Source organism: Chelon labrosus (assembly GCF_963514085.1).
Source record: "Chelon labrosus genome assembly, chromosome: 12".
In the NCBI taxonomy this organism is placed as follows: Eukaryota; Metazoa; Chordata; class Actinopteri; order Mugiliformes; family Mugilidae; genus Chelon; species Chelon labrosus.
In genome coordinates, this window is record NC_140345.1 from 3,061,895 (window position 1) to 3,121,875 (window position 59,981).

General features: G+C 40.4%; 3 protein-coding genes across 3 annotated transcripts; 1 reads left to right on the forward strand and 2 right to left on the reverse strand.

Annotated features, from left to right (window-relative positions):
• Positions 1-12,170: 12,170 nt before the first annotated feature.
• rhbg (Rh family B glycoprotein) lies at positions 12,171-23,127 on the reverse strand. The gene is made up of 10 exons (XM_084557451.1): positions 22,696-23,127; positions 18,646-18,832; positions 18,182-18,332; positions 17,797-17,944; positions 17,333-17,499; positions 15,135-15,272; positions 14,712-14,845; positions 14,501-14,622; positions 13,797-13,870; positions 12,171-12,845 (listed from the first exon to the last, which is right to left on the reverse strand). The coding sequence occupies exons 1-10, from the start codon at positions 22,883-22,885 to the stop codon at positions 12,747-12,749; spliced, it is 1,410 nt and encodes a 469-aa protein (XP_084413577.1). The 5' UTR covers positions 22,886-23,127; the 3' UTR covers positions 12,171-12,746.
• A 10,863-nt stretch (positions 23,128-33,990) lies between these two features.
• hapln2 (hyaluronan and proteoglycan link protein 2) lies at positions 33,991-37,888 on the forward strand (the record flags this gene model as incomplete). The annotated part of the gene is made up of 6 exons (XM_084558021.1): positions 33,991-34,024; positions 34,245-34,349; positions 34,942-35,298; positions 35,513-35,629; positions 35,719-35,901; positions 37,498-37,888. 6 exons carry the CDS (start codon positions 33,991-33,993, stop codon positions 37,773-37,775), a joined length of 1,074 nt encoding a protein of 357 aa, XP_084414147.1. The 3' UTR covers positions 37,776-37,888.
• Positions 37,889-43,224: 5,336 nt separating this feature from the next.
• Positions 43,225-56,352, reverse strand: bcan (brevican). The gene is made up of 13 exons (XM_084557806.1): positions 55,824-56,352; positions 54,655-55,047; positions 54,194-54,368; positions 53,706-53,833; positions 52,668-52,961; positions 51,551-52,456; positions 49,320-50,105; positions 48,913-49,146; positions 47,783-47,887; positions 47,504-47,662; positions 43,946-44,028; positions 43,698-43,842; positions 43,225-43,600 (listed from the first exon to the last, which is right to left on the reverse strand). Exons 1-13 carry the CDS (start codon positions 55,981-55,983, stop codon positions 43,401-43,403), a joined length of 3,768 nt encoding a protein of 1,255 aa, XP_084413932.1. The 5' UTR covers positions 55,984-56,352; the 3' UTR covers positions 43,225-43,400.
• Positions 56,353-59,981: the final 3,629 nt, after the last annotated feature.

Here is a 59,981-nt window from a genome sequence, read left to right on the forward strand (position 1 = left end):
GTGAGCTCATGTGGCTCTTACAGCGTTCTGTAAGGCCGGACAAACAGGAACGCGAATGTGATATATTATTGGTATTTACAGAGCAAATCAATGCAGGAGGGAACTATTAAAAGAATTTTCAGATAGCTGCTAATTAGCCGACAGTAAATGAGCTCATAAAGTAGGATGCTGCAGTTCAAAAATCATCATGCTAATGACAAATAACTCTTCTTAATTTCTGCTCCAAATCTGTCTTAGAGTCCTGCATCCCATCATGTCATGAAATCTTTCTCAACAGATGTCTGGTTTCTGTTTTTATGAGGACTTAAACTGATTCTTTCATTTCATTTAAGGCTTTATGAATCCTTCACATAATGAAATGTGGAGCTCACAGTGTGCGATTGCTCGGCTTAAAAACCCCAGACTGCAATGCTTTACTAGATATATAAATTGCCATCATGTCACGCTGCACCTGCATGTGACAATGATTCATTACAATCTGAAATCTCAGTTTACAGCATGAAGTATTGATGGTGTGGTGAATAAGTGAACGAGAGAGAGATTTAGATATTGCCTGGATATTTGGGGGGAAATGCCATTCTGTGTGTTTAGTAGCTGACCATCTCTGAAGAAGCTTATTGGTGGGCATGAGAAATGTTTTTGAAATGGAACCCAATCAACGAGCAAACCCCTGCTGCTTGAAGACAATGATAGGTGGGATGAACAGGGAGGGGCGGTAAGCCCAGCCCTTCTCAGCTGGAAGGATTTAACGGGTTTGAGGTACCTTTGATATGTTTCTTTGAATGAAGGAGTGTATTTTCCTTTTTTTTTTTTCCCCCTGAGTGGTGTAATTGAGTATGGCAGCAGAGAGGCAACACCTCTGCAGAGCCACAAATGACATCATTTGCAGAGAGGTGCTGTATTTTCAGCTCGTAAGAAGACGTGGCGGCGCTGGGGGTGAAACGGGAGAAGAAAAGCAACACGGCCACAATTGGGCCAATGAAGCATATCACGCGCATTCAGTTTGCATTTGCCATTTCCTTCAAGACTTTTCTTTCTTTGATTTCTTTGAGGCACTGCGGCACTCCTCACATGCTAATAATAGACTTGTCCATCAACTGTCCCCACCCTTGGAGTTAATTGGCGCTGTGCAAAGGGAGCCAGCGCTGCTCTGAAGTCGGGCCGTCATTAGATCAGTGGATGCTGACCATCCCCAGCTCGCATACATCCCTCTGATCTGCACACACTCCCCATCTTTTTTTCAACAACCCACCTGCTCTCCCAGCACACCCACCCCCCTGCAGAGCTGACCCTCCTTTTTTGCCATCCCGTGGCGTCTTCTGAGAAGGCCTTGAGAAGGCCGACCTGCCCCTTTTCACATCCTCGCCTTAGATACTGCTGTGATCTTACTCTAGACTAGATAGCTCTCTTACCCACCCATAACAAGGTTCTGGGAGAGAGTCGTCATTCTGCAGCAGGGCCTTACTTTTACCCCCACACTAGCATGACGTCTCTGCTTATATATTATCCCATATCTTACAAGCGTGCGTTATAGTTCATTCACTGGAAATGTGGTATAAAATCATTTTGAGACTAAGTGGTCTCAAAGCTAAAAGGCTCAGAAGAAAAACACACTTGATAACATGGAGATTTATTTGCGCTTGTGATTCTCTTATATGTATATATCTATCTTTTATCTAACAGCTCTGAAACGAGCCCAACTTACGAGGAAACTCCTTCAAAAACCTAAGAAAATCTTTTAAATCTTTTAAAAAAAAAGGTGTGTGCTTGCTCTCTTCTCTCAACAGGAGACAGAATATGTTGACTGCCAAAAAGCATGTAGCTGGTGTGTGTGTGCATGTGAACATGTGAGCGTGTGGTGCCATGTTGCCAGCAAGTGTTTTTTTTTTTGTTCTTTTGTTCTTTTTTGGGGCTTCACATTTCTGTTTATTTCACAGTTAAGCGTGCAGCCTCACAAAACAAAGGATTGTGACCGATTTATCAATTCTATATTAACCTTTCAGTGTGATTATGAATGAGTGGTGCTCTTCACGGGAGGGAAACAACTGACTGACTGAATGTTTGCACGGTGGAGAATTTTGACACCCCGTAATTACTTTCATATTCTTTCACTCAGTATTGTCATTGCAATGGTCTCCAAATGTCGTGAAAAAAACATTTCAATGGATGTACCTTCATTACCATGAACACACACATACATTATTTTGACTTCCTAGTGCACTGTTACAAATACACCACTGGAAATAAATGTTCTTTATTCTGTCTGGGAACCGTAAACAGGTATTTAAAAATCAGTAGTAATATATTTGTTGTATTTTTTGGCAACAAAAAGAGACATAAAAGTATATTTAGTGTGGAGCTATGATGTTAGATATAGATAGATATAGATTGCCTTAGAGAGAAAGCCACTTGATGCTCTTGGCAGTGATGAGGTGATGACGAGTAATTTTCCATGGCAGATTAAAAACATTTATTCCCGAAGAAGGACTTTCCAAAATGTCAAAACATTTATCTCACATGCAGAATCTAAAAAACAGAACCAAACGAGTATTAAAAGTGATTTTTATCAGCACAAAAACTCATTGTTCGCTGCTAAAATATTGGTATCAGCCTGCCGGCGGCAGCTGAAACTTGGCATGCACACGCATGCATGCATCAAGTTGTGCGTGAGAGAATAAATGTGTCCTTTTGGGAGTTTGTGTCTGTATATGCACAGCACTGAGTTTAGAACACAAAACGCCGCCTCATGCCCTCTTTGTTCCCTCCTCCTCTGCCCTGGCAACTCTCCCAAGATGCCCCTGCCCCCGGCTTCCTGCCTCTAATGGCCGTCTCTGTGTGCCATCTCGGGAAGCTTGACATCCCCTCCAGAGGCAGAGGGCCCGGCGTTAATGGCAGCCATTGATGGGCAAAGAAAGCCTCCTTTGTGGCGCCGGGGGCAGGCGTGGGCACCCGTTTGCTCAAACACAGCTTCCCCTCCGCACACACTGGGCCCGCCGCTCAGAACTGAGTGCCAACAGCGGAGATCGAAAGACAGGAGCAGCAAAGTGCCCCCTTACCGGGGAAATGGCAGAGAGAGATGGGCAAAGCCGAGGGAGGGAGGAGGACGGCTGGTGAGAATGAAAAAGGGAGGGTGAGAACGACAGAGGGGTGAGTTGGCAAAGAAGGAGAAAGCAAAGAGGAAGGGATAGGTGGGGATAGGCCCCAGCGAAAAGAAAGGCCGAGAAAGAGCATTAGAGATTAACCCAATAAGACAAATTCAATTGGCGCATAGGAGGAACGAATAAAAAAAAAAGGACGTGAAGGAAATGGGTTACAAACTTTGCAACCAAACACAGAGCGCCAGAGAAAGGAAACCTGGAGAAAAGGGTAATTGAGCAGCAAAAACAAAGAAACGGAGGTTGGGATCGCCCACGTCAATGAAGCTGGGTGGCCCTGAAGGATAAAAAAAAAAGTGGCAGGGTGCTGGAGGTCTCCCTCTGCCACTGTACAGCCTGTCAGCCTCTCACTGGCTCGCTCTCCTTTTGGTGATTTATAACACCTGAATTGTTCTCCTTTAACAGAGTTGTGAATGGGAGAAAAAGAGGCAAGCTGCCAGCATGCCAAACAGTCCCTTCGTTATTGATAACCAAACAGATGTGTCCAGTTTGGAATTAACATCTGACGCTAAATCTGGGCTAACGGTTTTTGTTGTCAGGGAAATACTGTGCGCTGGCAGCCGGACGCTCAATAGAGACGTGGGGTTATTGTGTGCAATATTGCTTTCTTTCAGCTCAAATAAAAAGTCTCCAGGCTGGCACCATGCTTACCAGGTGAGATCTCTTCTTCTCTTCATTGTTGGCTCTGAAAAGTCTTCGGCACGAAACCAAAACATACCTTTCTGACTACATTCGTGTAATTACACCGCAGGTTTGAATGCACATTTTGTGGATTATAGGAAAAAACAAAACAAAAGAGCTGTTGTGCAGGTCTGAGCATGCTCGACTCAAGATCGCCACCTACTGGTTTGACATTCATGCCTTCTTGTGTCCCTGCTGCGCAGCACATATCCTCCTGTATTGTTCAGACTGCTAATTCATCCCAACAGCCCCTGCTGCTAATTTCCAACCACTGGCAGCATGCCATTGCCGGAAGTGGCAGCGTGCATCGCCTGTATTCATGCGCCACCGTGGGAGAGCAGCAAGAAAGTAGTGCCATATTTGTCCCAGTATGTCATCTGTTTAACATGCCTGATTGGCTTTCACACCATAGCCTCCTAATTAATATGCAGCGGCCCCTCGCCCCGCCTCTCCTCGCCGTGCCCTAAGACAAAAGCGCATTGTGTGAGCACCTCCTGCTTTAATTACGCTCAAAAGGGAGCCGTGTGAGGGTTTTCTGAGTGTGCGTGTGTGTATGTGTGTGCATTTGTGTTGTATTTATGAATGCATTAGCAACGATTGTGCGCATGCATGTATATGGCATGTGTGCAAGCATGTGTGCAAGCACTGTACATGAACGTACAGTATGTGCATCAAGGGAATCATAAAACAAGCACATTCATTGTCATGTCATCCTGCACGTATGCTCTTGTGTGTGTGTGTGTGTGTGTGTGTGTGTGTGTGTGTGTGTGTGTGTGTGTGTGTCCTAAAACAAGAAGAATTGCCATTGCTAGGGGAGGAGCCGCTGCTGTCCTATCCCACAGGAGAGAAAAAAGTGTTGTTGCGTGTTGCCTTTATGCAAATTGGCATCCGATAAAGGTTTTTTGGGAGAGTCACAAAGAGGGTTTGTGATCGGAGCGCTGAGTAGAATGGGAGAGGTTAGGAGGGGTTATGGGGAAAAGACAGGGACAAAATTCCCATCGGCGTATCCAGACCCATCATGTTACATCTTTTCTCTGTTTTTTCTTTTTCCTCTCTCGTCTTTTCATCCCTCTCTTCCTCACATCCATGACCCGGTTATTAATTTGGTTGAGATTAGTCGCTGGTTAATTAACACATGCCCCCCATCTTTTCCTCTTGCCATCTCTTTCTCTTTTGATTGTATCGAATTCTGTTTATTTTTTCCAGGTCTTTTATCAGTAGCCTTACTTTCAGTCCGTTTTCGCCGATGAGAATGAGGTAATGTGCAGTGAGAGGGGGGGAAAGAAGAAGATTCAGTGGGTCCTCAGTTCCTTCAGGGACTTAGAGAAGGCTTAACTATTGAACAGTAGGGTCTGAACATAATTACCATATATGCAGTCAAAATCTGGTTTCAGCCCTTGTCCTATTTAGATCTCCTCCAAATGACTTAAGCCTCATTTTTTGCAATTCTCATCGTTTCAAATATTCAGAAAGATTTTGCACAGAACTACTTTTAATTACCACCTTTAAATAACTCTGATTTGGCTTTGTTCTGCCACATCTTTATGGTCTAGTGAAATGGAGTCAAGGGAGGACTCATCTAAATATGAAGATATATGATACAGCGAGGTTGAATAACTGCACAGTCTGCAGAGTGAATTCAAATGATCAAATGATGAGGAGGGTGATCTGCTGGAAGATGCAACGTGGGAAGTTTGACATTAAAACAAGCGTCTGACTGGGAGTTTGGTCTCTTCTCTGCGTGCGGTGCTGTTATCTTCATTGATGTAATGTATGTCTTATTAATTTGTCATGAATTAAGCATTAGGTCTGATGTGATGTGCAGATCATTTCTAAGTAATTGGAAGTATTTCTGCAGTGTTTGTGTCACTGTTCATTGTTTGAAACAAGATGTTGTGTACATTTTACCTTTTATATGGATTGCATAAAAACACGTGTCATACTTAACATGGCAACAGACAACTCCTCAACTTTCATAAGAGCATAGCAGCTGTCAACAACACAGGACATAGAACAGCTTTGAGACAAGAAGCACTGAAAAGGTAAAGTGAACCTGTCATGAGAAAATGTGTGACCGCATTCTTTCATTGTCTATTCTTTCAGTGAGTCTAGAAAGCACGTAGAAATTCTTTCTTTAAGTGATGAGCAAAGCAAAGTGGGCTGGTATCATGTTATTATTTGCGTTTTTCAAAGTGAAACAGGCAGAACAATAACGATGTCAATGACAGATCAATCAGTGAACAGACAATACGTCATGGCGTGACTGGCCTGCTCTAGTTATTTCGCAGTCAGACATTAGTTTCTTTGGTTCCAGAGATCAACATCTGTGTTCCTTGTTTGTTCAAGGTTCATGGCTTGTTTTTCTGTCATTGTTTAAAGCAAGAAACAACCCTAAGAATCCCAATCTGATCTAGGACTCCAGGTCTAAATGTTGGAATGAAATGTCTGTTGTAATAGAAACAGCCACTTACAAATTACTTACTGTTGTAGCAGGGATACGGTCAAACATGAATTTCAGACAATGTGTGGATCATATCCTCTGCATCCGCCAGATCACAAGTAGTGGATGACATGGGACTGTCTTTGATATAAACTCTAGATAGTTTGCAAAAGAAAGAGGACTCCACCATAATATTCTTGCGTTGACATTAATACTACATGTATTTGGACATAGCAATATCAGTGAGGGAGTGAGACGCGATATACAGGCAAACAACAAAGGAACAGTATGAAGCAGTTACACTTGTGCAACACCATCAGCATCAACATGCTTTCTGCCAGTTCTCTGGAATATTTACCTGTTAAACTTACAAAGAAGCTCAATCAGATCGTACGCAGACTTTCTCCGTACCAGGCAGGATAAAATTAGAGAGGCCAGGGTCGTCAGTTCTTGTGTGAAAGGCTTGAATGTGTCTTCTGAACCTTCTGGTTGGAGTCTCTGGTCTCACTCCATCAAGTGAATTCCTGTCTGATGTTCACGCGTGTTTTTTTTTTCACCTAGCATAACAAAATATATACAACTGAAAGAGTTGAACTAAACCGACTAAAGAGTTTACTGTACATTGTTTCTAGCTCTTAATCGTCAATGGTTTCTTAAAATGGTGTTTATGTGGCATTAAAATCCTAATATTAAGCATCATGGGTTACTGTTGAAACATATTTTTTTTCTTTGATCTGATAATAAATTAAACATGAAATATTGTTTTTTAACATTTTCTTTATGACATTTGAAGCCGTACTCATCAGCAGTCATGTGTGCTTTGGGAACGTTTATACCGTCACCACTCTCTCTCTCTCCCCGTGCTCTCCCCGTGTTTTCCCAGCTAGCCTAGCGTGACTTTGTGGCTGCTCCCCTTCGTTCACAGCACTGACTTGGCCCCCGGTGAGGGCCTGCTGAGCCACATGCTCCCTCAATGGGCTCACTCAATTAACAAGCCAGGAAGCCCCCGGCCTCTTCCGACCTCTTCCGACCCCCTCAAGTCAGACACCTCCACAATGCTTGCCGCTCGGAGTATTATTGGGAGTGTTGGAAGTAGCTGATTTGGAGGAGCAGGCAGACGGGTGGGTTGGTGGGGCCAGTCGGGGTGGAGGTGAGGGGACGGGTGGTGGTGGGGTCGGTCAGTGCTCTTTTGTTCCAGCGGTGTCCAGCTTGCCCCCCTTCACCCCTGGTGTCTTTCTTAAGGAGTGTGTAATAACTGCCTTTGTTGGTTTTTCCTCTTGTAATGGGTCCAGTGGGAGGCCTTGTTAGTGCGCGGGGTGCTAAGCCAGGGGACCTCGCAGGAACTGTGGGATTAGAGGCTGCCCCATTCTGCCCTGAATGTGATCCTTCCTTGTCACAATGGACATTCAGCCCGTGGATGAATATGATTCTTTAGATCTTCTTAATTGCAAAAACTTTTTTGTTCTATTTAAGGGTCTTTTTTGTTCTATTTAAGGTTTGCTTAGTCATGTGGGTCACAATTAAAGACCCAGGATTGCAGTTTGAGCAAGTATAAATGTAAGTGTGAGTTGTAGAGTGGCACATTATCAATATAATGACCTAATAGAGACCTTTAGAATGAGATTGGTGGAAAGCCTCTTAATAATGTAGAAATAAAAACTGTGAACTAATGATGAGACTTATTTTATCTTAAATGTTTAAGGTAAGGTAATTTTGGCACGACACATGTCTTATTTCTTGGCACAAACTATGTTCCATCTGATTTGGTTAACAAATGATTTCTTTTTATACTTTTCTTAAGGTCTTCGTTAAAAAAATAAAGTATATTTGAGTGAAGACGGTGGCTGCAGCCGTGTGTTTTGGAAAAGCAAAGCCCTAATACGTCCAAATAATATACCAGTGTGGAATTGGTGCAGTTTAATATGTGAATATAACAATAATTTTAACCATATCTAGCACATTTCAAGATTAAAATTATAGCAAATGTAGAACAGTGCATCCCAAACACTGCTCTCTATTGTTCAAATGTTAGCTACAAATCAAAGAGTTAATACCTCTGTATTCAGTCTACTACAGGTACCCCTCTCCCTGCCTGTGTAACGCCACCAAGAAAACTAAAACCAGCCTTAAAGAGCAAACTTAACCCTGAGCACAAGAAATTGAATCCACTAAAATGATAATTTGAGCTCATGCTTGTATTCAGTTGTAAATTAACATCGTGCATTCAACAAATTATGTTCCGGAGAAAAATCGTCATCGTCAATATTTGGTCGCACTGGACTTGAGGGGAGGCGCGGGTGCGACAGGTTGCACTCTGCCTCCACACGCAGGTTTTGGTCGACTTTAGGCGAGCCGTGAAAGAGGCGGACATTCGAGGGCCCCGAAATGAACACTGCCACTACTTTTGTTGATTCGGCATTCACACGGCTGGCCATTTTTCAGGGAGGAAATTCAAGAGAAGCACTCCCACGTACTTGTGGAGCACTGAAGGCAATTTCCCCTCAGTCAAGTGGCTGAAACCCTCTCCAGCTGAACAACTTCCTGCATTTAGTCAGCAACCCCCATAGACACCCCTGCTCCATCATCACTGTGCTTAGTTGGCATCAGTCTCCACCTCTCAGCAGGTCTCTGCTCCTTACAGAATGGTGACAAGGGGGCTACGACAACAGCTTTATTTTGGGGTATAATCTGGAACTAAACTAAAAAAAAAACACAGCTGAAACCCCAAAATATGACTTTCTTATGGTGTATTTCCCCGTGTATGGCTGATACCTGTGGTGCTGCAACAAGATTTCCAGACTGCAATAGGGAATCAGACAAGTCTTCAGAGATGTGCACTATGTAAATAAGTCAACTCACCCAAAAGTATATTAATTATTATACTTACGTATTTTTTTCTTTTGCCCTTTTTAAATTTTTGTTAAATTTCTTTTAACTACATTTCAATTAATTTTTACAGCTTTCAAAACACATGATATATCTTATAAAGACATGTAACCAATAACTTTCAGTGTATATATAATATTCGGTCAAATTTAAGACTTTCTTAAATGTTGAAAGTGAACAACCTGGAGTCCACAAGGATCACAAATATGCATATAGTGAATCTTATCAGAGTCCGATGTCCTGTCAGCGTGTCAGATTCACATAGTGGTTATAGTCTCGGCCCATTATGGCCTCCACGGGGCTGTGAGCAGTCTGAGGGCTCCCACGGGGGACCAGGAGATCCTGAGGGAGCCTATTAATCCATTATGTTCACCTCCAGAGCTGTGTTAAGGATAACAATCACATAAGAGCTGGAGGCTCAGCCCCAGGAGGCTACAGCTGCTCAGGACGACCCTGTGTAGCCTGAGGTGCTGATCATTACCACGGCGTGCCTTGCTCAATGGCCACATGTAGTGAAGTACAGTGATAAGGTCAAGAGTAGAATATAGTCTCTTGAATTAGCATGATTCATTAAATTAAGGTAACACTATCACATATTATTACAGGATTATTACAGAAAGAGTGCTGCCAGAATTACAACAAATACATGGGTCAGATTTAGCTGTCTTTAAAGGTTTGCATAAAACTTGGTTGTTTCATGAATTAAATTGATCACATGGCATGACACACTGGAGTTAAAGCCTAAATTACACAATAAATGTGGAACAATGAATATGCTAAATCACTTCCACACCTGACATCCATGAATCTTGAGGATAATACATGATGACAAGCTGCTTAAACTTCAAAAATCCCCCCAAAATAAAAAAGATACATTCTCTGTGAGCTCAAATGGTGCATTTTCCAACACAATTTGTTTCTTTAAGAACACAACGAGGAGTTTGCACTCCATTATGTAAGGTAAATATTAAAGCACTGTGTAAAACCATATTTAAAGACAATGTCTTATGCAGCTCTTCAAGGGATGTAGTTCAAGCAATAGATATAATTAAAATAATTAAAACCATCTACATGATTTTTTTTGGAAATATTGATAGCTTTGATACATAATAACTTAATAACAAGAAGTTTTTGTTTGTTTGCTTGTGTTTTCATTGTCTTCAACATATTGCAGGTACGATCTCAAACAAGCACATCTCCAGAAGATGTAGTAGACAATAGAGTAATTACCATAATCATGATTATTTTTCTTTGCATTTTAATTAGCCTTATGAAGCTCAGCTAAGCTCTTCAGTAAGAGAGCCTATTCAGTAAACAGCTGTCCACCTGTCTTCTGATTCATGGGAAAAGACTGCGGAGCCTGTTCACGCAGAGGTACCATCGCCAAATCAGGGTGGGGGGGTCAGACAAGGCCCCTGCAGCCTGCAAGGGGCCCTCTGTATGAAGGGCGATTAGTGCCACATAGCAGCAGGCAAACAAGAAGGACATCAAGGTATGCAAATAGGTTGCTTATCTAATGATGAAGAAATGAATTTAAAACAGACAGTTTGGAATCAGATAAAAAATGTAGGCTTTGTAGACAAAACTTGTTTGTATGTTTGAACAAACAAGCACACACATAGATCTTAAGAAAATATATTTTTTTAACATACAGACTGTATATATATATATATATATATTCTATATATATACATACTATATATATATATAGTCTATATATACATACTGTATATATACTGTATACATATTTTTTAGTACACTGCATAATATCTTAGCAGCGTATTACATCCCACAGCAGTTGTTCCATCAAAATCCCCAAAGTGATGTGTACAACATTACCCTCTAGTGGTCGTAGTAATAATGACAGGTGCAAAGGAGAAAGTCAAGTGATACTGTTATGATGCCAGGGTGGAGGAACGGGTGGACAAAGCACTTCCCTTTACATTTGAGGCTGCTGTTCTTTATGCCACACAGTCAGTATTGTTTCTTTTAACCAGGAATCTTCCATAACCTTAACTACAATGCTAATAATTTCTAACCTTTTTTAACACCAACAACAACATTTCCCTAAACCTGATAAGTTGCTTTCTGAGCTTACTCTTGGAGTTTTGAAATATTTAAATCAACTAATAAATTAGCTTAATGTGAAATAATCTCACATAGACATGTAGAAATATAACATTCATGAGTATTGTTGTCAGCTGCCAGGTGATAATTGCTTTGAATTTGCTCTTATAGCCTTGGTGGTCATGTAAATGATAAATTGTTTTTACATAGCGCGGGTTCGGTGTCTTGCTCAAGGATACTTAAGCATGTGGCTTGTTCTGGGCACTCACTAACCCTCTGGTTTGTAGACAACATGCTCTACCTAATGATCCATAGCCACCGTCATGAGACTGGATATTACACACACTGCGTACTGCACTGGTATAGCAAGTAGTGCAACTACACACTCACTGCACACTATGCTCAGAATGAATTCCATCAAGTCATAATATTGGCCACCACCAAAAAGAGCACACATTGCTTGTTTTTGACAACGCCTCTTCCCCTTATCCCTCAGTTGTATTAATCACCTCTTGTATACAGACCTTGAAAACATAACATATTTTAGGGCACCACCTTCCTTCAGCTGTTTCACTCTCAAAAGTGAAACACTGTAAATTACACAGAGATAGAGAACCCCCATCTGGATTAAAGGCATTAACCCCTTCTGCAATGATTGCTACACAGTCATTAAGCCTTCAAAACAAAGAAAAATGAATACTAATGATGACTGGCCTTCATCATAACAAGCAGATACTTGATTGCACAGTCTCTATTCTTTATCTGATAAAATGACCAGATTATATAATGGCCTAAGTATTATTCTTCAGACTTGATGTCATTAATATGTTTACCACGTTTGATTCATCCCTGATTAAAATACAATAAACACACTTAATATGGATATTAAATGAGACACTACTACGTAAGGTACTTTTTCAGCAATTTATTTTGTCACAAAAAGTCCCATAATACGTATGAAAAGAATTCTGTTTCGTTACATATATGCTGAATACAGCTATCATTTATTATTATGAAGTCTGTTCAGGGCCAATCTAAACATTCTTCAAGTTTTACTTAAAGTTTCAACATACAAATAATGTAAAGATACTAAAACAAACTAATCATACACAGTTTTCTTTAAAAAAAAAAAAAAAAATGGTTTACCTTAAAATGTAACCTATCCTTTAATTCTCTGTTTCTGGCTTTGCAGGTTTGTCTTTGGTTTGAACTGGCTATTAAATTTAAATTCTGTAACCATGTCTTGGCCTGGTTTAGGGGACAATTAGAAAGCATCTTTCAACAAACAGATCTATCATTTCCCAAAGAATAATGTAACTCTAGATCAAGCTCTAGTGGTTGAAGGTGTACATGACCTATAAAGGGAATTTTTAAGAGTAAATGTTTGAGTTTTGTTTGGATAAAATACACACAATTTCGCAGTTGGCATGAAAAAAAATATGGGTACATTTTATTTTTGAAAAATCTACAGGGTCTCAGGCTCTGGGATATTAAATCTCAGAGTGTGTGTGCGTGAGTCAGTCTTCCCTTGGGTGCGTAGAAGAGCTGAGCTTCTCCGACTCCTCTGTCCTCACAACAGTCAGCTGGTTGTCATGGCTTGGCTCCTCGCCAGGCACCTGAGACAGAAAATAGATGAATGAGATGGTTTTACGATAGCATTTGATCTCAAACATCATTCCATTTTCCAGAATAAATACAGTCTAATTGTCATCTTTCAAGGTGCACATCGGTAGATGCTTTTTTTTTGGCATTTATTTTCATTCTAAATGTCAATGTTCTTGCTTTTCTGAAGTGCTGCAGGTACTGTCTTTGGTTCGCCATTATAATATTTAATAAAAAGATGAAATGATTATAGATGGAATTGGAGTTAAGGTTCACTAAAAGCTGTACTGAATTATTTGATGTCATTTATGCATCAGGGAACTAAGAATAAATTAAATATAGATTACAAATAGAACAATGTGAAATAAGGCTTATGCAAATATTTGTAAGGTACGTAGACATTAACCTGTTAACTGAAGATCATACTCGATGCCATTCCTTCAATTCCTTCAACAATCATGCACTTTCTTTGTACACAATATATTACAAAACAATAGGCACAAATCTGCATGTAGCTCTCGAGAATTTAAATGCTGTGTGTAGTAGCAGACAGGTCGCCGAATCCACTGGTGGGAAAGCTAAAAGACGTCAGTGAAAACTGAAAAGGTCAGGCATCATCCAGGAGGGATCCAGGAGGGACCCTGCTCCTGTAATCCACCTGCTTGATCACTCTGTGTGGAGGGGAATTTGCGCCACCTGGTGTTCAGACAGCAGCACTGTCTCAACTGACGGAAGCCAGCAACGTCACGCTCAGTGACATCTCAGAGCTGGTGCAACATCGCCATCTGGCTGTAAGGTTAAATACTGCACCGTGATTTGTGCTCTTTACTTGAGTTTGAAATGTATTGGGTAATTGATCATAGATTTATCATTGGTAACTTTAACCTCCACATATAGTATTTTTTTACTATATGTTTAGTCCATAGACGAATAAAAAGTCAACAGCCCCCTTTCATCAAACTCACCTCCCAGTAGATGCTGTCCTCAAAGCATTCAGTGTCACGAGGAGCACCGAAGACGGGCAGTTTCAAGATGAAACCTGAAAACAAGACAAGCGATTATTTAAACACAGTGTATTCTGTGACTGTGAACAGAGAAATTGAATTTTGACTGATGCATTAGTTGTCTTAGTAAACTTAAATTATCAGCCACGACATGACATCGTTGGTGGATAGGTGTTTGATTTAATGTAATGTAAAATGCATTAAGTTTTCTTGTTTATATACACATAACCACACTGATACCATAAGTTGGTTGTTATAGTGATGTGTTAAATCAGAGTGATGAGTTAGCTAACGAGAAAATCTTATCCACAGTTAAGAGAGTCTTGGAAAACAGAAAGAAAGTGAAGCTGAGCTGGTCAGTGGTGTTCAGATGCTGTCCAAGCAGCATCTGCATTGTCATTTCTTAAGTAAAGGTTATACATTTTTGCCTTATATTTTTTTTTCTGCCAGTCACAAGCCTCTAAACAGCTGCAGGGTCAGCTGAACAGTAAAAGTTTAAGTTGTTTCAGTATTTTACTGTGTTGACATGCCTCACTTTAAAATTCATTACATGGCGTTACATAAATGTTTCATTTTACAAGGACCATGTTTCACTTTAACTTTTTAGGACATTTTTGTCTTCACTTTGTGTTTTCATGATGGACTGAGCAAGAGGTGACACTTACCAACAATGAGCCCTCCCAGCAAAGCGATGCCCAGGGTGATAGCAAGGGAAGCTGCCTGAATACCAGCTTGGTAAGACAAATCTCTGTCTTCATTATACACTTCAGGGTACACGTGGATCAAACTGAAATACACACAGTTAAAACATGGAGTTAATTCCCATTTAACGCAGCCCTATTCTTTATAACTTATTGGTTTGGTGAGATTGTTTACCCTTCTCCATAAACGTTCCGAGATACCGCAGCAGTAGTGACCACTCCTACAATAGCCCCCAGGATACCAGGCATGCCGTGCAGATTGTGAACCCCGCAGGTGTCCTGGATCTTCAGTTTTTCCTCCAGGATGGGCTGGTGTGGGAAGAGAAGAGGAGGGACAGTGGTCTCTCTTCAGTGATAATTACAGTGATGACTGCATCTGTATCCCAAATAATTTAACATACCTAAGCTTTCCAAGTGCACTGAAGTCATTTTAAGTCTCAACAGGTGGGGTTGTTACAGTTTAGCAAAACTCTAAAATACGTTTTAAAGGTTAGCTGAAAGTGTAAGGGTCCCAGTTTTGTCCTTCGCCTGTCTCTTATGTGCACACTACCCTCAATGACTGAACTATTATTAATAATAATAATAAAAAAAAGCTTACTGAGAGGTACTTGAATCCCAAAACAGAGATGATGCCAGCCAGGAAACCGACAATCATGGAGCCGTAAGGTGTCAGCATCATTTCACCAGCTGTTCCCGCTGCGACGCCACCGGCCAGAGCAGCATTCTGAATGTGAACCTAAAAAGGAGACATTTTGTATAACCATAGATGCTTTAATATTATGTTAATAGTTTTCTAATGCAGCTTCTAAAATTGACCTCTTGTGAAATAACCACAATGTCATTCTTGACTGGGCAAAGTATGGTTTATGGTACTTCATGTCATTAAGTTTGGGAACTTATAAAGGTGTGTCCTAACCCTCTTTCTCTCTCTGTTTGTGTCTCCGTTTGTCTCAGTTCTCAGTTCCCCTACCCACTCCATTCCTCCTTTCTTTTCTTCCTCTTCCACCTTTCATTACAGAAACCAGGGGACAAAGATTCAAATCTTCCTGAGATGTGCCCTACTGTCATCCATCCACACATTCCTCCCCGCCCTGATGTCTTCCCTTTGACCCTTTTCATCCCATCCCCCTTGATATGAGAGTTTCCAATTCTTATGTAACATATATCAGCTATATCTTGTATTTGTATCAAGATTAGATTCTACATGTACACTTTAGTCAGATCTGTCTATGTATGTTTGTTCCTCCTGCTACTCTCTTCTCTCTCTTTTTCTCCCTCTACCCGGCTGGCCTTAAGCAGATGGGTCCCTCCATGTGAGCTGGGTTGTGTTCAAGGATTCTTCCAGTTAAAAGGGAGTTTTTCCTTGCCACCATCACCTTAGTGCTTGCTCCGGGAGTTTCAGACCGGGTTTTGTAAAGCGTCTTGAGACAATTTGCGATGTTATTGACGCTGTATAAATAAAACTGAATTGACCCTTTTCATCCCATCCCCTTCCAACCTCCTCATCTCTCCATCCATTTCCCTCAGTCCTGTCTACCAATAAACTTCTTTGCATCAATTAACGCTTGGTCTTTGTTTGTAAAACCTTTGTATTGAGAAATAACATGAACAGATAGTGAAAGAGGGTGGAGACTTGTTTTGGGTTTCTGGGCGGTGTCCATCGTGCAATATTTCTAAAACTTTTTCAGTAGCTAACTCAGCTAGCTGATTTAAAATAAACCACTTAACAGTACACCAAGAAATGAAGTAAATGTGTGATTCTGGTGGTTGAAAGAATATTGTAAATGAACACATCAGTACCCATGTAGCAGAGACATTTTTCGTGCAATACAAATAGACTTTTCAAACCAAACACGTGTACAGTGTTGGTGGTTAGCACTGATGCCTCACAGCAAGAAGGTTCTGGGTTCTAATCCATGTGCCGACTGGGCCTTTCTGTGTGGAGTTTGCATGTTCTCCCTGTGTCTGGGTGGGTTTACTCTGGCTTCCTCCCACTGTCCAAAGACATGCTCATTAGGTTCATTGGTGATTCTTAATTGGCCGTAGGTGTGCATGTGAGTGTGAATGGTTGTCTGTCTCTCTGTGTTAGCCCTGTGATAGACTGGAGACCTGTCCAGGGTGTACCCCGCCTCTCACCCAATGACAGCTGGGACAGGCTCCAGAGAACAAGCGGTTACAGAAAATGAACGAATGAATGAGGGATTTCGGGAAACAAAACTTAACACTGTGCTCAAAAGGGACATTTTTGGTTCATATTATTTTCTCTACTGATGTTGATATTTTTTGGAAACATTTTATTTGCATTTATTAATTTGTGTTATAAAAATGCTGTATCTACACAATTGTTTGCAAATGTGTACAGATGATCAGATGGGACTCTCTGATTTGTGCAGCAGGAACTTCAGAACAATGAGTCTGTGTAACACGCTGCTTTCACACCACGTGACCAGTGGAATGCACTCAAGGCAAACCGATTCCCTCAGGTGATTAGCTTGTCTTTATTATCAACATGCCATCTCCACTCATTTTGACAAGTTGCTGTGCTGACTTCCCTCTAAGGTTTGATTATTATCAGTGCGAGAATGTTCCTTGATATCATGTACTGTTGATAGATGATCTTGACAGACAGCCATGTGACCAAATTGTTTGGAGGGGCGAGGTGATAAATTCATCAGCTTTTATCTCTGGAGTAACTTTGTCATGTGTTTTAAACTCTGATAAGCTGAGAGCCACCCTGTTGACAAGAATCTAAACGTTACAAAATCTTTTCTGGATATTTTACCCATGAGTCCTCACCATGTCCAGCTTGCCATCATGAGCTGTGAGTGCAGACACGGCGTAAGTTGACACAGTGCAGGCTGCTAGGGAGTAGTAGGTGTTCAGGGCTGTGCGGTGCTGGGCGTCACCATGTTCTGTGATGGCAGAGTTGAAGCTGGGCCAGAACATCCACAAGTAGATGGTACCTATATGGAGCAATAGCAAAAACAAAATGTACCGATCCTCACTATTGAGTTAAATTGAATACTGCAAGCTATAGCCCCAATGTTTCAGATAAATGCTCATGTCAACCATGCAGTTACCAACCAGTGTTTTTAAAGTGGGGTTTTAAAGCAGGAAGGAAATAATAGGATGAAAGAAGACACACTTTAACACTGTAGCGACTGAATATGTATAGTTACTCTTTCAGGTGAGAAAACTGATGCTATAACAATACAAACTTTTTATTTCCCAAAGAAAAGTCCAGCTTTGTAGATGCTTACCGATCATAGCAAATAGGTCCGAATGATAGACTGAGCTGTTCTTGTGCTTGCTCTTGTTCAGGTTGGGCCGGTACAAGATTCGGGTCACCATCAGGCCAAAGTAGGCTCCAAATGTGTGGATGGTCATGGAGCCCCCAGCATCCCTTGTCTGAAGCAAAAAGTACAAAACATGGATGAAGATACCGAGTGCAGGAGTAGAGTTGATGAATATAGGAAGGATGCAGGTAAAAACCAGTCGGTACATTAAGTGTTTTAGGGCAAAAGTGGATTCTTTATGAGTCAGTGTGATACCGTTTTATGGAGAATTTCTCCGTACACTTATATAGTATAAAAAAGTTTCTTTAGATTTGTATGTGTTTATGTGTCTATTTGTATGGTGACTCACCCCCAGGAAGCCCACTAGGATATGTTCATTGACAGCAAACAAAGTGACTTCAAATAGTGCCATGACGAGAAGCTGGATGGGGCTAGTTTTACCCAAAACAGCTCCAAATGAGATCAGCACGGAGCCGGTACAGAAATCAGCATTGATCATACTGGAAAAGAAGAAAAAGAAGAACGTATGTTAATGCAGAGCATGGACAACGTGGACAACTTTTAGCATCTTCATTGTCTTCGCCCTTTGTATGTCTATAATATATGGCACACTGAGCTACTGTGACAAAAAAGTCAAAAGTAAGGATAATGAGAGATTTCTTCATGCATTAGTGTCTTTGTGGGTTTTCCAATGTGCACCAGGAATTGTACACGCCTGCTTAGAAGTGTAAGTGACTAACAAACAAAAGTAGTTTACATATGTTGCATATTCAGTCTGCTGTGTGCATTCATATGTGCATGTTTATCACATACCTCAAAACTCCAACTTCAACCTTCCCGTGATGTAAACCGTGCAAGAAACCCTGCATAAGTGTCGCCCACTGCAATGCGAAGGCCGCGATCAGGAAGTTGAACCCCACACTGCTGAAGCCATAGCGCTGCAGGAAGGTCATGAGGAAGCCAAAACCGATAAAGATCATCACATGCACATCCTGGAAACCTGTGATAATGAAAAAAGCACAAGGTAAAATTAAGTAGTGTCAGAAGGTGGGTACTCAGTGTTAGTAGACATTAACAAGTTTCTTTGCAGATGACACCAAACTCTGACTCAACCGATGTTGCTAATAATGCCCTCTTTAGTGCCTTGTAAACTAGTCTGCATGTATGTTTCCCAAAATTGGCTTTTTTATTGTGAGATATCCAGTATCCTCAGAATTGTAAAGCAAAGACCAAAGATTTTTTTGTCATGTTATTTAACAATAACAGTGAATTACTAAAACTGTAAAGTTTATTTATTGTCTGCTGCTTATCCTCTAGGAGAGTTGCTGAGGGGCTGGAGCGACACTCCACTACACTATACTCCACTAAGTTGTTAAGTTGTTGCCAGTTATTTTTGCTAATCAATATATCAGTTAGCTGGCTGAATTTATTTAATTTATTATATTATTACAATTATAGGTGGACTTTGTAATGCAAATGTAATGTGAAACTAAAGCAGTCAGCAGTTCAGAGAAGATGCCAATTAGATCAGCCTCCAATATTCTTCTCACCAGTTTCTATCAACAAACGAGTTCAATCACTGCCAACAACTGTGTCACTTGAGGGCTTTGTCCTTGAAAACAGTCTTTCTTTTTGAATGAGCACTTACATAAGTGTTCATTAACGGGGACATCAGGTTCAGTTGTGACTCAGCCTGTGTGATACTGCGGCTGTTCTGAGGAGGTCTTCCATATGCATATTCACACTTGTTAACTGTAGCTTCAATGCCATATGTTCAAAATATGGCTGGTCTACTGTGTTCTAGTTTTATGTTATATTACAAAAGAAGCATTTTGGATTCCATACTTTCTCAACTTACACTCTTGTAATTTTTGAGCCCTGCTTTCTAATCATCTTTTTTATCGTCATTTGTCCCAATCTGCCAAACACAATATTGCCCTTGGCTGCTGTTTCCATGGTGACTGTCAACTGGCACAGCCACGCAGAGGTGTTGCCAGCGTCCCTGTTGGCATTTTGGCCTAGATACACGCAATTCCCGGTGGCACAGGAGGGGACCATACAATCAAAGAAAGAACAGGCTCTGTTGGGCAGAATCCGAGTTTTAATGTTAGCAGATTTCTGCTGCACATGAAGAATTACTCATTTATTTATGGTGTCAGGAACTTTGACCGCCTTTAAAACTACCATATTGCCCTATTGTCACATTATTAAAATTTTATATTTGTGCTGTGTGGAATGTTTATTACTATGATCAGATGGTAAGTGTTTCACAACTACGAGCACTGACAGAAAAGAAAAGTTTTTCTGCTGCAGGCATTGGGATCATACTTGTGACCTCTCAGACACACACAGCCTCTTTCATCACTTGACTCCTTTGTTCACCTTCAGGCAATATATTGCACAAGACGGAACCTTGAGAGACATATTTTCAGTAGACCATACCGTCGATATGTCACAGAAACATATAGAACAGACAACACATATGACCACAAACATTGGATTTACAACGTGTAAAAAATCCTGCTTTGAAGAAAAAAAAAAATTTATATCAGTATGAACCTGTCTGTTTACTGTACATTTTTTTTCTGTGTCTGAATTAAGGACAGAGGACGGAGGTTGTGTATACAGATCCATGAAACATGACGGTGAACTTGTGTTTCAGTTCCCGTGACAGTGAAGGTGTCAGGTTAAAGATTAACTGACACCATTAAAGTCAGTGGCACTTTACCCGCTGCTCTTATTTTTTTCTGTCTCAGACAGTCAGTTACCTTCACTTGTTTGCAGGAGTCCTGCAGAGACCAAGTGTCATTTGTCCAAAAACTTAAAATCACCGTCCTTTATGCTTGGATCTTGTGGATGTGCAAATAATGACTCTTTTGTCAGAGTAGGGTGACACTGTTATCTCGTAGCACCTTATAGGAAGAGGGCTTGGGTGGATAGTTGGTTAAGTACAATGCTGACTCATACACAAGTAACCGTAAGATGTGTCCTTTGTGTCTCATATGGGCCTAATTGGAGGGCAGAGAAGTTCAACAATGTTAAGAGTTGACACAAATCTTTTCACCAACTTTCTCCACCAATCATAGAAAATCAAGTCTGGAAATGGCTAAATAGCAACCACAATATGTCTTCAAATGTGAAACTACATTGGCACACCTGGCACCTTGAGTTAAATGCTGATATCTAAATAGCAGCATGCAGGAACGACACTAACATGTTGAGGCAATCATGTTCTTAGCATAGCCCCGCCTGCAGTTCACAGAGGAGGAGAGCCACCTTTGTCCCCAAAGCTATCCTGCTCCTCAACTCCAACTCCCAACACACCACGCACTTCCTGGCTGACAAACAAGCATCCACGTGCTTATATTATGCTATTTTAAAAAAAAAAATTTTTGAAGAAAATAACATTTGCGATATCCACCCAGAAAATACTTTCTAAACCAAGAGTGTGTCTATTACCCCCCTTTTGATTAAATCAGGGCATGTTTGATGCTTTGATGTGAACCAGAATTTCATGTTTCACGCTCCTCCTATCTTCCACAGCATGCATTTACATGAAAATTGTGTGGCAAGCTTTCATTTCGGAATGAGTTAACAGTGTTGGTGTTTGTGTGTGCCTGCAAAACCCTGGACGTTAACTCATCCTAAAGTTAGTTACATAGAGGTTGAGAGGTTATCTCGTCTCTTTACATTCGTACCATATTATGCCCCAGGACGGCATCACAAAAGAGAGCAAGAGATTGACTACTGTCAGCTGTCTCTGTCTCACAGAGACGCGCCTACCAGCCCTGAGTCATGTTAGCTTAGGTTTGTTAAGGTGGAGCTGTGTGATCGGACAAATGAAAGCAGATGTTTCTGTTACAAACATTATTCTAAAGTGAAGTCTAAATTCAAACATAATTGATTAGCATATTGTTTTCTATATATGAACAAAACCAACTTTGAGTTTTGAGTTCACCAAGTGTAAATTGATAGAAACCTGGTTTTGTAATTGCTATTGTGAGCATGAACAGACTGCAAAGAAGGTTTCTTTTCTTCTACACCATCGATTCATATAAATCAAAAGGGTCTTGTTCAACCAAAGGATCCGCTTTTATGAGACAGCAGCATAGTGCAAGCCATGAAATGTGCATTCAAAAAGAAAAAGCGTCATCCAATTAGGAAAAAGACAGTGTCTTTGATGTAACTCTGCAGCTTCTCATCCTTTTACACAGAATACACCTTCTTCTGTGGCAACATGATAAAACAAATATGTTGGGTGCAAACACGACATACTTACAAGTGTGTAAGACTCACTGAGGGAGCATGAAATAGAAGATGAGATTTTTTTAGTGAGTACTGTTAAGTGTGATTAGAAAGAAACAAAGTGATTAGCATTAGGTTATTGTTTCATTCTAAAAAGGAAGCAAACTGGGATCCAGCCACACCCCAAAGCAAGAGGCAATATTGCTAGCTATGGAGAGCCATGGATTCAATATATACAGTATTCAATATATACATATACATTATATTTTACACATTTGCTGGCTTTTGTTTTGATGTTCACTGCATGACATCAACTCAAGTGTAGAATAGCATAATGTTGATTCTAAATTACAGGACAAACTGACAGAATTCAAATCCTCATCCTTAAGTATTTTACAAGAAATATGTTCACACTGCTCACTGAGCTGTAACACGTTATACACACTTGCAAAACTTTTTATGTTATTTAGTATGAGTGACATGCAAACCTATCTCTGGAGATTTGCTAGATCTACATGCAATCGATTCAGTTCAGAAGATGATCATAAAATAAGTGACCCCTGACCCTTCTATAACCCATGACCCTGAGCAAGCATCAAACATCCACAGCACACTCACTTGGGTAGCGAAAGTAGAATTCATTTTGCATGGGGTCATGATCAGAGCTGCTTCTGTTCAAATTCCATCTTGCAGCGTCTGTGTTATCGTCATACTCCACCAGTGTGCCGAAGAGGATGATGAGGATGATCTCCAGGATGAAGCAGGTGATCGGCAGCTTCAGCCGCATGTTGGTTGAGGAGTCTGTCATGTTTTCTTCCCGGTGAGATGAGGAGGAGAGGCTCAGTGATGCTTGTTGCGGTTGAAAGGGATTAAAGATCCAGCACAGAAAGTTGGAAGGTGGCTCTCTCTCTCTCTCTCTCACACACACACACACAAGCGTGCAGAGACGGGATGCCGGTGTGTGTCTGCGTTTGAGGGTGGAAGAACAAGTTCACGTTCAAACACAAGAGCTGGTCTTACATGTGTGTTTTTGTACCGCTTGGTCACACCTACCAGACCTAATAGGGCAGGGTCAATTTACATTGGCCAACCCCTTTCACACCCCCTTAGCCCACCTTTTAAGGTGGTTTGAAATGCCTGAGCTCTCCTTATGAGTTGATAAGTAGTAATCCATGTCTTTTTTAATTACATTCATACCTTATTTTAACTTCAGACAATGCATTTATTTGCCAAGCAGTGTGACCATTTGGCTCCTTTTTAATTCACACTGGCCAATTCTTCAATTAGTCACTAAAAAATTAATACAGTTCCTACATTTATTACAGAAGTTTTTATCAGAATTTGGAAAAAGTTTAAAAGAAACCTACAGCCCCCATGAAAATGTACCAGCTTGGCAGAGCACATAAATATATTTAAAATAACTTGGTTTCTTTCCACGATATCCACAAATTAACAAATTAACAAATTTTCCACTGCTGTCCAAAACTTCTACTCTGTTTAGTTCTCTGTGCTGTTCTTACACTGCCGTGGGTTTAGATATCAAGGCTTTAAGTCACACATAATTAAGGGCGTGGCTGCTTTTAGTCACAAGCGGGAGTCCTCACTGCACTCATGCTCCACCTCGTTTTTGAATTAGCTGGGAGCTGAATGGAATCACGCCGAGATGGAGACGGCTAGTGCCACCCCTATTGAGCTTCAAAACTTCGGGAAAATCTGTGGACAACATCACTGAGGCTTTGTCAGTCTTTATGAGCTATACATATGAACTGGACACTTTAAGTTGACCTTCTAATACTATATTTGCAACACCATTAAAAAGAAGATGCATAGCGAGTACAGCGTTGTTACTGCATGAACAAATTTTTGGCAAGAATGACAAGTCATGTAGTTCACTAGATTTTTCTCATGAAAACTCTTGATATCTGGATGTTAGTATTAAAGCATTTTTTTCTTACTCCCACCTCCCAGTGACTTGTATTGCATCACAGGAAATTTAGTGCAATCAAGAATTATGACACCAAATACAACAATATAATTCTTAAGGGATGTTAATAGCTGGCAGCAGTAGAGTGGCAGGGAAGGCCATCGCTGCTGGTAAGATAAAACTTACTGTTGATACAGATCTTTTCAAGGAATCCTGTTGTATCCTTTACACATTGTTCACTGTCACCCGTACACTGAAACAACATAGACCATTCACTGGGCCGTTCACATAGCGACAGGATGCAGGCGTGACGGTGCCTTTAAAGAGCACTTTAAGGAGCACCATAGATGACTGTGTGATTCACATACAAGCTGTAGGATGGATGTGCGTGCCTCCTCCTCCTCTAGATGTAAAGTTTCAAAAGAGATGTCATTCACACCTGTATCTATGTCCACCATCAGACTGCCTTTTCTTCAGACCGGTAAAAGAACAAGAATGCTGTTATGATTTTGGGGTATTTGGACGATCACCACTTGGAACCACAGGCGTCAAAGAGAAGCCGTGAACTCAGCATCCTGTCTGTCCAGCTTCCTATCACCAAGACATACACTGTCTCTACTAAGTAGTGGGTTGGTGCACTTCGTTCAACCCCTTTATGTTATGTGACAAACTCAAACTACTTTAATTAAAGCATAAAGAAGTATGACTTCCTTACACATGCCATTAAAATACTCTAATGATTAATTTAAAGGAATTTTTGATATACATAAACTATTACTTTGCATTAAACTCCACACTGTCGCAGTGTAACTGAATCACTGAGCCGCTTTAAAAATATAAAACTTTAATTTCTGAAGCATTTTAAAGATTTACATTTGAAGCATTACTGTTTTGTTTTGGATTTTTCATTGGGTTTGTGAAAAACAATGAAAATATAGAATAACAGTGGCTTTTCTGGGACAGTTGATTCAAGCGGATGTAGCTGTAAACTTGTCACGAGAAACCTATTAAACTTTAGATCAGGGTTGAATCGCAGTCGTTGGATTGCTAATTCAAAAGAAATTTGGACGCCAAGCCATAAGAGGTGCAGACGTGTCTCATCTTGTCTTTTCTTCTGAACCAATCTCAGTCCTCATCACTTCTCAGCAGTTAGAGTTACAGATTACTAAATCAACAAGCCTTCAAAAGAAACCCCAACATTTACAGGCTGAGCCTCTTGAAACAGTGGCCAGGCACACAGGTGGAGATTCTATCAGTGTGTTGTAATGACACCTATACATACCTATAGATTTTTGCAGGAAAAGCTGAAGGAGAACAGGTTAAGATGACCTGTCCGTTCTTTGTATGTCTGTGCGGTGATTAATGACAGAATTTATAATGAAAACAGGCAAGAAAACAGACATCACAACTGTGTTCGAACGAGTAACTGAAAGCAATCAGGTTAAATAAATTTGAACCAAATGCACAAAGATGAAAAATGAAAAATCTGATAGGGTTCTCTAAATTTAGACTGCTGTTACCCAACAAAATATATCCATTCAGTAAAATTTTATTGGAGGTTTTTAAAAACAGCATTACAAATTAACAAACATGAAGAATGCTCTTGCAACTGTTTAATCGTGTGCGACTTGAAATGTTTGTATAAACAGCTGAATGGAAAGTCATACTGTATTAGCTCCTTTCAGTACTGCTGTGATGCCTAATGAACTTGATTAACAATTTACAGACGTTTGATTTCTGACACTGAGGAATTTTGACTCCTGAGAAAGAATGCAGTTTTAATACCAAACTGTCATAGATTGTGCCACATAACAGCTTTCTTTCAACAGAAGCATCCACTTGCTCCCCACTCAATTACTCCAACATTTTCTGCCTTGCACAGACTTAACAAGACGTATTTCCATTTATTTTTGCATGTTTCCGCATCTAAACTGGCACAAATCTCTTTTTTTTTCTTTTCTTTTTTTCGCATATTTTTTACTTTACTGGGCTTCTTTACTGTGCCTGATTGTGGACTTGATTTACAAGCTTGTCTTCAAGAGTTTCACATATTTCCTCTACATTGCCCCTAGCATTGATGTCTATATCTTATGATGTGGATGCTTTTCTGCAGACATGCACAAATTACACATTAAACTGATGCAGGATATTAAAGGTCTCATGTACAGTCAAACACACATAAAAGTAAAAATATCTCTGGTTTATCAGCTGTATAGAGAATAAATATCTTGTTACAGTGCACATTTTGAAACTAACGGAAATAATTACAAAAATAGGATGCAATTTACAAAACTTATTTTAATGTTTACAGCAATAGGCTTGTTCAACCAAACACTTTTGTACTGCCATCTTGTACCATTATCTGACATCACCTGTGTGATGGGCCGGTATGATAGCATCGATTATAGCTTTTTACTGTTGAATACCAGAGAGATGCCGAGAGTTTCTGTAATTCCGGAGCTTACTCAGCTGAAGAAGCCTGCTGCAGATAATTGAAATCTACTGTGAGTTTCGTGCTAGTAAAAAAATACAAAGCGTCTGTGTCATTATGGCACTCATGTTCGACGATTGTTAACAATGCCTAAAATACTTTAAATTCCACGTTAAGTTTATGTGATAACAAGCAAAGCTAAGTCATAGCTGAATACTACAGTATATGTGTGGAATCAAACTATTTTAACTATTTTCATGGTTTATTTTTATTTTAATTTTTATTTTCCCCCACATTAATCAGCTACCACGTACAAGTGGAGAAGCTGGCCGCTGGAACTGAAGCAACGATCTTAGTTAATCTGTTAGCTTGCTGACATTTTTTAATTAGAACTATACACAATAAATCAAGATGGCAAGTCAGAAAAGACAGACAATCATTCACACTCACACCTAAGGCCAATTTAGAGTCACCAATGAACCTAACCAGCATGTCTTTGGAGGATAGGAGGAAGCTTGAGTACCTGGAGAGAACCCACGCAGAAACAGGGAGAACATGCAAACTCCACACAGAATGGCCCAGTTAGCCCATGGATTAGAACCCAGAGGCATCAGTGTTTACTACCACACCACTGTTCCACCCCAATAATGTCGTAATTATAATTATAATACACAGTTCAGTGCATATATATATATATACGCGTAATACTTTGAATGCTTTTATGCAGATGCTCTCCTTTGAATGCACATTTTATCTGCCATAGTTTTGTCTGTTACGTGTGGCTGTGTCTCTTGACTCATTGTGAACTCAGAGATGCTCCAGAAGTTCAAACATGCATGCCACGTGGTAGTGGATGCCTCTTGTCACTTTATCAGTCCAGCATGGCTCCTGAGCCCCACTGATAAAACAATCTCCCAATCAGAGGAAGAAGGGTGCAGTAGTAGGGTAACAACATGGAGGCATCAAGAAGCCTGGCACCAGATGAAAAGAGATAAATGCAAGACTAAACCTGCCTGTTATGTAACACTGAGATAACATACATTAGGAAGTTGTATAGGTACTTCACAGTTGCTCAGGGGTGCTTCACGGCTGCCTACAGGTTCAGTTGTGCTCCACAGGCTAAACAGGGCAAAACAGGTATGGGAACGTTGAGTTATCTCTCAACTGTCTCTGTTCTCAGATCTCTATCTACCGGTGCAACTAGCACTTATGTGTTACACTAACTGGTAAGTGATATGCTCAAGAGCTTGAGGTGCATCAATTCAGTAAACAGCCCAATGTTAAGGACAATAGGTCACATGATCAGTCGCTTGCTTCGTCCAGACCTATGTTTGTGCCCAGCTGTTTTGTTCAAAGAGTTCTAACTAACTTCTTTACATTTCTAAGTGTGCAGTTTACATTAACCCCGAACAGGACCTCTGGATTTGACTTGAGTAGTTCATTTAAATAATGTTTAAGTGCCAAGGGCACTTTTCCTAGAATTAAGCATCAATCAAATATTTCGCAACACCTGGCAAAGAAGAGAATCAGAGAAGTCAATCAGAGGACAGCCAGCATGTCGGCTGGAAGACTCGTGACAGTCACACATCTCGCAATGATCAGCATACCAGGAAAATGTGACTTAAAAATATAATGGAGAGAATCAAAGGAGACATAACACTGACCACCTGACAACCGTCAGCACACCACGTGAATTAGACATCACAAAAATGCGTTAATGATACAGAGATAACATGCACAGTGCAAAATATGGCACTGAGGGAAAAAAATCAATATGTCCCACCCACATTCTGGAATGGAAGCTGATAAGAAGAAGAGAGGAATTAAAGACGCCATCAATGGGTCCGACTGTAGAGAATTATTTATTTATCTATAGGTAACATCTGTCATCTGTCAGATAAAAATGACAAAAATATATGATGTTTTTATACACTGATCAGGCATAAAATTATGACCACCTGCCTAATATTGTGTAGGTCTCACTTCCAAAACAGCTGTGACTCATCAGAGAATGGACATGGGCCTTCTGAGGGTGTCCTGTGGTGTCTGGTAACAGAATGTTGTTAGTGGGGGCCTTTGGGTCCTATGGGTTGAGGGGAGGGGCCTCTGTGGATCATCCCACAGATACTTGATCAGTTTGGGATCTAAACAATTTCTGTGGAATATGAAATGGGTTGCCCATAGTGATGATCTTTGTTCAACTCAGCGCTGTTAAGCATTCACTGTCTTTGAGCTCATTCTTTGGCTTTAACACCCGCACCTTTTGTCTATTTGGGTCAGTCTAATAGTGAGCTTATGGTCTCTCTGAAATTGAGAAATTATCATTTGCAACTCTCTCTCTTCGGATTTTGCCACAGTCTCAACCAATGAGTGTCATTGCTGTCAAACTTTAAATATGTTCTCCTCTGCTGTTGTCAGCTTTAATCTCACTTCATGACCCTCTTTACACCCCATTCAGCTCCAGTTCTTCACATCCAGGGCCCAGGTTGTGGTCGTCATTCCATCCAGATCTCTATTATTCTCTTCTTCTCATTACCACCAACAACAGTGTCTGGTCAAAGGCCTTATTTAGAAGTCAAATCAGAAGTTTCCATACCTGTTTGGCATAGCATATAGAGTAAATCAAGTTCACTTATCCAGCATTCACAGTGTAAAAAGAATGAAAGCAACAGGGCTCAGAAGGGAAGAATGGGCTTTCATTTACAGTTTTCTTAAAACATAAAGGCATGTGGCATATTTCACACTGGTGAAAGGTTCAGTTAGACTCCAGAACACATGTGTGAGGAATGCAAAGACAACAAAGGGACCCGCATTTACCTGCACGGATACCAGGAGGATACAAGGAGCCCTCAGGGAGACAGGGGAGCCTCTCCAAGCTGCCAAGAGCATTTAGCTTTTTAACTGTAAGAAAGGCAAATCTGTCACTCTGCTCAAAATCTGTCTCTCTCACCGTGAACTTCAGTTGAAGGGCCATTTGTAAGAATGTTGAAAAAGTTCCAGGGATAGTCTGTCTTTTAAGGGGCAAAGGGGGGGCCTTTCAGAGTGATAGAAATGTTTTTTTAGAAAGTACATACTTTTACCCATGTGGCGCCTTCATGACCCCACCACTTGTCACCAGCTTTCGTCAACAGAGTCACGCACTGATGCACCACCACGCAAACTGATATTACATCTGGGTTGCAGGCAGGCAGACCTGCTGTTTTATCAGCTGTACTCATCTATTGTAGGTGGACAGGAGGAACGTTCCCTCATTCAACACTTATTTATGACAAATTACCTTTTTATATATGTAGAAAAACCTTGTAATAGGCTTCAGTTTATTTTCTTCATAGAATGTGTTTTTTTTGTTTGTTTTTTTTTTATTTGTTTTAAATCTGTGATGCCCAGCAGGATTTGTTGTTTCGAAAGCAATGACCTCCTGGTGCCCTTCTCCAACTTGAAGGGTACCAAAAACGAACCCATCAATCAAATGGAAATGAAACATCACATAGTGAGAGAGAGTTTACCTGCAGGCTAGAATAAGTTACTATGAGTTTTCAGCAGATGCAGAGAGCTGGTTGAGAGGAAATCAGTCAAACTGAGTGACAAGAAAGAAGATTAGACTGACTGATCCTCATTTTTTCATAAGCAATACAGGAATGGAGAAATACATAGGCTTTAAAAGTTTTCAAATCTCTCATGGGTTTAGTACTTGAAGTAACTGAGTTAATTACACTAAACATTTTTATTAAACAATATTTGTGCTGCCTTGATGAGAAAATAATTTACCATCAACCTTTTTTATATATATTTGAGTGTTGAACAGCAGAGGGCAATGTGTCTGCTGCCTATTTACCAGAACTGATCTGCTAAAATGAAGACAGGAGATGAGAATGAAAGAGCATGAGGCAAGTACACAGAGGATAAATGAATGAAAACAGACAAGAAGCTGAGTAATCTGAGACCAGCAGAGATAAGGACTATATATTTTGAATCTAGACATGCAGGCCCCTGTACCCATGTTCACTTCTCCCAGAATGCAATCTCCCATATTTGACCCCTTTTTAGTTTGTTAATGTAACTCTCATGTCTTTGAAATTTCTGCTAAAAATGCCGCACACGTTGTTTATTCTACCACGTCTGTACACCTGTGGTGTTAGCCCTGTTCCAAACAAGCTGTTTCATTGTCTGCACCTTTAAATGTAAATCAGATGCTGCAGCCCATGCCCCTCGCATGTGTGAGGGCTGTGTCTTTCTTGCCAGTGCCATGGATACCCCAGTACACCCAAAGCGTAAGAATAAAATAGATGGTAACAAGAGCACATCAGTTGAACTGTGTATGTTTGAGGCAGTCCATTCAGAGATGCTCTCTAAACGATGGTGAAAGGAAAGAAATAAGGAGGAGAACTTCCCCCATAATTTGTGGGTCTGTAGACCTGATTCTAAGACAATGAAAATGTGAATCTTTGAAGGCTTCGGTTATTATGAATTATTGCATGTGTTGTAGTATTCAATTGCAGTGGTTTACACTCTCACAGACACATGATCACACCATTACATTACAAAAAATAACTAAAAACTAAACTACAGTATAGGACTGATAGATGGATAGATAGAGTAGATGACTTGAGGATCGCAGAGACAGTTGGCTGTTGTCACCTAGAGGTGTTTGTGCGAATACTAATTGGAGAACGAGAAAGAGTCCCATTGATGGCTGAGCACAATAGAGAAGCCACACTAGCAAAAACAGAAGAATCCCATTATTTTATCTTTTTTCCACATTGGACGGTGTTTGCGCATACACTTCCTGCTGTCAGTGCACGGAGACAGTGACCCTCACAATGCCACCCTTGTGCCTAGAGGCCACGGTGGCAGATCTGACACAGCTTCCTCTCCCACTGGCCCCAGAGCTAGCTGGGCAATAACAATGATGGCTGAATGCACACTATAGCCTTCTTTGGCAGGAGCTTTCTGGGAATACACAGGCAGGCTTGTTGTCTGCAGGGTACAGGGATGGCTCATAATGGTATGCACTGTTTGATACAGTATGCTGTTTGACAGCAGGAGCCAGTGTAGACGCAGCAAGCCGATGTGATCAAAAATATTGCTTTTACTTTGTTGCTTTCATGTGCAATATTACACCTCATGTAAATACAATAATGATGCCAATATCTTTCTTTTGAACTATGACAATGACTACCCAGCTTTGTCTACAGTATATCCTGTAGCTGCTGTAAAATGATGCATGAAGAATTAATGAAGTCTCATCTTACAAAAAACATGTTAAGAATTCAGTTTCTTGAACATAAAACAGTTCGATACAGATTATAATCATGATAATCCACTTTTACGAGTACTGAAAATGGTGTCTTGAAACAATACAGAGTATAGCATCAGCAACAGTAGCTGAAAAGTACACATTGTGAAGTCTGTGTCATGCTGCCTTCAAATGTAACTTGTGAGCTTGTGGTCACAACATGTTAAGTTGTGTACATAAAATGTTTGGCATTCAAACAAACCATATTTGGTAACTTCCACACATTTTAAACTGTGTCCTGGAGCCTCCCAGTGAGGTATAGAAGCATGGGGTTTTCACCCAGCCAAGCAGCAAAGATCAAGGCAACATTCCCAGGTCAAATCAGGGTCTAATGTGGTCTTCAAGGTCCACCTCTGCATGAACACTGAGCGTAACTGCTTCATAGGCACCATGAAGAAGTGTCCTAATGTTGTCTAATGTGATAATGTGTATGTTGACAAGTGCCTGAATCAGCACTTGTGTTCTAATGGTCTAAACACATGTTAACATTTGTTTACCACTTAAAGGCAAGGAACTATACAGTATATGGTAACTTCACTGACCTTGATTTTCTACAAAAATGTTGAAAAACGTCACCAACATAAAAAAGTCCTTTTATGTCCTTTAATAACACTCTAAGGTTGAAATTTAGAATTTCCAAGTATTTCAACGCGTGCCTGTAAAGGGATCATGTTATTTTAATCAACATCCTCCACCATTTGTGTAAATGTCAGCAAAAACATCTCACCTCAAGTGAACTTGGACCTTGTCAAACATTTCCATTTGAGGTCATAAATGCCAGATGAAGGGGTATACATGTGATTCTTTTCTCGTGAAAACTGCTAACATAATCCCAGTCACCCACATTCACAAACCAGTGGCAGGCACAGGAAGCATCTTGGGGTTCAGTGCCTTGCTCAAGGAAGCTTCGGCATGTGGACCACCGGGTATCGAACTCCTAACCCTCTGCTTTGTGGACCACCTGCTCTACCACCTAATGTTCATACTAGTAGCTTGGATTTCAGTGAATTTCCACTAGGAAGATTTTAGGCCTTCTTCAACCTTGACAGTAAATGCACCATCCTTCTACTTATCAACCATTTGGGTACATTCAAGTGTTTTTTTCAACTCAGTAATTCCAGTTGGAAGTGACTCCCTGAGTTCCTAATGTATCAGCAATCTGGAAAATATTCTCTGCTCACAGAAAACCTTTGTTAGTCAGTCTGTAGCAGCTGTAGAGACCAAGATACTAGTTCTGTCTGATTCTTGTATGCTTTGACTTAACAAACTGGTCCTACTTCTGCTTGATATATCACACATTATCCAAAGACAAAAGACTCTTTCAACATAAGTTTAATGCTTTTTAAGCCTGCATGTGCATGTCTGGCTAACTTGCACTTAGTTTTTCGACAGAAAAAAAAAAACAGGTTGGGTCACAGTCAGCAAGCACATTTTTATGATGTCACAGTCATTCCCAGCTTGGGTGCAGATGACAGCTTGCTTGCTATTGCTTGCCCTGTCTCAGTCTGGTTCACTCCTGTTCTGACTAGGAAGTAAATGGTTGATATTAGAGTCAAAGAAACCTGGTGTAAATAATCTTTTTCCTGTCCATATCAATTCCTAATCTTGGAATGTTTATCACCTTTAAATGAATGCTTTACAATGTGGCCGTACACTGAGCAGCTACCTCTGTGCCTCCAGACAAGTCAGATAATGTCACACTGTCTTTGAAGATCTAGTGAAAAGACACAATATTGTGTTACATTAATGTTTCTGATGTGTTCCAAAGTGCAGTGACTATCTTCTACATTCAACTTTAAGTTAGATAGAACGACCAGGTTCTATTGTATGAAATTTGAGACCTGCAACAGTTGGCCAACACTAATATCCACAGGTACTCAAATAGTATAAACTACTCAAACTTTGAATTATCTCAGTTCTCTTTTTATTTTCTCCACAAAAAGAACGAAAAAACTAGAGGAAAACAGAATTAAAGCCTCTAAATGTCAGACATTCATATGGTCATTAACATCTGGGCCGGAGAGGACAACAGTCCTGTTTACACATTGTTGATCACAGCGTGGGCCATATGACCCGAGAGAGAAAAGAGAGAGAGAGAGGGAGCGAGGGAGAGAGTGTGTGAGAATGGGCTGAGCATTCTGTTTTTGGACAGAGGAGCCATCAGGGATAAAGAGTAGGGATGAAGAATGTTTAGAATAATCCAGGAATTTTCTGATTGGACACTTTGAAAAAGGTCTTCGTCATGTCAGACAACGCGGGAGGATGACCGGACAACTGCATCATCTCATCTCTACAGGTTTTTGTGTTTGCCCTTTCTGATTTAAGACTGAAGGAAGTAGACAGTACCCTGTAGTTTGCCATGCCATGCCAAAAAACGTTTGAACTATTAATCCTGACAGACAGTTTTACTGACTCACTGACAAAGTGGTGTGCAAGGACATAGTGCAATTCTTTTTTGTGCACATAAGACTGAATCACAGTAAGAACTATGTTATGTGTTTTCTGATGAATCGTAGGAGCTGGGAGAGTGACGCCCCTCGTAATGAACTGTGTTGTGATTTTTCTCATGATGTCAAGCTGCTTCACCTGGTCTTCGGCTATATATAACCCCAACAGAGAAGGTAGAGTACTAATGAATGTAAGAATGTGTTGGCTTAGCCCATGCCAAGTGCGCCATGCCATGACCTGAACTGTGAGTTGGAATGCTGATGAAACGCCAGACTGTAACTCATAGATACTAAAACACTGAGGAACACAGTGGAAGACTGTGATAGCATGACATTAATCTAACACCAGCAACACAATCAGGCCAATCTTCCCACTTATGCTACGTTCACACTGTGGGCGGCTAAAGTTGTCGCCACGTGTTGCTCATGCGCTCATTGATGTGGCTGGATGTCTTCATCTGTTTTAGTTGACATGTCGCCATGGAGCCCTGAAAACAAACTGAAGCCAGTTCAACTCAAATGTAGTGTGTCAAATGGTGGGCTTCAAATGTCATATCACCTTCCATTGAAAACTACTTCTAGCCTGTTGCTCTTTTGTGCTAATGTGAACGTGAACATAAAGCTTGAACAAAAAGAAAATTAAGAGTAATTTCATTTAGCCTATAATAGTTTTTATTGCAGTTTTCCTTTGCTTTCATTTTTGCATATCAGCTTGCCTTTTTGAAAGTAACACCAAGGCGTTGACAGGATGCTGTTTCACCCACAGCACCCAGGAAGCTAAAATATCTCCTTGAGCCACTGGTGTACCCAGAAATTACCGGTCGGAGGGGAGATAACGTCACGTTGCCGTGTATCCTCATATCCAGACCAAGCCATTACAAGGTTAAATGGACAAAGCTGGAGCCTGGACATGTTGGGCCGGAGAACATCATCATGATATCAAATGCACATGCCTTCAAGCCATACGGCCATCTTGGACAGAGGGCTTCTCTCCGGAAGGCCCACACCATGGACGCCTCCTTGCAACTCAGCAATCTTGCGCTGGAAGATGGCGGCACGTATCGTTGTGAGCTCATCAATGGCATTGAGGATGAGAATGTTGTCATTATTTTGAGGATTGAAGGTAACTGAAGCAACAACAACCCTTTCTGGTGTCTGAAATGATCAAGTTTACATATCAAAATACAAATGAGTGATAATAATAGAGATAATACTGGTGTAAATGATGCAGTATGTGTGTTTCAAATGTTCTCACACCAACTCGACATGGGGGCATTCACACAAATAGGGGCAGTCTCTGGGAAAATAAACACTGAGAACAGTCTTTCTGTTTCTAGGTGTGGTTTTCCCATATCAGAGTAAAAATGGCCGCTACAGATTCACCTTCCATGAAGCCAAGGAGGCCTGTGCAGAGCAAGATGGTACATTAGCCACGTATGACCAGCTTTTCAGAGGTAACAGTGTTTACCTCCCATAAATCAAGGTTGTTTACAGCTTGATAAGCTATCTTAGATCACCTCTCAGTATCCTCCTCCTCCTGCAGCCTGGGCCGATGGTCTGGACTGGTGTAACGCTGGTTGGCTACAGGATGGCACCGTTCGTTACCCAATCATTCAACCTCGACCAGTGTGTGGAGGAGAACAGAACCCAGGCATTCGCAGCTATGGGACAAAAGACAAGAATCATGATCGGTTTGATGCTTTCTGCTTCACCTCCCAAACAGCTGGTAAGCATAGAAGCAAGGTACCCTGGACCTTAAAGGGACAAAAATTAATATAATCAGTAAAAATGAAATGCCCGTTACTTATGATCACAACATTTATTATTTTAGTGTTTTTCATCAGCAGGTACAGCCGTGATATTAGCGGTTGCATGACTCAAAATTAGAATTCCTTCCAGAGCCGAACATAAAAATGGCTTCAAGACAGTATATGAACAAAATGATCAAAGTCTTTTGAAATGAACCACTGCTGAAATGAGCTCCCATTCCAACATTTTTTCCTGTTTCAGCAATATTTGCTTAAAACTGTGGAATCCAGCAGGTTTTTTTACAAAGTTCTCAAGCCACATTCAAACTAACAATGTCTTTTGCAGAGAACCACAGACATTATAGAGAAGTATTAAGGGACTATCACAATGTATGGTTGTTTTTCTGGCTTTTAATGTAATTAGGTTAAAGGAAAGAGAGATATTAGAAAATACCAGATCTTAAATATTAAATGTAATTGTAAATGTAAATATACTTTATTTATATAGCACCTTACATCGACCGATAGGTGAACCAAGGTGCTTTACAACAGATTAAACAATGATTTAAAACAACACACCGGAAAACAAGTACAGTAGTAAAACAAAGCTTAAAAAGAAAATAAAAACAATAAATGAGAGGATAAAAAGTAAAATAAAAATAAATAAAAATAAATATAAAAGTGTCACCACACTACTGGGTACTAAAAGCCATTTTAAAAAGATACGTTTTAAGTCTTGATTTAAAAAGGCCCAGGTCAGTAATGATACGCATCTCACTGGGGAGCTTATTCCAGAGTTTAGGTCCAGAAACTGAAAAGGCTCGGTCTCCCCAGTGTTTAAGTTTTGACCTGGGCACTTCCAACATAAGTTGATTGGACGACCTCAAAGTTCTACCGTAATCGCGAATGGTCAGCATCTCAGATAGGCAAGATGGGGCGAGGCCGTTAAGAGCTTTAAAAACAAACATTAAAAGTTTAAAATGAATTCTAAAATGGACCGGGAGCCAATGGAGGGAATAGAGAATTGGAGATAGAATAATTGAACTTTGCCCAGAGAGAGCAGTCTTGTGCAGCCGTTCACTGTTAAAGTTTTGACATTGCAGTGACAGTTTCTTCTACTATAAGTGTCCACATCAGACTCATTTCCAAGTATTGCTCTTTCCTGTTGATGAAACAATTCCCAGATTCCAGGGAAGTTGTCACAATGTGGATTTTCTAAGTAGTGTTGTGAAGAGAAGCATATTGTTACATACTTATTTTGTAGTGATTCAGTAGTGATTTATGACGTCAACTCTGTAGCAGTAGGCTGACCTTTAATGGGATTGACTGTAGCTTGACAGAGGACATCAGAGTCTGTTGCCGTGACATGAAGGAAACAAGTTCATCTGTTGGGAAACACTTCACCATCCTTTTCCTGGAAACTTTCACTATTGTCAGAAAAAATCTGACACACAAGTTTGACCTTGCAAAACAATACACACAGGTTTTCTTTTTGAACAAATTTATGTCTGCATTTATGTGAATACAGCCTGTTTCTCTGTATGTGATTATATAAATCTTTCCTGCCCTCACAGGCTCTGTCTTCTACATGTCCGGGTCTTTCTCCTTCGAGCAGGCAGGACAAGCTTGCAAACGTCAGGGGGCTGAGTTGGCGTTGGTTGGCCAGCTTTACGCTGCTTGGCATTTCCAAAGCCATGACCAGTGCGATGGCGGTTGGCTAAAAGACGGCAGTGTGCGGTTTCCCATCAGCAACCCCAGGAAGCGATGTGGAGGCATTCCGGAGGCAGGGGTGCGCTCATTTGGATTCCCCAACAAGACAACACATCTCTACGGAGCCTATTGCTATAGGTAGCCCCCATAAATACTAGTATTACCTCAGTGTCTCAACAGAGCTGTGTATTTAAGTATGAAAACCAGAGAAACCAAGGATTCACTGCACAGTTTATACTTCAACATGTAGTCAAATAACACTGGATGCTAACTAAAGGCCCAATTTCTGTGCTACTAGTTGAATACAGAAAATAAAGCCCAGAACGTATTTAGAAGCAAGAAAGGATAGTGTTTGATAGTTATTCTAGATGACACAATCTGCTACAACAAAGGGAATAATTAGCAGACTAAAAGTCATCTGTAAAAATCGTGTTAATGTACATACATGATCATTGTAACAGCCTTCATGGTGTCTGCCCCCCATTTAACATGACCCTGTGAGCTCAATCAAGCAGCTAAAGGTTATTCAAAGAATAGACAGGTTTATATGTAAATTAATTACATGGAATTTAATATATTAAATAAAAATATCCCCACATGAAAATACATTATTTTTTAATTAAATTCAATTAAATGTTTTTGTGAGCTGTTAAAAAATGAATCACATTTAGGGCAGTAAGAGGAACTGCCTGTTTGAGTTTCTCTTAATGTGTTTTGTGTACACTGTACACACCATGGACAACACAGGTAAGCAGGACATACCCATATGAGCAAACACAGGAAGATGGTATCTTACCAAGTACAGTGAAATTCACGGATGTGTACTTGCTCAGCCTGTTTTATTGAGGATGCACCAGGAGGCCACTTGTGTGGACTTGATACAGTCAGGTATCCAAGAATACGGGTATCATCAAGTGCTGTTTCAATTCCAGAATGAATGCCATTTCTTAATATTGATGAATTGATCTGCGTAGGTAAAGGATATTAGGTTTGATTTCGTTCATCTCTTCCTGTAGGAAACATGTGAAGGAAGCTCAATAGTGATATGTTTCTATGGACAATATTTCTTAAACCCAGTTGAAATCCTTCACATTAAAGATGATCTAATAACAAAGCATCAGATTACAACTTTTGGATGTGCACAAATCTTCCAGAAATATTGTAAAGAATTTTTTTCTCTGTCTTTATTAACACCTAATTCATTTAGAAGACGACCTAGATAGACCCCCTTTTTCAACAGCTATGCCAACATTGATTCCAGCCTGGTTCATCTTTTTGGTTGTTTGAACTACTTCTTGTTTTGCTACCTACATGTTTCTGCCGTTGTTTGATGTTTACCCCACATGGAGAAAACATTCTCAGAAAAAACTGATTTATTCCAGCCAGAGAGAAATGACCAAAACAAGCATTTACATGGTTAGAGCACCAATATTTTACCGTTCATCCCGCTCACAAGATGACTGAAAAGTGGCCAGTTAGCTCATTTTTATTCTGACTAAGCTATTATTTTGACTAATGTGAATATGATTGTCCATGTGCATGTCACTACATGATTGAGAACTCACTTAAACAGCCAAATCTAACTGTATACACATTTGCTATAAATGGTCAGTTTCTTGATGTTAAGTGTCTGATTGAATGTAAATGACAGGTGCTGTGAAGACTGCAAGTAGGTTTTAATTTGAAGTTAATTGTGAGTTATTATAACTTATCAATCACTTCTGCCTAAATAGTTCCACAGTGTGACAAACAGTAAAAGTCAGATACAGTGTATCTGATGAGATATTTCACAGTTAATTAAGAATCCCATGTGAGTTCTTACAAATTGTTTTTAATTGTTTATACAGTTAAATCAACAGATAACATGTAAAAATTCAGAATACGTTACAAAATTACATTTTGTCCTTTTCATTGCATCTATTTCAGCTACATTATTTCTACTTACACATTTATGATGATTTAGATCAATAATTAACATCACCTTTAGGGTCTATAACAGTACCTTTTTAATACCAAGGAAAAATACAGTATATGAGCTATGGTTACATGAGTTACATCATCAAAACTGATGAAAAGAACAGCTGTAACTGTAGAGACAGAGTCTAAAAAGCTCACATTTAAATAGCTTTATAGTTAACCATTATAATACTGTATGTTAATATACGTCTGGCCAACTACAGATGCAGTGCAGGTTGTTTTAGCATTAAGACATGGTACAAAGTCTGGGGGACTCCTGAATAAAAAGCACCAGAGTACAAGCAGTCAGTTATCTGCACTCTTAAAAAATGTCATATGAGCACAGAGAGTTCATTTGTCAGAGTGGAATCTCATTTATACCCCTCTTTGTACTTTCTCTCTTTCTAAGTAAACTAATACAGATAAATATCTAAGTAAAAGTAGTTAAGGTGAGACACCTACAACAACAGTTAAGACAACATCTTCTGACATTGAAACTGCATTTAGAAATGTAAAGATGCATTTGAAAAACAGTTGAGAAAAGACATCATATCAGTAAGAGTTATCGTTTCCTGTTTTCTTTTGTGTGATCCTTTCTTTTCTGTGGAATTATATACTACATGGACTTAAATGGCTGTATTTTAAGCTGTTGAAGTTAAATAAAACATAAGCGCTGTCTAATTACCCAGATACACTTGAGGAGTGATCATTGACAGGATGTCAGGAGTACACAGATTAAGTGTCTCTTTAAAAGACTCATTTCAAATTTCCACATAACACTAACAGGTATGTGGATCAGGGGAAAAAAAAGTCAGCAACACAAAAACAAACTCTAGTCACAATGAAATCTGATCAGTCTGGCCACATTTGGTCTGACTCACACTGCGATGGGATCTTTGTTGTGTGTAAACCGTGTCTACAGTTGGTTGAAAATCAGCCTAACCTAACATGTTCCCGCCAGTTATCTGAAACTTTCTGTCAAAAGAAAACACATAGGCTGTACTCAAGCAAAGGAATAGACACAGCCGGTGCAGCATTGCTACTTTCAATGGATTACAACAGTGAGCAAAATCAGGGTCACGTTAAAGCGAGATTTATTCCATATGACTTGGATTAATTGCACAGTTGTCCTCCTTTCTTAAAACAGAGGTTTTCTGTTTGTCTGTTGTGAAGTTGTGCAATTAAAATTGCGCACAAAGTATTTTAAGACTGCCATAAACATGTATAAATATATTTTTGTGTATGAGTGTCTGACAAAAAGTCCAAAATCCGATCTGATGAGTTCAAGAGGGAAATAGCAAATACTGCATTTGAGACGCTAGCATCAATTAATTTATTTGGGCATTTTTTAGATATTTTTGTTTAAAACTCATTGGGCGAGAGGCGGGGTACACCGTGGACAGGTCCACCATGTGACTAATACAGTGAATATAGTGATTGAACACTGCATATGTGCTTACAGAAACTAATAGGTAGACATGTATTGTGACTGTAAAGCACTTTGCGTTCCAGTAAGTGGAAAAGCGGTATATAAGTACCATTTATCAGTGGCACCTTATCAAGATGACAATACCATGCTGAAACATAGTCTTTGACATTTTATGTCATATTATGTGTAACTGAATTAAAGGTTTAGACCTCAGCATAGTTTAAACAGATAAAAGTGCACATTTAAAGTGTAACTGCACCCACATAAATGATCTTGGTCATGCTTCCAACTAGAGAAGATTTGTTTTTTTTGACCCTACATACTGTATCTTTGATAAACCATTTCACAGTATGACAACTTAGCAGTAATGCTTTCCCTCCTCTTATGAAGTCATACAACAGCAGAAGAAAACTTTCCTTGTTAACACATTTCAAAGAGTGCAGAAATTGTAAAATTAAAGGGCCAGTGTATATGATTTGGTGCCATCTAATGGAGAGGCTGCATAATGCAGTCAAATATGGGGACTGAATGTAAAAACACACTAGAGCCTGGGTTTTGTCCTTTTTGGGCTACAGGAGAAACATGGTGGCATGCTTTCTCTGAAAAAATTAAAAAAAAATGGCATGGGTCCCTACAAAACTAAATACAAGGAATCTGTCAGACTGTAACAACAACAGGCTGAAGCTGAGAATCAATTCACCCTATATTTCTTGTAGTAGGAAACATATTGACAAAACTTACATTTACATAATTCAGTTGTACTTTAGGTATGACCAGAGTTGTCTCAGAGATATAGATAAGATGTTTGGCAAAATAAAATGTTGTCTGTTTTTAAAATGCACAGTTTAGTGTTCTGCATGTTGTTTAGGATCCTAACTGATCTGCTGATATGATATGACTCGTAAGAAAGCTATTTTGGAAGTCCTTTTTTCCAAGGGTATCTGGGTGGAGCAGTGTTCATGCGTGCACATTCTCCTGGAACTTCAAGATAATTTTAGATATCAATCACATTCTGCTGTTGTGGGAAAGACATATTGGAATGACAGCATTTGTGTTCATGACGGTTGTAACAAAGGCCTTGAGATGACTTAAACATGTAAGGTTTGTTTTACACAATTTAACATGATGGACAAAAAGAGCAGTGCAGTCTTTGAGACGCAAGAAAAGTGGGATAACAGGAGTAACACTGCTTTTTTTAAATGGCAGATGGCTTTAACCATTCCAGTTAATGTCCCAGAACAGTGGAGCAGCTTTCTCTGTGGCTGCACCCATGACTTCCATGAACTCCTCTTGCTGGTCAGGGTGTGAGGTAACTGAGTCCTCTTCTACTGAATGAGTAGAATGGGCTGGAGGTAGGAGGGGAAAAAAAGCCAGATCAGCAAAGCATCTTAAAAGAGTGAGACTTAACCTCACACTCTACTTCACTTCACTGAATTTATTTGTCAAACTTGGACTCTTCAGTCCCAAACAGAGGTTTGGTTTTACACAGTTTCTTCTGGAAAAGAGGCTCTATTGCAACTTACTTATTTGTACACATAAATCTTTTTGAGTTTTGTTTTCTCACAAAGTTTACAAGGTTTTGGTCATTTTGCCATGTCTTTCTTATTTTTTGTAACATACATCACCCAAACTTTTAGAGATTACTAAGCACTATTTTGATAAAATGGGACAAATGTGTTACCAGAGCACTTTTAGCCGCATTGTTGCGCTGTCTGATGTTGCATTATGTGTTCAGGATATTCTACATTAGAGTTGTGATGTTCGCGAATGAACCGATGCTATTGACCAGCTCTTTAAAACAAACAGCAAGAACCAAGACGCACTTGAGAGCTGTTCTTACTTTGTTGTGTTTCACACAGTTGCACACAGAAGCTCCTGCTTTGCTTTGAGACAGTGTTGGTGACAGAGCTGGTAAAGTGGTGAGCATAACAGTGGATCTGGATTAGAGCCCCAGTCAGTGCAAAGATGTTTACTGAATTTCTCACGTGGTAAATAAAGCATCTGTCTATCTAGAATGTACATATTTTAGATATAGATAGACTCAGATATCCCACCAAGAGAATATGTATTGGTGGGATGTCTAAATTTGAAGGACTCTGATCCAGATCTTACCCTATCACATTGCTTATTTCAAAGATAAAATAAGTTACCCCCAGGCTGACATCTTAAAAATAAATAAATATAATAATAATAATAATAAATATCAAACTGAACCAGTCTTTTGAACGGCTCTTTGTAAGGAACGAATCCACAAGATCCGGCTCAAAGAGCCACAAATCATATCTCTATTCTGCATTCCTGTTATTCTAATGAAAGGCATTCATTTATTAGTTTATATCTGTGCTTGTGTTTGTAAAAATACCTGCAGCATGGCCAATCAAGTCATAAAATGAACTCACTTGGCATGCAGGTTATCAGCGGCTCTTCCCATTGGCCACCGGGCAGACATTTGATTACAGGATTCAGTTTCTGCATAAAACCCTCTTCACAGTAGTAGCGGACCTTGGTGTTGGTCTCATAACGCAACCGCTTCTTTCCAAACACCTTAGCATGGCGAACCAGCGGAGGCTCACCACAGGATGCTGTTGAAAACAACGTTGCTCATTAGATCCTTAAAATTAGTTGTGGTTTAAAAATCACAAAAGAAGTTTAACAAAAGTTGAAATGAAGTGAGCTCACAGGCGCCCTTCTTGCAGGTGTATGACAGGTGGTAGTTGCAGGGCACATCACTCCAGTGGCCACCATCGTGCCACACCATCACGGCACAGTCCTCACCGGACAAGAAGTAGCTGTCAGGCTGGCCTTTGAACCAGTTCTCATAGAGCTGACAGAGAGAGAGGTCAGCATGTTCAAATAGAGTCATGTCAAGACATAGGTACTGGACAGATGGCTTTGATGTTTTAATAACATTAGTTAGTAAAACTCACCAGAGGGTTTCCATCTGACCAGCGGAAGTCTCCCTCAATGGTCCTGTCATTTAGTCCAATCCACTGATATTCTTCGTATTTATCTAGAATAAATGTTAGAACACATGTGGATATGTAAAATACATATTATATATCAGGAGTTTGCATGTTCTCTATGTGCCTGTGTGGGTTTTCTCCAGGTGCTCTGGCTTCCACCCACAGTCCGAAGACATGCTCGTTAGGTTAACTAGTAACTCTAAATTGGCCGTAGGTGTGTATGCAAGTGCAAATGGTTGTTTGTCTTTCTGTGTTACCCCTGTGATGGACTGGCAACCTGTCCAGGGCATTAACATGTGTCTGCAAATCCATCTCCAGATCCGATCTGTTTTACGTTCTGTATACGAATAAACCCCGACATCATCTGGCGCACAGTAGAATTATTATAAGAGCTGCTGTTTCTAATAGGTCGCTACCACTGCTCCAGAACTGAGAACAGCATTGTTTTATCTGTGTGCGTTATGACTTTGGCACACGTTAAGTTCTTATTTATTGGATTCCATGACGTTAGTTAGACCTGCAAAAACTCAGATTATAACTCAAAAGTTTCCATATCCATAATAAAGGTAAATAAAGACAATGGTGATTGAGGAAATACTTAACTTAATCACACATGGCTCCTCATAACATGACCACATCAATAATTAACACAGTATCACACACAGTATTGTGTACTCATATTAAATACTTTCATTTGTAAATTCTTACTTAGATTTATTTATTTTAGTTAGTTAACAGCTACAAGGTCAGAATATTTTAAAGGGCTCTCATTACTAATGAACAAACATCACTTACGCTTCTTTTTACTTTTCAGGTGATCATTTATAATAGTGGTTGTGTGTGTTTTTCTGAAGGAATGAGGTAAAACTTCACTGACACAGGAGCACCTCTGTTGAGTATAGGAGGTCTTTATGCGACCCAGGGCACATTGTGTTCACACTACCAAAGGAATGCAGACACATGTGAACACATGCGACCCAGACCACCTCCACATATGATCAGAGATTGGATCTCTTAAATGCAATCTCAATGCATCCTGGGGGTGTGCGCACCTATCTTTTACGTGATCGGATCGTTCAGATTGGATCTGAACAGGCCCATTGTATATGAAGTAATTACAAAAGTAATTCATTTCTATTTATATCATACCTTTCTAGAGCAGATATAAAACATATTTTATTAAAAGTCATGCTATTTAACAGCATATTAATATTTAACAATATGGTAAAACACAGTTGTCCTGTGTAATGAGCCATTCATTAAATGTTTGAACACTGGTTGAAAATAGACAAACTTAAAAAAGTGTTACCAATAGTTTAGGAGCAGCAAATCCAATATAAAGATCTAGAGCCTCCAGCAAAGACAAAACAAGAAACCATATTCAAAAGACCTTAGCTTTGTTGGTGAAGTGCAGATGCAGTAGACCTCGAATGTAGGTAAATAGCTGAGACACCAAAAATAATGACGAGAAACAGATCAGAATTGCAGTTACGCAAGACTCAGTCAAAACCTTCGCAGCAGTGAGAGGTTTAGCAGTGACAGGTGAAGACCTTAGTGTGGACAAGCTGAGATCAAACTGTGAATCATCATCTTCACCTCAGCTTTGGACACGGTAGGCCTAAATTCAACAAATGCTTCACAGGCTGCTCAAAAATCAAACCTTCATTTTATACAGAGCGAGAAGAGAAAACAATTCTTTATTAAATATGCCAAGTTCCCAAAACTGAGCTTAAAGAGAGCACAGTCCTCAAGGCCACAGTATGTAATATACAGTCTATGATATACTACACTTGATGACAAAAACATATACACCATGCTTTTGAAATTCTTAAAGTTGGCTGTAGTTTTGCAAAAATAAATCCTTTACTTTGTCTTTCACCTAACTTTCTTACATAAAAGCATGAGTGTCAGTTACCATGAGCCTGCAGAGAAATGAAGCAACCACCAGAGGAATGTCAGATAACTATCTCCTTGCGCTGTTGGCAGACGAAATACTGAGAAAAATTTAAAGATTGTGAGCTATACAGAAAAAAAAAAATAACGAGATGGAAGACACGAAAGGTGGTTGTTGTGTCTTGGCTAGTCACATCTGAGTTGGCTTGGTGTTAAAACAAATTCCTGAAAAGGTGGAAGATCACAAATACCTGAGAGTTGATGGTTGTCTTTCAGAAGAATCAACCAAATCCAGAAAAACACTTTTTTGGAGTCATGTCCAAAAAAAATTTCTTTTAATGATTGTGTTTAAGGCATTTTACAATAATCTGACATTTGACAGGAGAAAAAGTCTATAACTCATGGTATGGGAAGCGGATATAAGTATGGGTGGTGTGGAAAGCCACCCAGGATGGCATATTATTTTTCTGAGTGGCTGTGACATATTATCAAAAATAAATAAATAAATAGAAAATCCGGACAATCGCTACATTTGTATGATCGGTTTTCCTTCACTTTGCACACTGTGTCCCCTCAGTTTGATATTATTTCACTTTGTGGGTTGAAGTGGGCACACTCCAGCTTTCTGATGAATAGACAGCCTTCTGCTTCATGGCCAGAAGATCTCAGACAGTGGGAGATGTGACGGGGCGAGTTGATAGCAGGTGGGGGCTGGGTGGAGCGAATATCTATCAAATACCTCTATGGTAGACTATTATGTATTTATAATGACACTACAAGATGCTGTAAGTAAACCACTAATTCATTCATTCATTAAAGTGAAACAGGATGACAAAGGATGGATAGTATAACAGCCTTTTTTGGGAGGGCTGTGGGAGGAGGTGGTATTACCAAAGTTTGCCCATCGCACTTAAACAGTCTAGAACCACCTCTGCACAAACTGATGCTTAATTTAACTTAATTTATCTTGTTCTTATGAATCTGGGAGAACATTATGAATTTTGACTAAACAACAAAGCTGATTAATTGTTTGCAAGATGATTTTCGGAAGCGGGTGGCACAGTGGTGTGGTGGTTAGCGCTGATGCCTCACAGCAAGAAGGTGCTGGGTTCTAATCCAGGCCGACTCGGCCTTTCTGTGTGGAGTTTGCATATTCTCCCTGTATCTGTGTGGGCTCTCTCTGGGTACTCCGGCTTCCTCCCACCGTCCAAAGACATGCTGGTGAGGTTCATTGGTGATTCTAAATTGGCCGTAGGTGTGAGTGTGAATGGTTGTCTGTCTCTCTGTGTTAGCCCTGTGATAGACTGGAGACCTGTCCAGGGTGTACCCCGCCTCTCGCCCAATGACAGCTCGGGTAGACTCCAGCCCCCCCAGAGAATATGAAGTTCAAAAGCATAATTAAACTGGGAAAAACAGTAAGCCAAGCTGTGGTATGTATGTGGTAAGTAGTCATGAATTGTCAAAAGTGTAATGGATGTGGACACAGGGCACAGGGTTACATAAATTTTAAATAAATTTTTTTCTCATACTAATTTGAAATTCTGAATGCATTTACTTAACTGTTTCTTCGTCTCCAAGAAATTACATCTAATACACCAAATCAGTTCTTTTTTGCTTCCAGGTATTTACCGTTGAGGTAGTCCTGCTCCTCAGGAGTCATGATAGAAGGTAGATGTCCACCACACATCCGACAGTGCTGCTCAGCCGCCTCCCAGCTCTGACGTTTGCTAAAGTGACGATAGCAAAAGCCTTGAAACTTGTCCCAGCTTGGCTCACACACCTCCAGGTCTGGGACAGAATGAAGGGCAGAAATGTTGTATGTTTAGAAATTATGAAAGTATGAATTAGCAGAGAGGTTTGGTTAATATTTGGGAAAAAAAATATGTTCATCAAATAGCTGCACTACACCTGTCTCGCACAAGTCTCCTCCGTAACCAGGCAGACAAAGGCATCTTATCGTTTCACCATCAAAACAAGTGCCTCCATTCAAACAAGGGTTCTCGAGGCAGGAGTCTGCAGACATATGAACCAGTTGAAAGCCATCAAAGCACATTTTAATGTATATTCATTGTTAATTGTCTCTTAAACTAGTAGAGGACCATGCATACATTTAGCTTCTTGAAATTTCCCATATATATTACTATATCAAGTTTTAGTACCAAGAGTTATAATTTTTGGAAATATATTGAATTTGGTCATATTTTTCTTAACTGCATGAATCATTTACAAACAAATGAAGTACCACACAAACCTTTTACTGTTTATCAGCATTGGATTTTCAAATGAGGCACCAGCAGATGGAGCTGTTAGACCAGGTATAGTTGATGCTCACTTGTTACTAGATTGCACACTGATTAGGCATAACATTATGACCTTCCTACTATTGTCTAGGTCTCCCTTGTGCCTCCCAAACAGTTGTGACTCATCAGAGAATGGACATGGGCCTTCTGAGGGTGCCCTGTGGTGTCTGGCAACAGAATGTCGTTAGTGGGGGCCTTTGGGTCCTATGGGTTGAGGGGAGGGTCCTCTGTGGATCATCCCACAGATACTTGATCAGTTTGGGATCTAGTGAATTTGGAGGCCTTGTGATAGACGGCAGTGATCCTGTAAATGGTGGACAGACCACTCTGCATTTCATGCTTATACAATAAAGGAAACATCTTTGAGATATATTCTTGACTAACATTGTCACTGAAAGATGCGCAATATATAAAAATTTAAAGAGCTTTAAATCCCCTTGAAGTGGAGTTGTTTATATTTCTTTGATTATAATACTGAGTGAATAAGTAAACCCTCCAATATGACAATGTGAGGGGATTCCAGTTACAGTATGAACCTGGATTCTCCAAGTATTTATTCAGTGTGGAAAGCTTATCCGTCTATTGTGCTGAGTCAGCTTGAGGTGCTAAACTGCAGTGTACAGTAAATCTCCTGCTTTGGCATCTTCTCCTTCCCAAAACACCAATAAAACATAATAACACCAGCTGTTGTTTCTGTTTTCATAAACTGCCCAGTGCTACTTCATGGAGAATACCTACCATGTCTGACAGCAGAAACTTTGGCTTCAGGCAGCGAGGCAGCCATGGCAGTCTGCTTGTCTTCTTTTCTGAAATACTCGGGGTGCAAGGTGGGAGCAATGGTGGTCACATCACTGCTGCTGTCGGTGGTGAGTGATGGAGTGGAGGTGTCGTCCTCCTCAGGATGCCATGTGCATATTTTAACAAAGGAGTCGTCTGTGCTGGTCTCTCTGTCACCTCCCTTTGATTCATGTTCTTTTGAGACAGTTAATTGTATGTTCACAGTTTAAACACTTAAATGCATTCTAGGCAAACGCATGTGTGACATTCAATAAATATCCGTTTGTTAAAAACAATGTTATTCTCATACCTATTGTCATTAAAGATCTCACCAAGTGACTGAATATGTTTCTGGAGTTCTGCTTTACCATTAATGCTGCCGGTTGTGATCTCTGCCATGACCTCTTGCACCGTGTTATCAGATTCCTCAGTCACGGGAGGCTCAGCGCTGTATTCCCCATCAGAGCGAGACTCCTGCGGTGCAGGGGAAGAAGGCTCTGGTTTCCAGCCTGGTGTTAGGGTGAGATGAGGGATCAGTGTGATTTTTATCTCTGATGGGGAAGGTGCATCAGTGCCAGCCCCATCATCGATTCCTTCAGAAGTGTGGTCTGTTGAGAGAGTTGGCATTGTCAAAAGGAGTTCTGGTTTCATCTGTGGGCTTTCTCCTGATGATTCACCTGATCCCTCTATCTTGTCTGTTTCCCCCACCTCTGGGTCCGTGTCTGTGATATTTTGGGTTGTGCTGTGGAAGACTACTGAGCTTTGTCCTAATCCCTCCTGTTCAAGTTTGTCCTGAATGTCCTCCAGAATTTCAGCCCCAGAGGAAGCATTACTTTCAGGTATGAAGGTTATAATCTCTAGTGAACTGGCTTCAACCTCCACAGATGGAGGAGACAAGGTTACATAGAGGGGGGATGCCAACAAAGTTACTTGATCACTTTTCAGGACAGTAGTTTCTGCATTAAAGTCTTCTGTGACTGTGGTGCCCTCTGCTGTCGAGGTTTCTGCTTGGTGAATATGCCCACTCTGCTCTGTTGGATCATCTGGTGAGGTCTCCTCTGTAGTGCTATTGAATTCCCCATCCTCATGGTCGACTGTTACTGGGATGGATGACTGGGTTGTTACACCTGAGTGCACTTGAGTAGGCGCATAACCTGTCAAGAAAAGACATACTGTGAAATATCTATTAATTTCTCACACAAGACAGAGGGACAAATGATATTAACTTGTCTAAAATATCAATTGTGAAAAAGAATATTGCTAATTCACATAATATTTCCAATTACTTTTTATATTAACCAATCTGTCATACCATTATGACGACCTGCCTAATATTGTGTAGGTCTCCCTTATGCCTCCAAAACAGTTGTGATTCATCAGAGAATGGGCGTGGGCCTTCTAAGGGGGTCCTGTGGTGTCTGGCAACACAGAGGTGGTAGTGGGGGGCCTTTGTGGGCTGAGGGGAGGGGCCTCTGTGGATCATCCCACAGATACTTGATCAGTTTGGGATCTAGTGAATTTGGAGGCCAGGTCAACACCTTGTGCTGTTCTTCATGTTTTTTGAGTTGTTCCTAAACCGTTTTTGTGTGTGTGTCTGTGTCAGGCTGCATCCTGCTGGGGATGGCTGCTGCCATCAAGGAGTGTCATTGCTATGGGGTAGGGGTGCCTGGTCTGGTCTAGGTCAGTGGTACATGTCTAAGTAACATCCACATGAATGCAGGTCCAAAGGTTTCCCAGCAGAACATTGTATTGTAACAAGATGGTAAATGCTATTTACTTCTCCTGTCAGTGGTCATAATGTTGTGGCTGATCAGTGTATACTCTGCAGATGTGTTTTAGCCATGTTAGAAAAGTGACTCTAGGTATCTTGCTTTTGTTCAGACAGGCTGTTTGCTTAACACGTTGGTCCGCAGTGAAATTTGGGACAAATAAAACAGACACTGATTTCCTGGGACTTCATTGATCACCACCAAGCATCTGGTCAGGTATACCACAAATTCAATAATTTCAGCCCAAATTGTACTTAAATAGACATCCAAATACTTTTACACATCCAAATATAATTTACTGTACATGCCACGTCTTGCCATGCTAACTTTAATATGTTACACCCGCAAGCCTAATGTGAGCATGACACATTAGGCTTGTGGGTGTAGAATGTAGAATGTCTTAGTAAGCACTGTATTGTATCCATAAAAGTTGGATATAATTGCACTGAACTACCACGTTTTGTGTCTTTTAGGCTTGTTTTGGAGCTTTCCCCTGTCCCAATTATGACTTTGATGTTTGATGTCTTCCTACAGCTTTATATAATGTGAATGTGTGCTTAGGACAGTTGACCCAAGACTATAGACAATAGTTCTTTAACTAATTTCTGTAGTCTCGGGCCAACTGAATAATGCTAATGATACAAAGAATAAAACCCAATTTAGGCAACAATCTGGTACCACCACAGCCTATTTTCACCAACCACTAATATGGATCTAGCTTTTTATATTCACAGAAATGGAGAATTATACTCTACTAAATATCACCAATTACTGGTCTAAGCCAAACACTGAGTCATTAGTCCGAACTATAATATTGACAGCTTACTTACTTGAAACAGACATAGAGAGAACAGAGGTGGAAGAGGTCTCCACACCAATCCAACTATGCGTCAATGAGTTCTGGGTCTCTTCATCTGGAGGATTAGTACTCTCCTCTCCAGACACATCTTCTGTTGGATGGTCCCCAGATGTGCTGTTATCTAAAGATGGGAACAGGGTGGTGGAGTGAACATCCTCTTCTTCGGTGAGGGGTGAAGGTGTCACCTTGTCCTCAATAGTACCAGTAGTGGTTTCTTCTGGCTGTCCTGAGACATCATAGTAAGTGCTTCCATGCACCAGCTCAGTTACAGAGGAGTGCTGGAAGTGGGCATCTGGAGTGTGGTCCTCTTGTACAACTGGGAGATCACTCTGCTCCTCATTCACATCTGTCCCTGATGTGGTATTAACAAGTAACATATCCAGGCTTTCAGTCTCAAAAGTATTATTCTCTGTGGTTTCCTCTGGAGTTGTGGGTGTGGTGGATTCTTCATGAACAGTTGCTACGCTGACAACATTTGGAGATGTATTTGGATGTTCATGAGAGTCTGTTTCTGGATTTTCTTCAGGTGCTGGCTGATAGGACTCAGGGTAGATGGACTTTTCTACCACCTCCCAGGTATCTTTTGTTGACAAGTGCTCTTGATTATCAGATGGAGAAGTCACAGGCTGAGGAGGGTCTACTGTGAGCAGTGGCTTCTTATCATAGCCCAGTGGTGGGAACCCAGTGTCCACCGGGACCTGCTTTACTGGATTTATCGTCTGGGCACGCTGCAACTCTTCAACAACCTTTGGCGTAACTTCACTCGGACTGACCTCCTCCTGAGCAAAATTAGTTAAAAAAACAATGTCTTGGCCAATATCCTCTGGCTCAGTGGCCAGAAAATCCTGAGGAGATTCTGTATAAAAGCCATTATCACCTGAGGAAAAGGGCATAATCAAGATATTAGTTACAGTGCTCAGATTTTCTTGGATCTGTTCCTAATGCAGTTCAACTTAAGAGTCTATTAACAGAAAAGTTTATTTACATGCTACAAAGACAACCTGTTGATGCTGAGATTGATCTTGGAACCCTTTAAAATGGACTGAATATAAACCAGACACTTCACAGATGAAATAATATTTTCTTACTTTTGAAGCAGTAGACATCATGTCGAGAGTGAGTTTCGGGGAAGCCTGTCTGGTTGCTGTATCGATAGACGGTTCTGACCCCAGGCTCACCACCTCCACAGCGTTCTCTCGGGGTGACAATGGGGTACCGCACACTACCGTCTGCCAACCACCCCGGGCTGCAGTGGTTCAGTCCATCATTCCAGGCTGCATACAGCTGAGCTGTGGTGGCCAGCTCTGCACCATGACTCAGACAGTAGGCCTTGGCCTCCCAGAAGGTAAAGCGCTGGGGGATGGATCCATGGAACACCTCACCTATCAATAGGAAAACCGTTTTCTCTCTTTGTAAGCCTGTTACCTTTGCTGCAATTTTATGTCAGGCATGATTTTTGCTTGTTTTGTCAGAGCAATGAACTATGCAGTTTCACTACATAGTATTATTCCTCTGATCAAGGCATGCATTATGAACCAAGACCACTTACATGAAAGAGAAAACCAATGCCTTTATCGTTGCCCTATTTTTCCATCAGTGCAGTGCATAATTCAATTTAGGGTGTCTACAAAGGTTGTTCACCAGAACTTTTCCATCTACGTGTCCAAAACTAAGTGGGCACATAACCTTTATACGAACGAACCATGACCATTAATGTGTGGATTTAACAGCTTCAACTCCTCTGAGCTGGCTGTAGGGATTAACTCCTGTTTAGTCACAAGGGTATTAGAGTAGATTGTTCCAACATGCATTTTTCACAAAAGAATAGTTAAATGTACTGTACACTTGGTGTTTGCGCTTAGGACAGTTAAGTAGCTTTTAAATCTTGTAAATGGTAAAGTAATAACAGAACAAGAGTGTTGTCATGGGAACAGGAAATAACCAACACAAGCTTCAAATAGAAGAACACTATTACAATATAATTGTGTGCCAGGGCATCAAGATTCAGATTGACTGATAAGGCTGGCCAAATCCATGGAACACAGATAATGACAAAATATTCTTGGTAGTGAGCAAGAGTACAAAAAAGTCTGTAAGCTAAAATATATGTCTTGCAGTTGTCTTACCCTCTATATGCTCCACGTAGCAGTAGGCGTCATACAGCTCATCAGGCTCTAACAGTCCATAGTTTCTCACTCCTGGCATGCCGTCCATGTCTCCAAAACAGCCCTCTCTTGGCATCTGAATGGGATATCTGTAGATGGAAATGTCACACATCAGTGAAGCACCAAGTGCCTCTTCTTTTGCAATGGCTGCACACTATACAATCCACTGGTATGAGTGTGCTCCGAAATGTTTGGTTTGGGATCAGGCGAGTGACTCTCAGAAACTTGATGTAATGTGCAAATAAAGAGAGCCTATAAAATGATAGCTGGCTGAGTGGTGCTGATCTCCATACTGGATTTGGGGTGGCTTCTTGTGTGGAGCCGCTGCTACCAATCATAGACCGAAGGCATCAAATCTAAAAACAAAACTAAACATGGAATTTGCAAGTTCAAATGTCTCTGGGGTAGAGTGGCATGTCCTTTTTGACCATTGTCTCTCGGATCCTTACCTCACAGAGTGGTCTGAGAGCCAGCCTGCATCACACTGCTCGTATCCACTGTGGTAGGCAGCAAGGAGCTGCTCTGGGGTGGCAATGTCAGCGCCGATATCCTTGCATGCTTCTCTGGCCTGCTCAAAGGTAAAGGCGTACCGGCTGGATGCGTCACGATAATGGAACACCACACCTGTAAAACCAAGAAGAGTCCACGTTGTCATTCTTCAGAAGCCAAGACAGAGGTAGGGATAGAGGGACATGAGGGACCTATGAAGTTAAATGGTAAAATCATCAGTTTTGATCAGTACCATTGTCACAGCATCAGGTCCCTTGTTCTGAGTAGTAGATGAATTATTTTGCAGTTCATACATTATCTATAATCTCATCAAAATAGCACAAGCTTTTTTATTTTTGTTAAATGTGTTTACTAACCTGCACCTGTTCGTCTCCCAAAAGTATTTCAGTCTATATCTCACCTTTGACCTTCACCTGAACCACGTCGTCAGCATCCTCCAGGCCCTGCTGCACCTCGCAGCGGTAGAAGCCGGTGTCATTCTGCCTCAGGCCCTCCAGACGCAGGGTGAGGTCGGCAGGCGAGTAGGCGTAATTGAGCAGCGAGGCTCGCTCCTTGTAGGTCTCGCTGACTCTCACCCTGTCGCCGCGGGCCACCAGGATCTCCATCTCCCGACCCTGGGACAGGACGCTCCATTTCACCCGGGGTACAGACAGCACGGCGTGGCGGCCGTTGGTGGAGGGCGATGGCGGTGGGTGAGTCAAAGAGACCAAGCAGGGTACAGTCAGAGAGCCGCCCAGCACGGCAAACACAGGAGAAGGGGTGGGTATGGTTAGCTGGAGAAGCTTTGAATCATCTGAGAAAGGGCAAATTTTAAAGTTGAAGGTGTTAAATATGCTTTCTCAAACAAGAAGTGGTGGTCTGAGCTGCACAGAGAAGTACTTAACTCTGTAATTTAACTTAGCATAAGGACTGGAATCAGGGTGAAATGGCTGGCACATATACACATGGTAGCTCCTCTAAAGATCACTAGAGCTATACAACCTTGGTACATCTGCTTATCTGCATAGCAGACTTACACTGATGACAAGACAGCACACACAATTCCATTAATGTGTCAGTTTTATTAAATACAGTAATATAAATATATTTTTATATAGCTGGAATTGGCAACATACACATTGGGCTCTGTGAGGCTAAACTTAAACAATGTTAACGCAATGTTTAGGATTACACTTTTCCTATTTAAGAAAAACAACTAAGTACAATGGAGGCTGAGGTCATTATTGCTATTTAAGTATTTTTAATAAAATTTGAAAACAAATCTTGACCGAACGATGGTTCGGAGAAGGGATCCCAGTTCATCCTGTGGAAAACATGAATGCCTGGGCAACAGAATTTGTAGTGGATAGCAGTCCCTAGCTGTTAATTAACCTTGATTTTCTGCTGGGACACTCGATCACCCCCCACAGTGGGCACGTCAGCAAAAACAATATACGACGGGGAAATGAATCAGGACCACGCTGCTGCCCCTAAAACGTCAGAGGTCACACATGATTTAATGAAGAAGAGGATGTCAGTAGTGGGTGGTAGCGGCGAGAGTGTCGGGAATGGACAGGGAGGGGTGCATACCTGATTCGTGGTGGGGCGTAGAGGACGACGGGAGGATGAGGAGACAGATGGTACACAGCAGCACAGGTAGAGGCACATCCATTCTGTGGGTAAAAGACAAAGAAGGAGGCGGCAGGACATAATGTTTCAACTTGAATATGATAATAAATTCACTGAACATCCTAATTTCCTACCAGTGTGATTAAGTCTCACTAGGTACTTAAAGTCATACCAAAAACACTCCTAATTATGTACAAACGCTCTTCACTTGAAGTAAAGGTGGAATGAAGAAGAAGCAAATGTTGTCATTAGTGATTATTATTATTTTTTACTTATTTTATTATATGTATTTCTTTACTTTGATGACAACTTAAACAACTATCCTCCTGGATAGCAGGAGCTGAACATCTGGATAACACTAATGAGAATAACCACCAATATCTCTAAATATGACTTCCTCAATCAGTGACAACAAGTCAGTTCAGGTAGCAAGACGCCAACTTCCACAACACGTTTAAACTGGAAATACACCTAAAATATGTGAGCAGGAAACATCAGTATAACCCAGATAGGATGATGACTCTGTCCATCACAGGTAATACTGGCTGATATAAAACACAACAGATTCTTTCTACATCCTGCATTTGAACTGAATAAGAAATACAAACGACTGTTGTAGAACAATCATTCATTTTATTTTTAGATCTTAGGGTGTCTAATGTTCTGTTCTGGTTGCTGGAAGACCTTTTATCTGATCATATTAGAATACAGTTACAACTCTATTAATAAAATGTACATTCTGTGTCTTATAATGTTGTGTTGGTAAGTCACAGGCTGTCTAGGCCAGAACATTCTGGTGACAGTGTGCTCATTGTACACTCAAATTACAATTAATACTTAATTATTTGGCAAATAACTTTGAGAATTCAATCAAAATTTAATAATAACTCTAGTTTAGTCTTTAGCCTTGTATTTGTAGTCGCTGGAAAACATGACAAAAATAATAATACCAAGAATATTTCTGTTGATCCTGTTTGATAAATATATTCATATTGTGTATGTGTGTGTGTTTGTCCATGTGTCATACACTCACACCGCAGGGATTAGACTTTCTTTTGGAAACAACTGAAAGTCATTTATTAAAAATCAGGGTGAAGACTTGGTGTAAGGTTAGGGTTAGGGTAAGTCAGTATAATTTCCTCTGTGTATAAAGCAACACTCTGAGTGTGTAGCGGACAGACTCAGACAGACAGAAGGACTGCCTGTGTGTCCTTGGAGCTTTCTCGCTGCTGTGAGTCAGACTTCAGGAGCTACAGAGTGTGAGCTGAATTCTGATTCCCCAAAAACTCCCTGGAGGGTTGGACAGAAACCCAGCTACTAACTTAACTAGATTTACCATGATTGCGCCTCCTATTATCTTCACATATATTCACACCACTTTCTTTTGGTGTTCTGTTTTTCGTATTATAATCCAATTTTACCTTCAATCCTACTGTATGTCATACCATTTCCTTCCCTGGGGGTAAAGTTATCTCTGCTACTCTTCACAATAATGGCAAACAAACACAGTCATCAGACATCTCATCGTGTTAAGGGCTCTGATCCAAGGGAGGAAAGCTTTTGTATTACCGAATGCTGCACAATTTGACAGTGGATTTAATCCATGTTTTATTATTTATAGATGCCTTAGCAAAGACATTTCCCCTAAACCCCCAAACTCCCTCTTTTCTGTCAGGAAAACTGGTCACAGTAGGGCTTTTGTGAGCAAGGAACAAAAAGTAAAACTGAACCCCACTTCTTGGAAGGATTAATTCAATGAATGCATTTAACTTCTTCTAATCTGATTTCTAAAACAGCATGTTGACTATGAGAAACTCCCTGGGTGTATATATGGTGGAGGATTAGAAAGCTCTTCTTTACCCAGCTAGATTTCTTTTGAAGAAATGTCTTAGCCATATATACAGCTTCTCTCTAATGGCTCCGGATTACACCTAATTGGTAAAGACGGACTTATTTGATGGATTGCTATAAGACTGGGAACCTACCCTCAAATCCTCAGTATAAATACAAAATATTTGGTAATCCCTTGACTTTCAACATTTAGCACCATCATCTGATTGAAATGAACTTTTATTGCAATCTTTGGTTTTTGACCAAAAGTCACTGTCACCAAGAACTAAATTAAAGACCCATCAGCGTCAGACAAAAACCAAGACAATACCATGGTAAACTTACATGTGTGAGACATAATCATGTTGACATTGTAAGTATGAGCTTTCCAGTGTTAACATTTTGCTGGCATCACTGATGTGCTAACTACTGTATAGCCTCAACAGGGTATGACTGGAGACTCTCCAGACTTGTGCTTCTGAATCACATCTACACCGTGGGTATGGATTTTGTACCCTAGAAAGAAATGTAACTCGAAGTTGAGACAACAATTCAAAATACATTTCCTTGTTCACATCTCCGAGCGATCAGACAAGCGCAGAAAATCCTCCCTCCTCCTGCCTTCTACTCAGAAGTCTGTTCAGTGTTTATTAACGCTAACACGCTCACTTCCAATCACTGTTATTTGATTACACAGAGGAAGTCAGCACAGTTGACTACCTGCGGACTGGCATTTTAGTGGGGTAATTATAGAATGATGCACACCAGCAAACAACGGTGTAGGCCACTACAGCATAGACTCTGTGTCAGTCAGTTGCAAATGTATAAGCCAAGCTTTAGTCTTTAGCATGAAAGGACACATCATGGATCATCCACTTATAATAATAATGCAGAAAGGCCTGTTTATTTCAGTTTCTGACTGTGTGAATTTAGAGCTGGTGAAATATTATTGGCTGGTTCTTCTAGCCAGAACCAAACAGAAAATAACAGATGACTCCTTAGCACAGGGAACAAGCAGTTGAACTGGAGGAGTCAAATAAGACTCAATGAGTGGTCAGTCCAGACTCTTTATTCTTTTATACAAGATCTCTGACAAGGTGCCCATGGAGAACAGAGAGTAAGCCGGACTTTCTATCTGTATTATCTGAGGATGAATGCGAGCATCCCAGCGGATTCCTACCTCAGAGTTATCTCGACAAGCATCTCGAGATAACTCTGGACAGAAAGGAGTGTTGAACTTTCAATGGTGAAGGAAATTAAAGGTTGTTTGGAGTGTCTCAGCAGAGACAGAGTTCTAATCAAAACAGGATTTATAAATAATCACTCAAAGGTTGTTTTTTATGCTTAACATTGGCCTTGCCATTCTAAAATGAAACCTTTGAGACAAAACTGCAATGAGTGATAAAGCCAGCAGCTTAAATCATCTCACTGAGCAGAGCTGTAGACTCTGACAAGTATATCTATAAGGTTTATACGAAAAGTGATACAGAGTGGTACAAAAGAACAGTGGTAAAACAACCACAAATATTTTCTAAATGTCATACTAAGGTACAGGACAAGCCTTCACACTGTAGCCTATTAGTGCCCATCCCTGTTGTGAGCAATTGTATTTGTGCACTGGTTTGTCTGTGGCACTCTATTACATCAAAATGCTAGTTTGGAAGGAGGGTTTCTGTGTTGCCATGTAGAGTTTTACAGTGTACTTCAAACTGTGGCACCAAACACACAGTAGTTTAAGTTAGGAGTCGGACAAAGAGTTACTACAACTGAAATAACTGCAATGCAACAAACAGAGATGCCAACTTCTTGATTTTGTTCATGCTCGTTCAACTCAGTATGAAAGCAGGAAACAAAGACAGAGCAACTAGAAATCCAACGCTATTAAGAGGTCCAATCACACTTCCTGCACTTATGTACCTTAGGTACACTTCTGGCCCCATGCTTGGAGGCTATAATGGAGACTATGCTTCTATGTTCCACCTAAGGCATAGATTCTATGCAAGTCGAAATCAGCTATAAGGCTGAGGTTGTTATCATTATATGACGCACTTAAGAATCACTAGCACACAACAAAAAGACAATATAGCAAAACTGTACACAACAAATAAAACACTGATTTTTGGTTCAAATGGTCAGTTTATTCATAAATAATGTGAGGTGGCTAATGATTTAAGCTCTTGATGGTGTGCATTAAAGATGAACAACCGTCAAAAACAATTAGCTGACAAAGCGAAGTCTGCGACTGAGCTTCATGGACGTTGTTGTATTTAAAGCCATCCACCATACCAA

What these genes read in the sequence shown, in the direction of transcription:
- bcan (XM_084557806.1), bottom strand. Translation starts at nt 55,983, where the DNA reads ATGTTCAGTGAATTTATTATCATATTCAAGTTGAAACATTATGTCCTG. An exon ending in CTCTCAGACCACTCTGTGAG is followed by an intron (nt 53,834 to 54,193) that starts GTAAGGATCCGA and finishes TTCCATCTACAG; the next exon opens with ATATCCCATTCAGATGCCAA. An exon ending in CACAACCGGCAGCATTAATG is followed by an intron (nt 49,147 to 49,319) that starts GTAAAGCAGAAC and finishes CTGTCTCAAAAG; the next exon opens with AACATGAATCAAAGGGAGGT.
- rhbg (XM_084557451.1), bottom strand. Translation starts at nt 22,885, where the DNA reads ATGACAGACTCCTCAACCAACATGCGGCTGAAGCTGCCGATCACCTGC. An exon ending in ATGATGGCAAGCTGGACATG is followed by an intron (nt 15,273 to 17,332) that starts GTGAGGACTCAT and finishes TCTCCTTTTTAG; the next exon opens with GTTCACATTCAGAATGCTGC. An exon ending in TGGGATTCAAGTACCTCTCA is followed by an intron (nt 14,846 to 15,134) that starts GTAAGCTTTTTT and finishes TTCCCACACCAG; the next exon opens with CCCATCCTGGAGGAAAAACT.